Source organism: Pithys albifrons, chromosome 8 (genome assembly GCF_047495875.1).
Source record: "Pithys albifrons albifrons isolate INPA30051 chromosome 8, PitAlb_v1, whole genome shotgun sequence".
Lineage (NCBI taxonomy): Eukaryota > Metazoa > Chordata > Aves > Passeriformes > Thamnophilidae > Pithys > Pithys albifrons.
The window spans coordinates 33,126,524-33,187,471 of NC_092465.1; the positions used below are offsets into that span (position 1 = coordinate 33,126,524).

A 60,948-nucleotide genomic window follows, 5' to 3' on the forward strand; every position below is an offset into this window, starting at 1 on the left:
AAGTTAGAATGTCTCAGATAAGCTATACAAAATGTATGCCAAACCCTGAAGCCTTAAAACACATTAGTACGTAAAAGTAGGTAAGGTAAAAACTGTTCAACTGGATAAAATGTTGTATTTTCTTGAAAATGAGAATACCTGACTGAGGCATGGGGAGGGGGAAGAGGCAACATTTTGAGATTTGCTTGAGTGAATTTTTAGAAGTTAATCAATTCTGCAGTTTAAATATTGCTGCAGAAATTCAATAACATGATATATGCTATACAGGCTGGATCTTCAGAATTGTTGACCTGTCCTAGTTCAGCTGGAGGGACCAGCTAACCCTGTGTGGTGGTGATCAAACCTGTGTATTCCACCCCCTCTATTCATTCCCCAAGGACAATGGGCCATTAGCAGCAGCTGCCCAGGGAGCCATTATCACTTTCACACCCAGCCTGAGGGGGGCGGAGCTGCTAATGGGCCATCAACAGCTCAACACCCCCTGGCTCCCAGAGTTAATCACCCATTGTGTGAGTCCCCGCCCAGGGGGAGGGACTGAGTGCTCCCTGAGGGTACATAAGGGGTGGGTAAGAAGATCTCGGGGACCTTCTCGTCGGATCCAGAGCAGCAGCAGGACCTCGACAGCAGGAGATCACCGCTCTCGCCCAGACCACAGCCCTCGCTTGCACGAACAGGTTTTTCTTTTCCTTTTGCTCTGGACTTGGGGGAACCACAGGGGTCTCAGCACAAGGGCAAACAAACCCCCTTGGGTTTGTGCCCCAGGACACTGGGTTATATTGCTGGGGTATTGTGAGTTGAAAGCAATTTCCCTTGTGTGTCAGTGTTGTTATTGTAATATTATTATTAAATTTTAGCTCTGACTTATAATCTCTCTCGTGGTGAGTTCATTTCCCCTGCTGGTTCACCTTCAAACCAGCACATGACCCTTGCACAGAATTTATTTGAAGGGAAGAAAACATTTCAGGTGCTCTTCTGGCACTGCTCAGGTTTTCCAGGCTAATAAAAGTAGTAATGGATTTATGTTCATCCAGTAATCATCGCTGCACTACCACAGTTTAAAGACACCCTAAACATGCAAGGTATGCACTGTGTACCAAACATAGCTCAGTAAAGCCTCCTGCACAGCACTCAGAAATCCTGTGTGCCAGCCCATTTCAGACCGTTCCCTGCCTATCTTTTTCTCCACAGAAATAAGTAGTGCCAAACAGGGTAGGGTAGAAAGACACTGTCAGTCCCTTTGTGGACACCAGGACAGAGAGGGTGGGGGGTTTCCTCTTTATTTTGTCAACAGTCAAAAAAAGAAAAAAATAAATGAAGGGCAAGCAGTTCTGCCTTTACAGAGAGAATATTCATGACATGAGCTGTAACTTCATGGGTTGGTTGTTTTTGGTTTTGTTTTTTTTTGTTTGTTTGTTTTTGTTTTTGTTGGTTTTTTTTTTTAACAAAGGAAAAGCTTCCTGCTGTGTCTGTACAGTTTCTCTGTATTACTGTCTAATTTAGTGCAATTTGGTTTATAAAGTGAAGGCCTGTGCATTTAGATTCATTGCTAAATGCAGCAGGAGTGGCCTTTGACTGTACTTTGGGCTCTCTAGCTTGTATTTCTGAATGTGAAATTATTATTGACCAAGTTTTTCTACAAATCTGCATAATGAATATGGGCCAAACCATCTTCTTGTGATCCCTTAACCTCTTCTGTCAGTTCATTGTCTGTTTGACCACACACAAAAAATCAATTACTTTTTTTCTTGTTTTCCAATCTGAACAGATGTTATTAGTAGCACAGGTCACCCTTTGCATGAAGAAAAACAAGTAAACAAAAAACACCCACCACAAAATCAAACCCAACTCTGAAAACATCCTCTGAACAATTACAAACCTGGGCATGGCACTTCTTATCAAAGTGGCTCGAAAATAAGGTCACTACTTTTATTCTTATAAATTAATGGCATACATGTATTTAGTACTGTGTTGAAAACACACATACATGACACACCCAATCCCAAAGACACTAAAAAACCCAATGGACTGGACTGGTGCTATTAAGCAATACAACACTAGGAATGTGTTTGGGGAGGAATTAGAAAAAAAGCTCCTAATGAGGAGTTCTTCTGTTTTCATTTGAACTATTGTCATTCAGCTATTTCAGCTAAGAACTTCATTTTAATTTGTATTTAGGTCTCATTAAAGAACGTACAATAAAAAGCTATTGTTTAATAATTCTTCTTCTACATAGCAAGGTCAAATGTAGTTGTAAGGAGAATAGAGCAGGGATTGGATGAAAGGACAGGAAATCAATGGAAATATTAATTCCTTTGTAATGTAACCTTCTTTTGCTGCTGACTGAGTGCTGCAAATTGCACCTGATCTTTCGGCTTTCTAAAGGCTGTGTCCTGGGCATTTTCAGTTTCTGTTGCAGTCTAGGATTGGAGAGGCTGAAAAGGAAGCTTATCATAACCTTTACAGAAGACACAAGGTGCAGTTGATGAGGTTTAGCTGCTCTGAGTCTCTGAAAAATACAGCTGAGTACATTTGACTTGGCTCTGGTTCACAGTGTGCAGCTTATACTTCCTAATGCTCTTCCATGCTTTACCTGGCAAAAGTTTATTTTCCCTACTACCACGGTCTCTTATTTCCATGCTTCTGCTCCAATTTCTACATGAACCCTAAAATAATTCTTATATTATCTCACTTCAAAAACATAACAAATTATAGCTGTAGTACCACATGAAAAAAAAAATTTATTTAACCTTTTGTAATCTTTCCATACATTGTTACTCCTTGCGTGTTCAACATGTGTCCTGACATGGTTTTGTTATATAGTCTGTAAAAATAGCTCTAATTTCAATCAAAAATTATGCCTTTAAAGCAAAAAAGTGAGAAGACAAATTAATATCCTTTCTCCTTTAGGACAATATTCAAATCTAAAATTGAATAAAACAATGAGCTCCATCAAAGGAAATTAAGTCTGTTTTGACATTTTCTTTGTTGGATATTTTTGACTGCTTGGTTTAGTTTTTGATTTTTTTTTTTAGTTTGCTGCTGAAAAAGCTTAATGTGAAATGATGTTCAGCTCATGGAAATTGCTTTTATCACAGAAAAAGTCATGAGGCTTCCAAACACTAGTGTTTCTCCTTTTGCCCAGAAAAATCCAGTGCAGAAACTGTGTGGTTTAAATGTGTAAACCAGATAAACAAAGATAAGACCTCAAGGTTATAAGTGGTGTAATTCGGGTGAAAGAGACACTGCATGTCCTAAAGGAAATCAGTCAAATTCTCAGGTCCAAAAGCAGACCTAAAGCAGAGTTTTTGTGTGAAGTTGGATGGGAATAAAGGAAGAATGAACAGAATTTTGGGTGATCACAGTTGGACGTGGACTGTATGTCATATGCTAATCTGTAAGCCGGATATTTTTTCACTTTGTGGCATTTCAGTCGAGGACACAGCACACAAACAAAAAAAAAAAGCAGTTGTTGGATCAGTAGTAGATTCTATTTTTGGTCTTTAGTAAAAGGGCAAAATCAAATTTTATTGAAATTGCAATCAACTTTATGGGAAAGACACTGCATGTCATTCTCATTGCCAGCTACTGCAAACAGGCCCCAATTTGTTTCTCTATCCAAAATGTAAGCAAAGAGTTCATATTTAGTTTTTTATTAGTAGATATAAATACCTGAATGAAACTTTGCAGTCTGTTTTGCCATTTTTATTTGTACCAGGCAATTAACTGGTTTGAAATAATCTGTTTCCCAGCTGAGCAGGTTTGAGCATAAACAAAACAGCATCCAGAATGACAAGAGGCCTTGGTAGCTGTTCAACAGTAGCATTTCTCTTATGCGCAGTTCAAACATTTGACAGCACTGCAAAAAAGCAGTACCAGACTGTAGTGGCTTGTTTCTGTGCTGTGTATTTCTAAGTTTTGTGAAAATTTCTAAATTCAGGCAGTTCATTTATCTGTCACAATATTTCATGGGTGATGGGGAAATCCTTGATTTATGAGTCTGCCAGACTTTCATAGAAAAGCAGCTTTGCTGGAGTGAAGAGGGCAACTAGAATGTGCCTACATTCTCTGGATGAACTCCACAAACAGAGAAGGCAGCAAAGAAATTCGAAATAGGAAAGGATAGTTTTCAGTAGCATTTTTCAAGGGATAGAGGGGGAGATAGGTCTCCTTTAGCTGAGGGCATGGATTGGTTTCCTTTCACTGCCGTCTGAATGTTTTAATCTTCCTTCAGCTGCACCAAATAAAGAAAAAGGTGGAAATATATGAAATGACAACTCTTTTGTCAAAGTAGGTAGAGAGCTCCTGTTAGTGCAAGGGGGTTTGATTTTGGAGGTTTTTGGTCAATTACTTGTTTAAAGGCGTTTTACATTATTAACAGTCATGTTCAGTTTTCGTGGTAAAATTTCCATGTCAAGTTTTCCATGAAATTCCTGATTTCTAAACTGCTCTGACCCACAGTGAGCTCTGCATTTACTGACCATTGCACCCACACAAGGTCATGGATGTCTGAGGTCTCCAGAGAGAAACAGCCACATGAGACAAACTGCAAAAATATCAGACATTAATTACTAGAGGATAGGAGACAGACATGTCTATCTTGTCATTCATTACCTGCAAAAATCAAGCTACATCAATAAATGTTTGGGGATGAGCAGCAGGTTATCTTTATGTATTTCAATGGCACTGCTTTGCTGATTTTTATAATGTGTGTTGCCTCCCCCTAAGAAAGTTAAATTTCAATAGGTTACCTCTTCATTTATGGATTGCAGTGTTGTGTTGTAATTGATTTATTTATTTTAACATGTTATGTGCTTTGAAGACATTTAATTTATAATCGAGATTCCAAAATATGTATGAATTTTCTGGGTTTGTTGTTTTGCTAAAATAAACTTGCTGGCAATTCTAAAATGTTCCTTAAAGCCCCCAAGAAATAATAGGTGATAAATATATTGATGTTTCAATTAAGATTTAAAACAGTAACAGTCATGAGCAGTAATTGTCCAAGGTTGCTTTGTGAAGCTAAGGGCTTTGTGTGCAAATGAGGGAAAAGGAAACAGTAATTGTGGCAAAACACTGATGACAAGTTTTTCTAAGATGTTATTGAGGAAATAAGATGAAAAGACTCAATTATTTTATATTGCAAAGATGAAAGAATGGGATGAAATTAATTTACAATGTTTGCACTGTATTTTTGTTAAAGGCTTGTGTTGCCTTAAATCCGATGCCCAGTTAACATACTGTCAATCAGACAGGATTCAAAAGGAAAATCAATAAGATTAAAGAAGGAAAGATTTCCCTAAAAGAAGAGATCAGAAAGATAAGTTCATTCAGTTTGGATGGAAGTAACAAAGAGCACAGAAAAAGCATATTGAATGTGTGTGATTTAGAGAAAATCACTAGAGGGTTTTCATTTGCTGTTTCATGTCAGAGAAGGCTATAAATACAACCTCAGAGATGAAAGGATGACAAACAAATTTTACTTCCAAGTAAAACAAGGTTATAAAAGTTGCTAAGGTCATTAAGAACAGAATTTTTCTTTTGACTCAAAAAGGAAGAGACATACATTGACAACAATGCATCAGGTAAAGGCAATACCTACAGCTGTCATATTTCAGGCAGAGATACTGGTGAGAAGGCAGCAATTTTGGTTACCTTGACACTGTAAGTATATGAGAAAAGGGAGATCTGTAGCACAGCTGGCTTCAAACTGAGCAGAAACAAAAACAGGATCAGCTTTAGAAATGTTCCAGTCTTGTCCAGCAGAAGAAATTCAGATCACATAAGAGTTGTAGGGATTAAGAGCAAAGATTAAAAAGTTGCCATGCAAATGTAGGATGTGGTGGCAGAAGCTGCCAGCTTGAGCTAAAATGTAGGAAATTGATGCTGTGAGCCCTCAGGTCTCATAATGCAGCCAGTATCTGCCCCCTTTTTTGTGTCCCCATTCCATGATCACACAAACTCTGCTCTGTTCCTGAGAGTGATGGTTGTCTGTCCATCTCCCACACATGTCCAAATGGTACAGGACTTTCCTGTATTGCATTTTCTATGGCAATTCCCATTCTTTTCCATTCCTATCAACTTTTTTTTCCCCCTCTCTTTTCTTTCCCCCAGGGCATACAGATTGTAAAGGGACACTCTTTGTTGAAAAGTGATTATTAACCTTTAGAGACATGCACTGGCATTCAGCTTCCATTTCAGTTTCCTTAAGAGTCCTGTTCACATTTTTACTGTCATACACCTCATCATCTCATTTCCAGCCTTCAGTGATTTTGCTGTGATGTGCTTACAGACAGCATTCTGGATCAGGACTCTCCTTCCTTTCAGGCTGTATGTGGTGGATGAGCTACAAAACATATTATGAGAGGTATTTGAATAGAGTCTTCCTGCTAACTTGTCTGAGCAAAAAGGAAAATAACTCAAACAGCTTTTAATGAAATAATTTCTAAAGGTGTTTTGTTAGTTGTTTGTGGATATTGTACTTAACTAATAATACATATATATAAATAGTATATAGTAAAGTAAATGTAATTTAGGTGGTATGTGGTATTCTTGTCAAAGCTTACAGTAGCACTGAAATTGAGTTCAGAACTCAAAGGCACAGTCTGCAACATTTTATCTATTGTATAATTATGAATCACATATGAAGATTCACATAATGTAGAAAAAATATAAATAGTTGTTTGTGTCTTTGCACATTAGAAGACAGAAGATTTGTCTAAATGTGTTTGTCAAAACGTGCTTGTAACATTTAATTTGCATTTTAACCATTGGCTGGTTTTCTGGAGTTAATAGACTTCCTCCTACTGTGAGATGTCTTTTAAGACTGTGATTAAAATTCAAGTAACTGATTACTGTTTTGGTAGTTAGGTGATAGTTTATTGCTTTTCCAAGTGTCAAGATTTTTATAAGTAGTTGAGGGTTCACATTTTGCCCTGCAGTTAATTTCAAAGTCCAGTAACAGTGGAGGTAAACCCTGAAGTTATGAGCATGATTTATATTTTGGTATGAAAATTACATTCCAGACACAAACTGAAACATAGGTTAAAACTCTGCAAGCTGGAACTTTTCAGCTGAAGTCCATAAAATAATAGTGATGAAAGGCAAACTACCCAAAAAGTTTATGCCATGAATGAGAGCTGGAAAAAGTTATCTTTGTTTCTGGCACTCTGCATTTCCTAAAGAACTCTGTTCCAGTTCCAAATGTTCCAGGTTTAATTCCAGGTTTGCTGTTATCTCTAAGACTCATAAATTCCATATTTGCTCAGACATTCATGTGTGCTACTTTCAGTGACTTTGGGGCAGTTTAATGGAAAACTATTGTCTCTGCAGTCAGAAGTATCATGCTCAAAGGCAACCCCCCCTGAAACTATTCTCAGTGTCCAGCTAATGTTGCTCAACTGTTTCCTTGTCCCAGTTACTTAAAGATTACTTTTAAACTACAGTGAAATGATACTATTTCTGCTACATTATCTTTGCCTCTTATGGAATGTTGGTGTTATTTGCTGTTGAGATTAGTTCTGGGATTAGTTCTATAGCAAGAATTGAATTTCCAATGGCATCAATTCAAGCTGTGGCATATTAAATATATTGCACATTTAAATAAAAACATGGAGAGGATAAACTAACTGCAAGAGACCTTTTAAATTTCTGTATCTTTAATGGTAACAAAGAGGACAGAAGGGTTTGCTCTGTCTAGTAAATGCTGTAATCAGTAGAAATTGTTAGAACTATAGAAGGAATTGTCCCTTTTACTACAATGAACAAGATTGATGTCAGATGATATGAGGAAACATCACTGGCAGAACTTCATGTCTTGTAGTAAGTGATATTTAGTTATAACAAGCTGCAGGAACAGCTATTAGATATATAATTTGTTTCTGCAGATATCTGTGGGATAGTACAGATACTCTTATTGTGTTGTGCTTTATATTTTTCCTTGAACAAGCTGAAAATGTCACACTTGATCTTTTGTCAAATAAAAGCAGGTTTAGAAAGGTATTGAAGAGGCAGTGGAGAAATGAGAAAGCATAAAACCATTAAAAACTAACAGAGGAATTAGCAGCCCCTCTGCTTGTGGCTTTTTTTTTTTTTTATAGATAAATACATATGTGTGACAGATGAAATGCTGGCTGAGGACAGAGTGGCAATGGGGAATTAGATGATCTCTCCAGCACCAACAACAGAAAAAAAAGGTATTCTGCAGAAAGAATGTGACACTTTTCCAACTGAAACCAGAAGTACTCCTTTTCCTCAATGTCTCTAATGCCTAGTTAAGAACACATGTTGCTGTGGGTGTAGTAGGAAAGGTCCCAGTGGGGAGCCCATGCAGGAGCAGGCCTATGTCATAAACCCTGCAGTCCAAGGTTAAGGAAGAAGAGTGCTGAATCCGTGGCCAGGAAGTAGTCTGTTCTGCTCCTGGTTTAACATCTTGGCATGAAAGAGGCTTGAAAAATTATAGTTGTGTTGTAGGACTCATCATGGCTTTTGGAGTTATACAACTATTTAAGATACCACCCTCTCCATCTGTGAACTTGGATGCTATTTCAGTAGGATTTGACAGTCTCTTCCCTTTCCTTAGATCATGCCAAGCAATGCTGTTTCTCTAATCATGGTTTGATGGTCACTGACACTCGTTATCTATAATGAAATGCCTGGCAATTAAAACATACTTCTCCCTGATCATAGAAGTGTATTAAGCTGGTTTTCAGCCAACAAAGCTGCTACAACACTGATTAGAGAAGTTTGCTCTCATTACTGGTGACAAGCAAGAAGCAGGGAGACTTTACTTCATAAATGTGATGTCTATTAAAGTTCACACACTTACGTTATGTAAAAGCTCCAGCAAAGAGACAAAGAAAGTTATCTTCTAGCTTGGTTGTGTATAAAGAATGTGGCTCTTGACAATCAGCCAGCAATGCAAATGCATTGTTCAAAACATGCTGTGCTGATTTAAAGGTAAACCAGCAGGAGAAATGAACTCAACAAAAAAGATTATAAGTCAGTTATAATTTAATAAAAAAAATTACAATAAATGCAATGATACAAAGAGAAAATGGTTTTAACCTACAAACCCCAGAAGTATAACCCAGCACCTTGGGGCACAAACAGAATGGTGTTTGTTAGCCCCTGTGCTGAGCCCCACGTGGTTCCCATGAGTACAAAGTAAAAAGAAGTGAGAAACCTGTTGGTGCAGATGATGGTCGCAGTCTGGTGAAGAGTGATGGTCTCCTCCTGACAGGGTTCTGGTCCTCCTCTGGATCCGACAAGTGGTTCCCAAGTCCCCAAACCCCCAAGATTATATCCCCTCAGTTCCAGGTGAGACTGCCCAGTACCTCCCCCAGGGTGGGGAGTTACACAGTGAATAATCTCACTCTGTGAGTCATAAGATATTTGGAATTATTGATGGCCCAATGGCAGACATGGCACCTCAGGCTGGGTGTGAAGGTGCTAAAGACTTCCTGGAAGGGAGTTATCACAGCTCTTATCTCACAGGCTTCTTTCACACCTAACTCACATCCTGAGGGGTCAGGTGTGCCCTGGGCAGCTGCTGCAAATGGTCCATTGTTAACAGTTCAGCGGAAATGAATAGAGGGTGTAGAATACACAGCTTTGGTCACACCCACACAGTGATAAACTGGTCCCACCTACTGAACTAGGGCACATGCTATGTAAAAATAACCAGTTGGGGAAAGTGGCCAAGTTCTCTGCCTGTGTTGCTGGAACAGAATGTGTATTTTATAGCCTCGTGGGTTTTGTGGAAATGAACAACCTACTGTTCCAATGAAACAGAAAATTCACTAAAGCTCTGCTGCAGTTGTCAAGGGATACACCACCCTAAGCCTCTTTTTAACTTTGCTTGAGAGCTGTGGGACTCAGAAGTTAATTCATTCCTTGGCCATCAGGTTGGTCTTTCTCATTAACTTGCAGAAAGCAGTGCATGGGCTCACCCTCTGCACAGCAACAGAATTGACTTGCCTTGCTTCAGACTAGACCCATTTACATCACATTTTGTCTATGAATAAAATTGCTTAATAATTACTTCAATTTGCATATTCCATGCTGATTGAAAGAGTGTGATACAATTATCACTTTCAAATTGTGTTCATGCAAAGCAGGCCTGTTTGATACTTTCACATCATCAGATAATGCTGAGGGTTAACTTCTTAGTTCCCCAGAGGTTATACTTTATATTAATGGTTATTTTCTTTTCCTGATTTCTTTTATAAATCTTTATATTGTATTACTAGGTAGGATTACTTGTTCTATAGCTTTCTAAATAACTGTATCTTGCAAAAGTTAATCTTAATAACATCTGGTATTCAAAAATCCTGATTGAGACATGGTTTCTAAAAGCCCTTGCATTAACCCTGGAAGCACAGAACATTTAAAGAGCTCATTTTGAAAATAAGCAACATCAAGAAATGAAAATGGGTTCTAATTAAATGATACACTTAATCTATTGCTTCTAAGATACACTGCTGCATAACTGCATTTGTTCTTCAGTTACATTATTTCTTTTTTTTTTTAATATAATTGTCAGCAAAGATCTACCTTTACTCAGTGTAAAACCTGAAATATTACTAAACAAAGAACTTCTATGGCTATAACTCAGACTTAAAAACCTGAACAAATCAATAAAAGAAAAACTAGTGCAAAATTACAGTGACTGGGCAGGAGGAGGTTGAGGGCTTAGCAACTGAGAAAACTTACTCCTTGATCACCTCGTTTTAGTTGGTAGTAAGTTGAGAGAAACTAAGTTATGTCACATAAAGTTTTTTTGGGGTATTTTTTCTTTTTAATGCTGCAGTAGTCATGGATAAACAGACCACCTCATTAAAAAAAAAAAAAGATTCCTTCTTAACCAGGTATTTATTTCCTCATTTCCTTTAGTTTCAAAGCTATCATCAGGAGGAGTTAACAAAAAGTCATTCTACTAAGATGTTTCCCTTTTTAATCAGAACAATAAAGCCTCTTTGTGAACTACAAATTTGCAGGCAAATTGAGTGTATTGCTCCTGCATGACACAAAGGGGTTATATCCCAATTAGAAGCAGTTTTCATTTAGAATTTTCTTTCCATTGTCTTGGATTTAAATGAGCCAAATACCATCTTAACAAGAGGAATTTCATGAAAAATATACTGCAGACAAAACCTTTTATTCTGTACAGTAGGATTCCCTACTTTTTGGCTAATAAATTATTGTTCTTTCTTTTGAAGCAATTTTAATGATTTGACAAAATAGATAATAAAATACATAGGAAGACCCACTGGATGTTCCATATGCAGATTTTGTGTGTGTTTGTGTGCTTTTAGGAGCCATGAATTATAAACTGGAATGGTTTTTTAGTCAGTCATGACATGCTGCATGTTTCCTGTGGCACATTCAAATATCAAGTATTTGTAATCAGAAGCATTTGTTCAGATAGGAGACTACTATGGGTAGAAAACATTGTGTTCCAATGACTTTAATAATAACATAGAGAGAAATTTAGGAATAAGAGAAATGAATTTTATATAATTTTCTGGTGATAGTCACCAAATGAGCAACCATGTTATTTCTAAAGAGATACAGAAGTTCCTCTAGAAAGCCTTTTAAAGCTATCAGGATATTTTTGAGTCCTCCAGAATTCTAAGTTTAGGAAGTCTACAAGTTATTTACTACTGAGGTCTGCTCAGATACCAAATTATCAGGTTCTAAATTTTGCTTTGTATTGGTTTTCAAGGGCTTAAAGCTCATACCAACCACAGGAAGCAAAGTGTAGTTTCTTATCAGGTTGTGTTATTTGTGTCATTCCAGAAAAAATTGACTGTATTCTAAATACTGGCTAGAGGTTCTGCATACTTCAGGCTCCAGGATTAATAGGAACCTTCATGTCTACAGAGAAGTTTCTATGTGGTCCACTTTACTGAAACACCTCTGTATTTGATTAATGTGTTGTCCAAGAAGGCATAGGATATGGAAATAAAAAATTGCAAAGTAATGAGCAAGTGTTCCAAAACTGTGATGCATAATATACTGACCATGCACTGAACCCTCGGGAAACCTTCTGTCCTAGTTCAGCAGGTGGGACCAGTTTATCACTGTGTGGGTGTGACCAAAGCTGTGTATTCTAAACCTTGTATGTCATTTCTCATGTACTGTTAACAATGGACCATTTGCAGCAGCTGCCCAGGGCACACCTGACCCCTGAGGATGTAAGCTGGGTGTGAAAGAAGCCTGTGAGATAGGAGCTGTGATAACTCCCTTCCAGGAAGTTGTTAGCACCTCCACACCCAGCCTGAGGGGGTGTGTCTGCTAATAGGCCATCAATGATTCCAAAAAATACCCCATGACTCACAGAGTTAAATCACCCATTATGGAAGTTTCTGCCTTGGGGGAGGTACTGGGTGTTCCCAACTGAACCTGAGGGTATATAATCTTGGGGTTTGGGGACTTCTGGGAGGACCAGATCCCTGACAGGAGGAGACCACCACTCTTCACCATACTGCAACCATCATCTGCATCAACAAGTTTTTCACTTCCTCTTACTTTGGACTCAGAGGAACCACGTGGGGCTCAGCACAGGGGCTAACAAACACCATTCTGTTTGTGCCCCAAGGATGCTGGGTTATACTTCTGCGTTTTGTGGGTTAAAACCAATTTCTCTTTGTGCCACTGCATTTATTGTAATGTTGTTATTAAATTATAACTGTGACTTATAATCTCTTTTGTGTTGGGTTCATTTCTCCTTATGGTTTACCTTTAAACCAGCACACCTTCCTCACCCTCAAGTGGCTAAAGTGCTTTTCTGAGAAGTGGACTTCCAAAACCTGCCAGAGCCAAACACTTGCATATTTACCAGAGGATGTTGGACTGTCTCCAGCTGTGAGGTGGCAATTATTTCAGCTTTCTACTTTATTTAAACTCTGTTTATTTTGGAGGAAAAGAGATGTTCTTACAAGTAGCCACTGTAATATGACACTCCTAGTGTGGTTCTTCATATCATGTTTAGTTTACAAAAATATACTTAGTTGAGAAGTGACATTTTTTTTCCTACAGCTCTTGCCCAGTACCACACATCTAGAGTATTTGATCTATCACCTATATGTGGAAAAAACAGTCGGAAGTTGGTGTTTTGGGGTTTGCTTTGTTTTGTTTGTTTATTTGGGGGACAGGGTTTGTTTGTTTGTTTGGTGGGTTTGGGGTTTTTTTTGTGTTTTCTTCTTTTATTTTTTTAATCCCAATATTTTTGTGGGTTTTTTTTAATTTTAGTCCAAGTATGTGAACAGAAAATCATACAGTGAGTAAACAAATCACAAATGCCCTTTTCAGCTATTAACATATTCCACTGTTTAACCTTAGGTAGGTGTGTTCTAATAGAACAGAGTTTTCTTGCCTAATGATAAAGCTACACTGAGCAGGCTGTCATTTTGCAGTTTGTTTTGAAACAAAAATTAAACTGATTCTTTCCAGACACGTTGCAGGCAGTGGCTTAAAGCACAAAGGCCCATCTGGGAGCTGGGAGCAAAGCTCTGGGTTCAGTGCACTCTGCATAGCCGTGCTTAGTATTACAGAGCTGAAGGTATTCTCTTTGATTCCAAGGGCACAAAGAGTAGGTTGGCAACAATGAGGAAACATCATCTACCTTCTTTGATGGTAGTAAAAGCTACCACCTAAGTCACAAATTATTCTGAAAAGTCAGTATCAAATGAAATTTTGTGAAGTTTCATTCTTTTTGCCAAAAAGCAGTAATAAATCACCAAGAAACTGGTTTCACATTTGGTGTCTCAAGCGCATGAGCCTTGGTACACCTTATGCCCAGGCAAGGGATTGACAATAGGTCACTTAATTGATTACTCAGTGCCCCCTCAATTCCAAAAGCAGGTAGAAGTGATAGCTCACTATTCACAAAGGCATTAGGCTTAATTATTCTTCTGCTGTCTCTTGTGAGCAAAGCATTGATAGTTAAGAATGAGATTTTGTTCAGAAAAAATGAGTATTCTCTGTAAAAATCAAAGGACCTTCTCTTTATGATGTGAATGAGCTATGTTTAGCAAAAAGCACTTCAGATTCAGGGGAGGGGGGGGGAAAACTGTTTACTGAGAGGAGAGCTAATTTAGCATGAATACTTTTTCCAAAATACTTACAAAACCTCCCTGGGGATTCATCTTTAAATAAATGTGTTTCTTGCTTTCAGCAATTATAACTCCTTTCTGCTCTTTTTTTTTTTTTGACCCTTCTGTTTTCCACCTGGCCTGTCCACCTGCTTATAGTTTGTATCCAAAAGCACAGTTCAAAAACCAGTAAGATCTTTCTGTTTCAATGGAACAAAGCAGTCATAATTCCCATGTTCTTCATTTATTTGCAAAATATTGACATAACTTCCAAAAAACCCCAAACCAACCAAAGAAAAAGCCCAACTTTGGATTCTGATCAGTAGCACTAATTCAACTCATGATCTTTATCATAAGAAAGACATTTGCATAGTAAATTCCAAGATGCCTATGGTGAAAATTATTAATTATAATAGTATATCTTCTTGTGCATGTATTACAAATTTTTTTCCTCATGAGCAACTGATAATTGAAGAACACTCAGCTTTGCTTTTTTGTTACACTTGACATCATCTTCTGTTCCCTGCATCACAGTAACAGAAATGAAGAAAAATCTTGACTTCTAAAAATGTTTTGATTGTATACATATAACTGTACATCTATAGAACAAGTCCTGAAAAACTTCATTTTTTTTCTTGCATTTCCTTGTATGAACAATTCTCACCCTAGTCTGGGCCTGTTATCTATTCAAGCTTCTCTTGCTTACAAAGCATCCACACCTCTATTTTTGTCCGTTCAGCAGTACAGAAGCAAAAACAAGAGAGAAGTTTGTCATTTGTCACACCTCTTATTAACTAATCAGTCACATTTTGTGAAGCTGATACATGAAATGGCAGAACAGTGCAAATAGAGATCACCTAGTTCCCTTCTGAGGAATACAAAAGGAGAGCAGTTATTTTTTTTAAGCATAACTGAAATATTTATGTCAATTTAGTCTGCAAAATTAAGCTAAAGAGCTTCTGTGATTGATTTACCCTCAAATTTTGGCATTCTCTGCCCTAACCAAGTGGGAAGTCCTCTACATGTTATTACAGTTCAATCCTTACAGTCCTTCATATGCTACAGACCGGGCAGTTAAATGCCTCCCTGACATCCGATCCCATCAGATCTCGGAAGCTAAGCAGGGTCAGCCCCGGATTAGTACTTGGATGGGAGACCTCCTGGGAAATGCCGGGTGCTGTAGGTTCTTGTCCTGAGGACTTCACTGGCACTGTCCAAGCTCGCTCGGCCGTGGCAGATGAACCTCAGGACTTAAACGGTGGGGCCAGTTCTGCGCACGCTGAGCCACACCTAAAATCCACTGCGCAGGCTGGAAGGGCACACCCACGTGGGGACAGCCCTTCCCAGGTCTTCGTTCGCGAAGTTTGGCCATACATACATGCTACAGACCTGTGATACCTAAGTCCACAATGATATTGCCATTTCCACAGTGTCCCAGAGGAGAGTGTGTCAAATTCTTCATCGTGTTCAATGTCTTGCAACAGTGCTTTTCCCAGTACTTATCTGGCAATTCTAGTCTATCTCAGAGCCCAGAAACACACAACAGCGTGTACAGAGGTGGGCATTTAATGAGTCAACAGAAGTTATTCAGACTTGAAAGAATTCGCATTTGGTGTCTGATGTACCCTTTTATTTTTCAGTGAATTTTACCCTAACCATACATATATGGAAGGATTAATGTGCATAAAGAGAATCATTACATGAAACACGTGTAAACAGTTGACTGTTGCACTTCTACAGAGCAGATGAAGGTTGCACCTCAGTTTGTAAAGACAGATGTATTGGACTATAGCTAAGCCCACCTTGCTGGAGGTGATTATGAAAAAGAGGTGCCAGTCAGCTTCTGATGTCACAGAATTTATTTTGCCGCTTTTCTTAAGTGACTTGCTCCCTTAGTCAGTGTTCCACTCACTGAGCTGAGATGACCTGTGGAGGCATGTGCCCATCTTCCACACTCACTGAGTCCAACTTCACCAGCACAAGTCTGGTTGTGGTGCAAATGGTGGCTGTGAAAGGCTAAATTGATATATTATCCTTTGAATATCACACAAACAAGCTGGTTATTTTCTACCCAGTTTGGATTCTGACCCATCTGCAGAATGGACAAGATCTATCTTCACAAGATTTTTGTAAAATAAAACTGGAAGGGACAACTGAATGAATAGTGCCTTCTTAAAGGAAGCTGCTAATCAGAATATGTATTTCTAAATATATATAGTTTTTCTCTTAGTTTTCATTCCTGGCCGAAATCTATGCATCTCTGTGTATTCCAGAATTGCAGGGTTAGGGCAAGAGGGACAGACATAGCTACCCTAGATGTCCTTCAAAATATTTGAAATTGGAAATTTTTCAATCACTCCAATACTTTGTTTTGTACATAGCTTGGAAGTAACCTGTTTATTCTATTTAAATGGTTAGAGTATTTTTGTATAAGTGGTTTGAAGGGTGAGATTTTTATGATTACAAAGTATTTCAAGAAAAAATTAATTTGGTCAAATTTTCTGTGAATTTCTTGATAGGATGAAAAGCTCCCATAAAAAGGTATCTTGTATCTGTATATCACCTATTTCTCCAACTAGCGACGCAATTTAAAAATAGTATCGGAGCAAAAGGTCTGTTAGGGGGAATATTTATACATCTTTAGTTGAATATGGTCCAAGAGAGCACTCTGTAAGAAACCTGCCTTCAGCTTACCCTCAATTATGGAGAGGAAACTGTTTCTGCATTTGATTTATTGCAAGTAGTTTGTTTTAAAACCTTGCTTGAAACATAAGTGTAAGCAAATGTAACTTGTTAGTATGAGGGTTATTTTCTAAAAGAAATTTATATGTGTCTATTAGAATAGCTATCCAGTGCATTAGAGCCGGGTGTGTGTATTACAGTGTCTTAGCTCTGGGCAAATTGTGTTACCCTGTCATGGAAGCAAGCAAAAAATATCACCCCTGCTATCTCACATGCTGTAGAGAAATAAGCTGTCAGGCTTCTGCCAGAATCTAGACGAGATTTGTATAGTGCTAGAAATAGATTGCAGGGATCAAAGGAAAATATAGAGTAATTCTTAATCTTCTTTTACCAACAGCACACAAGCTTTAAGAAAAAATCCTCCTTCTCTGTCTTTTTTCTTATTAAAAGAGGCTAATTCAGAGAAGGTGATGAGAATATGGCAGTAAGAGATTCTTGCCAGTTAAAAATTTGCCACTCAGCAAGCTAGGATTATACTGAAATTGTTTGGATTTTCCCATAAAAGCCACACAGTTTTCCATACATTGTAAATACAACTTTTGTGAGTATTCTGAACAGCTACGTTAAACTATTCTTTACTTAGGATGTGCTTAGTACCCACAAAGCACATAGAAATACTGGTGTTTTTTGTTTGTTTGTTTCTGTTTTCTAATGAGTGAAGCAGGATCATTGCACTGTTGTCAGTCTTCCACAGTCTATACTCCCAGTTTGCTATCTGACTTCTTGGTAGCACTCTGACTTAATCTTTCATATGAGCTGCCACTAATTCATTTCTGTGAAAGAACTATTGTGGGCCCAGTTTAAATTGATTCATTCATCCAGTTACTTACTGGCCAGACCAACATGTCTGAACTTGGTGGATGAGACAAGACTGCAGCACTAAGTACATTTTTCTGCAGCAACCTGTTATGTGCTTTTCTCCTTCTAAAAGTACTTCCTTGTTCCAGTGCTATTACTTACGTGTTTGATGTTGGGCACACACTTTAATGATTTTGGCTGATCAGTGTTCCAGATGTTTACTCTTCACTTTGAAATGATCAAGCCCAATTGAAAAATTCTTGTGAAAGGCATTATGTTCCATTTTCTGTCTCCTGAGACAGGCAGTCTTGCCAAGGATCTGTTTTGGGTTTTTTGTTGCTTTGTGTGTGTGCCATGAAACTGTTGCATGTAAGACATGTTTTGAATCCAGCATATTCTTTAAGTAACTTTGCTACTAAAGAAAGGAGCAAAGGATGTTGCCAATGACTAATTTGATGTATACCAGACATCTAAAGAGTTTGAAAGGGGTCATCCACCTAGAGAGTCTCACAGGACCTGTGGCACATAACTTACTAGTATCACATAATGAGTTTCAGTATTATAGTGTACAAAGTATTCCACATTTGGCATAGTCTTCTCTTGATTGATTAGCTTTGAAATAGGATGGCACTGGGCTTTGAAAGTGTTGCTTTTTCCACCCCCCCACCCCTCCCACCCCCCTTCAATTTTAATCCAGTACTTCTTGTTTTCTTAATTACAGACAAGTGTTTGGACTTCCTACATGTGTCTAATCAGCTCATTATTTTTTACTTACTGTCTACTACCAGAAACAAAAAGTAATAATGATACTGAAAGGGTCTTTTTCTCACTGCTAGGCAGCATAAGCTTTGCTGAAGATGGATTAGTGAGCTGACATATGAGAAACACAAATTGTTCCCAGTTTCTTGGAGAGCAAGAACTTGGTAAAGGCCAAGCAATTGTTCTAAGAGTTATGAACACTGTAAATAATTGTCCTCCACTCCTTGGTAAGCAAGTGCACAGCAATAACTGTCACAGGAACAACTGCCTGGTTTTAGTTGTCTAATGACTTCTTATGAAAACACTTTAAGTGCTTGTTTTGTTAGCGATACTGTCTTAGGTACTGGATAGAGCCAAATTTTATGTGGTGTTTCCCAAACAACTTCTCCCTTCTCTATAACTCCTAGAGAAGCCTTTTCCTCTCCAAATAAACCTGGGAAGATGCAAGTCAGTGAATGGGTGAGAAAGCAGCCAGCCTGAGGAAGTGCAGGTCCTCATCACAGTTGGTAAGGCTTTGTTTTCTTTTTTAGTAGGTTGGGAAACAGCTTTTCTGCTTGTGTGCTTGGATTGCCTTTCTGCGTCTGGTGTAGACGTCAGGATCAGCAGGTGATAGGGCAGAAATGACAAGTGGGGCAGGGCTGCTGGGAGCCCCTGTTGGCAGGAGGGCACGGTTGGTGTGCAGGTGGGGGAGCAGTAGGCAGCAGGTCTGGCGGCTGAGGGCTGGTGCAGGTCTGGCACGTCTGCTGGAAAATGTGTCTTCTGGCTGCTCAGGCTCCCCAGAGCTGGCACCAGATGGTGGTGTCCTCAGTTGCCATCTCCTCCACTTACTCATACACTTAAAATACTTTTCTGAAAGCATATTGTGGCGCTCCTATTGCTGTTCCTTATGTCGCATTTATGCATCTCCTGTACTTGATTTATTCAGCCTGAGAGAAGCTGGCATTTCAAACAACACAGAATGACACGGGAGGTGGCCAGGGTTCTGCTTGGAGGAGCATCTCTAGCTAGTGTGTCCCACTCAAACTCACCGTGAAGGAAATAATTTTCAGTTCTATTCAAGTTTTGTCAGGATCAAGGAAATACAGACGTGCTCACACTTCCTGAGAAATCAGTAGAAAGTCCAGTGAATGGGAAATTCTGCTTGTATAGTGGTCGTTTATCTAAAAAGAGGTTCTGTTTAAATTAATTTTGTTTCATTTAAACAAGAGTTAGATGCAGTTAAATAGTACTCTCATAGTATACTTCTAATTGATAATTTTGGTGTGGATGTAATGCATTTCAGGGGATTATGGAAAAATGCTTGTAAAAAGACTCAGACTTTGTAAAGCAATTTACATTCTTCTAAAATCTTTTCGTTTTCAAAATTCCGAACATGTACAGTGGTGTCTCTTACTCTGTTTAGTTTTGCCTCAGGCTTGTTAAGGCAAAAGATGAGTATGCTATTTTTGCAATAGTTAATCATTTAAATGTGTAGTCTAAATGAACCTACTAAAAATTTTTAAAGAAATAATATGTCAATGTACACATATTCATAAAAATGCATATTCTATGTATATAAATTTAAATTAATTGTGTCAATAAGTACATATTCATAAATATGTATATCATTCTGGCCCTGATGTGTACATATGTTGTTGCATGCATAAAAGATATTCAGAAGTCAAACTTTTATCAGAGCAGCAGAAACAAACAAACAAACAGACAAAAAAGGCACACTTTTGAATTAAAATAGAAGAGTTTTTGAACATAAATGAAATATCTTCCCCTGAAAGTATAAGTTATCCCTAGGCCTGAATACTTCTAAATCTTCAACCTATAGTAAAATTTACACTGACTTCAACCTGAGCAGGATACAAACCTTTAATAATAATGAAGGCATAAAATACATTTGAGTTACTTGCTTGCTGTTTCCAGGAAAAATACTGAAGCTCTCAGTGCTGCAACAGTGACATCCAGTGACTAAGCCAGTTAGTTCTGGACTGGATCTGCATTTGGAACCAGCACTAAAGGACATGGATGGAAAGAGAACCTTAGTGAAATGCTGGACTCATTCAGAGGATAATCTGACACTGGGAAAGAATGAAAAGCATCATAAATAACAAATATAGGAAAGTTACATATAAGTTTAATTAACCCACATCTGTTTCCAAAGCAGATGTTTGCTGAGACGTAATATATTATTTTAAAAAATGTTCTTTGTCCAGTGAGGCAATTTGTTTGATGAACCCATGCATACCTTCTTTTTTATTATTTAACAAAATTGTCACCCCCTTTTTACTGTTAAGAAATTGATTAATTAAAGAAAAAGTATATGAGTTATGTAAACTCAAGCAAAATGAAATGCATAGAAAAAATGAATAAAAACTTGGAAAGGAAACAACTACCCAGATTAAAACAAGAAATGCATGAGTTTGTCAAATCTTGCAAGAGACAATAGTTTGATAGTGATACAGGAAAAGAAAGGAATGAAAATTCAAGCCTTAGTCATGGTTGCATTGCTTCTTCCTGCCTGTTCTAAGGAGTTTTCAGATTACTAAATGTGCTGGGTATTTAACCCCTGTTTAATCTGGTATCCACAAGGCAATGTTACATTCTACTGGTATGCTAATACTGGGTTTCTAAAGAATAAAAAATGATAAAGTGTCCTGCTATAAGAAAAGAAAAAAATTTAAAATAAAAGGAGGGCTCTTTTTTTTTTTTTTTTTTAAGTCCTGGTTTTGACGGAAGGAAAATTTAAGAATCCCAGCTTATTTCAGGAACATGAACAGCAGCATCAGCTGACTGAAGAACTTGTGCACTTTGGTTAGGCAAAACAGAAGCTTAATTTCAAGAGAACTTATTGCTCTACATAAGACAAATGGGCTTGGAAGTCAGAAAGGCAGATGCCTGAGGGACTTAAAGATTCTCTCACCCTTAAAAATGTTCCTACATGTCCATCAGTCAGATTCAGTAATGTTGTGCCTTACTGTGTTACTTTAAGGTGTTACCGTCCTTGAAGTGAGGACAGAAACAAAGCCTGTGTTTTCAGGGTTTCCTCATTGTACGGTGTCAGGATTGTGCTTTCAGCAATGATAGTCACCATCTTTGTTCATTTCCATTTCAGTCTTTAGTACAAACACTTGAGACAGCCATGGTTTTTAAATAAGAACAGGAAGTTACAGGAATGAAGGACAATAGCGTGGGACAGACGTGGGCATTATAGAGACAGGTTTTCAAGAGCCTGCTGTTAGTTTCTGATCTTTCTTTTACTGATCCTTCACTTTCACTTCCATTCATGTATTTTAGTTGGGACTTAAATATTAAGTGTTCTAAGGACCACAATAAAAATAATACAACAAAAATAAACCAGCAATAATGCCATTTGCAAACCTTGTACTAAAAGAATCTTAAGGTAAGTTCCTCTTTTAGAACCTAGTTAGGGGCTTGTATGTCATCAACATGTAGATGACCTTAGCTGGAAAAGCAGACATACATCTCAGTGGCCTCAAAAAGATCGGCTGATTTTAAGATAATGTAACACTTCACTACAAAACTGACTACTAATAGTGCAGACATGGAGGCTGTGACTGTCCCCTCCTGCAAGGGTTTGCTGTGCTGTGTCACTGTACAGAGCAAACAGCAACTTTCAGTGCTTTCAGGAACCGAAGGGCAGCAGCCTTGCACTTGAGATAATTAGTGTCTGTGCTGAGAAAAAGACCCTTAGGAATTTGCACTGCAGGTTGCCATGAGTGACACATCTTAGCTCTGACTTTAAGCTCACTGGGCAAAGCCAGTGATGCTGGTGGTTTTCCTCCTGTAAGCTTTCCTCACTCTCTGGTTCCTTAGGAGGGTTCAGAAATGCCTGTGCTTTTCCATCTAATTCAAGCACCAAATAGATGCATTAAGATATGATTTAGTTTGTTGAAGACAAGAGATGGGCAGCTTTTAGCTCTTCAGAAATTTTTAAAGAACTAAGCAGTGGGAAAATGAAGTAGCATCACTAGAGGGCAACAAGACATCACAGACGTTTGTGTTGTCAAAGTCCAAGCAATGTCACACGCTCATTGAGAGAGAGAGGTGTTTGTGAAGAAGAGATTATGTAGACTTTTGTGTTTTTTCAGTTATGTGACATAGTAAATCTTGCTTCAGGAATGACAGAGCTTTAAAAAAAACCACAAAAAACCTTAACATATAATTTTGTGTGCCTTATCTCTGTTCTGGTACAGTAAAACAGTAACAAGATTGCACATTTGTGCTTCATTTTAATTTCTGAACATCAAGTATCTAGCACTAGGGTGAAGTATATCATATTCTACTAAACCCCATCTACTATATACAAATAAAGATGCACAGAATAGGAAAATTTGATTTTGAAGTTTCCCATCTTTTCCTCCATCCCTTTCAGTCAGTCTGAGCAGCAACACAAACAGATGACAGATATTCCAGATGACAGTGACTGTGCCCCAGTCCTCTGAAGCTATCAGGTTAACTATTAGCTCTTATCTTCCATTTCCCTGATATCTTGCTGGCACTAACAGTATTCCCAGTGTAAAAACAGAAACAGCTTGCCACAGTGTGGTGGAACCATAGGCTGTGCAGTATCATGACAGATGATGGAGAGAGGAAGATGGAGTATCTGTCCCGAGGTCACTGGTGTGACTCAAGGAAGAGTCAGTTGTTCTTACTTAACCTGTAAGTTGTAAGCATTTTTCAAATACTAAGACTTTTACTGTTGGTATTGTTATTCTATGGCCTTTTCCATTGTGGACATTTAACTATTGGCAACTGTCTTAAACTATCAGCAGTTTTCACTGTGATTGTCTGGGCCGTGTCACAGCTGAATGGAATTCTTTGATCCTGCTAAAGGTTCAAAACTCTAACACTTCCATCTTCAAAGTCTGATTTCAGTTCAGCTGAAACCCTTTATGTTGTAGTTATAATGCAAAGGATTCCATAGACTCTTCTGACAACTAAATTAGAACTACATATGGGAACTGAAGAGACATTAATAGAGTAGAAAGCAAAACTATTAACCTGAAAATGAAATAGTTTCCTTCGAGTTTTTATTTTGAATATGTTCCTTGTGCACATGGTGGCATTTTTACTATCATATTATTTTATTATTTACTAAAGATTTCTGAGTCTAACAAGGGTTTCATTCTCTTATGTGTTCCCCAAAGTACTTTTCTTTAAATGTGATTCTCATCTTATTTGGCCTTAAGTTGACAAACGTATTTTGTACTGTAGCTTTTTCTGTTTTGTTTGTTTTGTTTTGGTTTTTTTCAGGTCTCTGTGGGCTGTTTCTTTCAGAATTACTTTATTATTTTGCACACTAAATCTGAGTGACTTGAATGAGATCTTGTTAGAAAAGAAGCACTAATGTTAGCACATTGTGACACAAACTATGAAAATTCAGGGTTTGTCTATTCATTAAAAAATACACATTTCTCATTGAAACAAACAAACAAACAAACAAAACCAAAACAGCCCACTTGAAGTTATGACTAGGTCCAGTCCCTAGATTTGGAATATATTTGCATAGACTGGTAAATTCAGACTGTTCAGCATCCAATATGACTAAAAATATGGCACCTCATTTGTAAATCACTTGTAGAGTAGAGCACGTTTGAAACTATCCACATAGATGCATGTTCATTCGCAGCTGCATTCCAAGCAAATCAAAGTAAAGAGGTATCTAATTTTTTTGAAATCTAGTGGAGTTTGTTTCTATCGTAAATATACAGACTGAGATTTCTTCAAATCATGGTGTAATTTTCATGCATCTGTTTTGAATTGTTTGTCTTGTGACCCTCAGAGAGACACTAATTCTTACCACGTGGGTCCCACAGCGTTTTTCAGAGGCTTGGTGTCACACAAATGACAGCCTGACCACTTCTGTTTCACTGACCTCCTGAGCTGAGTGGCCTCTTGCTTTATCTGAGTTGGTAATTAGTGACTGAATGGTAGAAACCCACCCCCACTGGAACTGCCCCTTTACTTTGTGAGTGGTTCTAGTCCATTCCAGGACAGTTAATCCATTTGGTTATTGACCCAGTCAGTAGACTCAGCTGACTATTGGCTTTGCCCTGAAAAGTATTACAGGTATTTTTACAGTCATAACAAGACAGGAGATCTAAGGAGCTGCCAGGAGCACTTTTGTTTGTGTCAGAGGTACCTAACCCATTAACTGACTATGAGAAACTTCCAGTCTGTTTCAGGATGGTGATGAACAGATGAATATAAATGTTCAATTAAAGTGATTTAACTACCTGTTGGTCTTTGCCTAAAAGTAATTGCAAGGAGTTACAGCTACTGCCTGTGTAAGTTACTGTTCTTCAGCTGTTATTTTCTGTCTCTGTTACTGTTTCATTCATTACCTGGGAAATTCTCATCCTGTGTTTCTAAAACAGATTCTGGACTTCTACCTCTACAGCCACAAGTCACAAGGTCTCAAAGAGGGTCTCTAGAGTCCCCATTCCCATCTTCAGCCATGGTACTCTTAAAGACACTAAACTTTAGTTTTAGCACATACAAGTGTGATTTGGAACTGGATGGTATGTTCTAGCTGGAGGCAGAGCAACCTTTGTGTACAGCTGCAGACACTGCGATGAATGCAGCCGGGTGTGGAGTAAACAGCAAGGCTTCATGTAAAAACAAACATAAAAAACAACAGTGCTCCACAACGTCTCTCTCTTAAAGAGGCAATGAATATGACATCCTCATGAGTCCTAGCAAAGCCTGCAAGCTACAATGAGTAGATTTTCCTACACACCTCTCGTTCTTTAAAGGTGCAGCCACTTCAGCTCATGCTCTTTAGAAAGCAGTTGCTGTGAACCGCAGGCAGAGGAGAAAACCTTGGACAGGAAGCATTCCTGCTGCTGTTGCAGATCTGCCTTTCCCCGGGGCGAGCCCATGTGCCTACAGAGAGCAGGAGCCGGGACGAGCCGAGCGACCCCAGGGTCGGAGCCAGCTCTACAAGATCAGGTTGCAATCCTGCCTTTGTAGCTTTACACCACACCCCTTCAACGGGAATTAGTCGGGGAGGATCGTACTCAGCTCTGATTCAGGAATTCCTTCTTTCTTCAAGAACTGTTCCTAGGACTTCGGTGAGTACTTTGCAGCAGACTTTCGGTTTTAAATGAGAGATCCTTTTTTTCTCTAGCTGGCTAAAAGCCGTATCTACTGCTGTGTTTTCTTTATAGTATGGTAGATGCAGTAGTCAGATGTTTAGACACAAAGTCCAGCGATGATCGCTGCAAAAAGGGAGACTTTTTTCCTCTATAAATTTGAATCAGTGGGACAATTTTATGATTAATAATACAGCATATATTTGGTTGACGGAATCTCAGACTATGGTATTTTGAGCTCCAAGACAGTTCTTTGAAAGAAAACCCTCCTAAAGGTAAGTAAGTTAGTTCTGATCAAAAGCTTGAGTTTGAAGAAAAGCTTTTGTTTTTAAAAGCAATTTCTCTACTGCAGTAGCTCTAAGTGAGGCCTTGATTCAGGCAGAGGGGTTTGTCAGGCTGTTTCACATCCTTCTAGGACATGTAATATGATATTGTAGGAGAAGTACATGAAACAAGGAGATTCAAGTGAAGCTGATGATACACAGGCCAATTTCACTCACAATGTATATTGGAATTCTCAAGAAACTAAAATCCCTTAAACAATGAAGGCAGTGAATGAGTCCTATAGTGGTGTCAGTGTAACAAACACACCAAGATCCACACCCCCAAAAACTAGAATATTGTTGATGACTTTTGTAATATTTTACTTGAAAGAATTGACATAAACTTCTTTTTTAGGATCTGTGTAAAGCAAGACAGTGATACTTGCCTGTATTTTAAAAAAATAGAGCTAAATTTTGCTACTGTTTTAGAAAATATGAATACAATTTAAATGAGGAAAAGGCCCATAATAATGGGGAAAGTGGAGTAGGAAGAACAATAAGAATTTGGATGGGGGGGATATATGTGTGAATGGTCAGTGTGACTCAGTACTCTGGGCATTAGTCATCAAAGTCCTTTCATGGGAAACATGTAAAGATACAAACCTTCCTTCCTGAATGTCTTATGGGCAGATGCAAAGACAGGAAGTGCAGCTGTCAGTACAGATATGGACAGCAAAGGCAAGCTGTAGGAATTGCCAGGCACCTATCTGGATAAAACTCAGCCTTTTCTCATTATAATCTTATGCTGATTATTTATTTCTACTAAGAGAGAGTTTATGACTGTGAAGGCAGCAGGTATCTATATCCACAGTGAATATTTCTGCATTATTAAGCAGATTTTGAGAGCTATAATCAAGTTTACTTTGTGTGTAATGTACACAGAACCATGCTGAGGATGTAAAGATGATTAAAACACACCCTGCTCTGGCCTTTTCTCCTGTCAAATAAGGTCTCATGTAAAAAGGTTCACTAAAAAGCAGCCATGTGGACAATTGCTTGATAAATCCATTTATTTGAAACTTTTATAACTTTTATGCTGGAGAGTCTCCAAGTGTGCTTTAAATTTACTTTCAGTAATCTTTATGTTCATCTTTACATTGTGCATTACATAGTTTGTAATTTCAGGCTTTAATGCATTTCAGCTCTCTGGTGCAGTCACATGACCTTTAAAGTGCATTTAGCCTTTCAGTGCAGTGCCCATATTTACTAATATTGCTCATGAAAACTCAATTGTTATTCATCTAGTTAATATTCTAAATGCAGAATGACTGTAAATTACAGTTTTATGTTCTTTACTCAGGACAGATAGAATAATTAATGTCATTTAGGTTATCTTTAATCTCACTTCAGAGTAATTTTGAAAGCTTAATGGTAAAAACTTTAGTATCTATTTTAGGGTTTAGTGTCAGATGTAAAGGGCAGTGAGGGACAGTGTACAAAAATGAGACAGATTTTCTGTCAAAGAGGAAATTTTAAGAGATTGGGGAAAAATTGGTCTAGGAAACAAAGCAAAAGTGTAAAAGAACAAGCTTCCTTTCAGGCTTTCAGAGCCCATGTCCAGAGCCTTCTGTGAGTCTGAAATCCCAGGTCTAGCTAGACCAGACCTATGGTTAGAGAAAGAGAATTACTGGACTCCAGTTTTAGCTTCAAGGACTATTTTATGTGTCTTGGATAACCCTTCCAAGTTAAGGGCATGGACAGGAGCAGACAGTAGCACCTGGGTGTTCTCCAGTATAGGGACAGTGATATCTTTTATGCTATTCTGATTCTGTGGGTGTTGGATGACTTTTAGGGCAGAAAACATAGATTGTTGTCACTCACATATCAGTGGGATTAGGGTTGTTTCTGGAAACATGAATATTAAATCTCCACTGGAAAAAAAAAAGGAGATATTGACACCATCTCTCACATTCTGGGAAGGTACTGTAACATCTAGATTTACTTTAAAAGGGGATTCTGGCAATAGCTTTCTTTTGCATTTTAAAATAAAGTGGTAGCTGCTTGAAGTGCTTTGTGACTGTCACGATTTTGTTGGTGTGCATTCAGTATGTTCTGAGAACATCTGCAAGAGAGACTCAGAACATGTGTATAGGAAGAAAAAAAAGAAATTTAAATTTAAAAAAAAACCCCATAGATCTTACTAGCCTCGAGAATTACACGACTCTCATGTTCCACAATTTTGGAGCAAAGTTCTTGAAATCTGTCAAATTCTAGTAGTTACTATTATCTTTTTTGGGGATACGTTCTGAACAACCCTATTTTCTCTCTAAGAACTGCAAGGGGCTGATGGGGTCTTCCTATCTAAAGCTTTTCTTTACACTGAAACTAGGGAGAACTGACTTAAAAAGCGAGGACAAAATATCTACTTCTGTATATTTCTCTTATGAAACTGTTTTAATTTTACAATAGGGACAGAGTTCCCCTGGGGACAGAATAAAGCAAAACCATATGGGGAATTGTATCATTCCTTTCCTTTCAAAAGTTATTTCACAGCAAAATAGACTTGGTTTTAGCCAGTTAAATTTTCTCTCCACCACTCCTTTGTTTGATTTCTTAATTGTTTCCTGTTGCTGTTAATACAGCTGTTCATTGCCCATCTGTAGTAGTGGTGCCCTCTTCCCTGATGTGTGCCTTTCATACCTGAGTGTACCTCTGACCTTTACTGGGTAGTTAGATTTACTGTTTAGTGACAAATTAAAACTAAGCATTTGAGCATGTTGACTCAGGCTATGAATTGCACATAAGAAAGTGAAACCTTCCTTCAGAAAAGAGAGGATTCCAAAAGAACCAGTTTTAAAACTACTGTATTGGAAAGAGCAATTGCACCAAGTATGTTAGAAATACAAGCATGAACTCCAAGAATGTTTGGCAAAGTGTATGGATGTCTTCTGCAAATATTCTTACTTTGAGAGGCAATCTTTTTTGTTTATATTTGTACAGTCTCTAACATAATGAGGTTATCAGACTTTGATTTATGCTTTCATCAGTCAGAGAAAAGGTAGTGTGGAAAGGTGATGCTGAAGTTTTCCATGCTCTGATCCTCAATGGATGAATGCTCTAGGTCCCCAGTAGCTGGAACCACCACCAGAATAAGCAGCATGATCTGTACTATGGTAGGAGATGAGGAAATGTGACCCTTCTTTTCTATGGCAATGTTATTCTGTGTTGGTTTTAAGTGATTTTTTGGGTGACAATCTGGAGCAGTCTGAATCCAGTGATATTCCCACTGAAGGAAGTTTCAGGATTTCTAACCTGTGTGATGATCCAAAGCTCGTGCATGCATTGCAATAGAAGTATCTGTGGTGTCTGGGAAGATAGACAAGATGAGCTAAACTTGCTTGACAGAGCAAGGAAACTTGTGTTTTGAACTTTGGTATGTGTGCAAAATGTGACCTCTGTGATGATGAGGTTACAAAAAGTTAATTGGTATGATCAGAATCAGTCACAAGAGGCATCACTGTGGCAGGGAGGTTCTACCTGTTATATTTTCAGTATCTGACAGCTTCACTTCAGTGAAGTTGAACAGTTGTGTTTCTATAGTGTGTACAAAGTGAAATTATGCACAGCTCAGTTACAAAATATGCAACACTGAAAGTGCTCTCTCCATTAGAAAAGCAGATTTTATGTTTACTGACCTCTAAATACATATCTATTTATCAGTAAGAACAGCTGAGATTTGAACATATACACTGTACTTTTCCAGTCCAAACTGCTAGGGGGAAGAAAAAAAGAAAGAAAGCAAGCCGGCTAGAGCATTTATAATGCTAATATGTAACTAATTGCTGCTTGTTTGTTTTGTTAGTGGATTTTATGCTCTGGGAGTGGCTGTTAGGTGCTGAAGGCATTCCCTATTTGAAAATAGGATTAGATAACCAGTATTTTTGCTACAAACAGGTACACATTTGAGTGTGGTGAGTTTGTTGTTTTTTTTTTAAAGATTTATGAAATTATGTAAGCCAGTAATTTACTTCAGTCAACACGTAAAAATATTTTTTCCCCATTGAAAGGTATATAATGAAAATGGGCTGGTTATGTGATTTGACGTAGACAAATCCAGTATTCCTGTGGAAAGTGCAGTTATTTTAATAAATCAGTCTTAATTGCAAAGTTTATAAATCACTAGGACTGTTACATCAGATGCTCTGCACTGCATGATCAGGGAGGTAGGAAAATTTCTGTCAGGTTTCTTTATCCAGGGCATACTCTCATCATAGCTCTGCCTCCCAGAATATATCAAGTTCCTGAGTCTTGGGTGATGGATATGATGGATAGGGACCTGACTGAGCCAGGTAAAATGGAGAACTCAGTGGAGGAGGAAGTTAAGGTTTGGAGTTGCATCAGATGACAGATTGAGTGGAGACAGGATGCCAAAAGTACCTGGTGCCAGGTGGGAGCTGACCAGGAGAAGAAATAAATAGGTTCTGGAGCTAAGCTGGGGAAATAGAAAACAATTTAAAAGCATGAGTGAAAGGAGTTGACAATGGAAAGTGGAAAGATAAGAGCGGTCTACAGGCAAGTGAAAAAAAGAACAGAGTTATTTTGGTAGGCTTATTAATTTATATATTTTCATTTCTATTTCAAAACATAACAGGGTTTCCTTTCAAATTCATTTCTCAGGTGTGGTTGAAAAGCTGCATTTGCAACTTTAATAAAAGCAGAACCAAAGTGGGAGTTTAAATCTGAAACAATGACACCAGGTCATACAACTTTTCAGCAGAAAATCTAATGAGGATATTTGTTTTTCTAAATTTTCTCTTTCCATTTTTCACTTGGGAATTTAAGAGACTGGAATAGTGCAGTAGGGAAGAATTTATGTTAAATGATGAAAAGTAGGTAACCAACCAAAATTATCTTGCATAACAAGATGTAATTTTGAAGTTCTTGAAGGAATCAGATGGACTCTCTGGTCTGAGGACTGATAAAGACTATTGGAGCTGCTATGCAGGGTGCAGAAGGAAGATAAGTTGGGGAGGAGGGGTGGAATTTTGGTATATTTTGCTTTCAATCAGTAATGTTTGCACGCTGATGATTCTCAGTGTGCTGCCTCTCCTTTTATTAAGCTGCTGTGACAGTGCAAGGCTGCAGTGACTGGTGGAAATTGGTGTAATTGGCAGCCCAGCACTCACTCTGGGGCAGGTAAGGCTGGGGCAGGAGTCATCATTCCTTGCTGTCTATACATCAGACCAGAGGTGATAGAATTCATGAGCACTTCATTCTTCATATTTACTGCAGAGGAAATGAGAGCACATGACATTGCAAGCAGATGCAAAACAGCATGTGGAATAAAATCCTTTTTAAGGGAACACACTGACTCTGCCAGCTGGGAGTCAGTGCTACAGAGAGGTCTAATTAAATCTCTGTCACACAACTCCTAGTAGGTAGTACAAGATATCATAGGGCAAATACAATGCCTCTGAAGTATACTGAACTGATAAAGGTCTGCTTTTATATCAGAGGTGTTTTAATCCTGTCTAATGAGATCTTCTAATCCCTAGTTTTAGGCTGTGCTAAATTTGACCTCTGACTATGCACATCCTATCTCCTGCTATTAATTCCTCCATTCAGTTAGCTACTTCATTTTTTTATTTCTCTGTGTGTGTGTGTGTGTGTGTGTGTCTTTATTTCCATTTCCTGGGCTGTCAGCATGAATGAGTCACTTTTACAGTCATTACAATGTCACTTTATACCATTTTCTAGGAATGTCTTTTTTTGGCTAATGTGGGAAATGCTAATTTTATTTTTGCTTTTTCCAGTTAGAGATAAAAGCCACAGTGAAAAAATGCTTGCATCTAAACAGTCAGGTAACTACAGAAATTGATGTTGAAGAGACTGCTAGGTTATAAAAAAATATGTGTGTGTGTATACATATATACACACAGATATGCACATAAACCTTCTGTCTCCAAAGGCTGCAAACTGCATGGAGAAGACAGGGAGTTTTATAATTTTTTTGCCTGTAGCAAAAAAAGTCTTGAGAGCTTCCTTTTATTTCTGTGTTTAGGACAAAAGTGTAATAAAACCAGGTAATAAAGATATGTTACTGGGAGCTTACTTGACTGCTTGTGGTTTGCCTTTTCTACCTGTATTTCAGCCAGAGGGAAGCCAATGGTGTTGTTTAGAAATAAAAGTATTTAATTAACCAGGAAATAAATATGTGCCAATTCTTACCACAGATCTTTGATCTCCTTTGTCAAGTAATGTTGTTGTTGTCTGCTACAGGTTTAAAAATATCTCATTAGAAGATTGGTAGTTTGGGAGCTGTGGAGTGCCAGTTCCTAAGGAATTGTATTAATGAAATATGCATTAATGACATTATGATGCTCAGAAAAGCCAGTATAAGTGCTGGACTAATTCCTGGCTGTCCTAAGCTAAAACCCTTGTGGAGGAAGGGGCTGCTGTTCACACCCAGAGATTTTCAGAATTTGGCTTAAATAATCAGGCCATTTAACATGAATTATTTAAACTCAAAACATCTCCTATTTTTCCCAGTGCAGAGAGTACAAATGTGTGCACTAATATTTTATTGAGCCAAATGTCACAGATGAAGTATTTTGAGTTGTTTTTTCTGTATAAATACAATGAAAAAAATAAAAGCCAAACAAACAATTCAAAATGCATTATAAAAGAAAATTATATTGATATAATAAGAGGTTTACAGCTTTAAAGTTCTGTTACCGGGTAGCTGAACATCCAGTCAGAAAACATTTTTTTTTCTGGAGGATTTAGGTCTTTAGTTGCAAAAGCAGTGGAAATTCACTTTGATCTTGGGTTTCACTCTTCCTGTAGAAATTATAAGAAAGAATTAAACTAAAGTAGGATTTAAGCATTTTATTACCCAAATGTTCACCCCATTCACCCCACCTCCAGCCATAGCGAACACAATGTTCTGGGAATGTGTGACCTTCTGGGAAGCTTAGCAAGAGATAAAGGACATGGGGTTTGGTCAGCAGACTTTGCAGCAGGGCTGATATGCAGTTATACAGCCTACATTTTCCCTCTTGGGAACATGCCCAAGCATCAAGATGCCCTGCTTTTGACAAGGCACTCTTTCTTTGAAGGAAAATGTAGGAGTTGAGTGGAAGAATAGAAGTACTTTACCCTGGGAAGATTTTTGTTTTCTGTACAAATGCAGTAATTTATCCTTATATTCACACAGTGACAATTATATATGACAGCTCATTATATACAAAATTTTATTTTCAAATGAAAAAATAGAAACTTACTGATGATTTCCATTTCTGGCTGATTGTTTTTCTTCTACCTGGAAACAAGCTTTTGAGAATATGGGATGACAGACTGAAAATTGATTACTGAATTTTGCAGTCTAAATCTACATTCTGCAGATTATTGGAAGAAGAAACCAAAGCCTTAATTTGGGTGACAAAACCCCCAAATTCAAAGAGAATTTTGCTGAACTAGTGAGAGTTTTGATGCCATGTTTGGTAAAACTCAAATACAGAAAATGAGAGCCCAGGGACAAACCTGGAATTAATCCATGGGCAACTGAGGTTGTGGATAATTGGCAAGCTCCTTTATGAAGAGTCACAATTTTGCCAATGATTACTTCTAAGGAAAACAATGTGCTAGAAAATTGCCCTTTCCCATGTCTTTTTAAAAACTAAAACTGAATGTGCATTTGGTAATTTTTTATCTCACTGAACTCACAGGAACCAGGCAAAGTTTGAAAGGTATTGCTATGTATCTAAGTATAAATCTGAATATTTGATGATATTTCTCCTTTTATTGAGCCTAGATGGTGTGAAACTATCACCATCTTTATTTACACTGTAATGCTAAGTATTTGTGCAATTTGAAATAAAATAGCAAGGCCTCTAATCTGTGCTGGAAATGGATAGGAGCCTTGCAATGTGCTGAGCACAGCTATGAACCCTGTCTCCTTTTTCATTGTGCTTACAATATGATTATCCTGATACAGCTCACACAATTCCCAAAGTTCCCAGTTTGTGTAGCTGACCATAGGGCAGCACTGCCCTGCTAATGACTTTTGCAGAACACTCAAGGAATTTGACTAAAGTGTGTATTGTCATCTGTGTGTTATACAGGGAAGATGAAAGGAAGAAAGAAGGGATGTTCCTCATCTTCAGTCTTTGTCTTGCTGTTACTCTGTGTCACTGGACATGCAACTATTGAGTCAGAAGCCAGTGAAGAAGAGGATATTGTGGGTAAGACCTTACTACAAAACACCTAAAATTATCTCAAGCAACAAAGCCCACTATGGTAAAATGCATTGTAGCTGTAATTCTGTACTTGAGAACTCTTACGGGGAATTTTTTAAACTGAGATTAAGCTAAAATGGGCTAGTTTCTAACTGGAAGAGAGATGTGCAGAATTATGTATTAAGCTTAAACAAAATTGTCTTCTATCAAGGCTTTTATTTCCCAAGTTTTTGGAAATTCTAATTCTTATCAAACATTGGCTTAGATATCAAGGTGATTCCATTAAAACTCTGCTTTATGATCATGGAAAAGTTCAACATTTAGGGAAGAGAAAATAGAGCTGCCAAACTCAGGTTTTCTCTGCCCACACCAAAGGAGCAGAAATCTGATGAATAACATTGTAGATTGGTGTTGCTCTGTTCCGTGCACAGCTCTCCTGAGTCAGAGCTAATCTGTAAACTTTGGTATAAAAAAGGTGCAATTACTATCCTAGTTGTTTTTCTGGGCCTCGAAGAAGGTCTTTGCGTAGCCACAAGTGGTTTGATATCACTGGGCAAATAAAGGAGCTGGACTTGATCCTTGTTAATCCCTTTCAACTCAGGATATTCTATATAATTCTATGATTAAAAACTTACCAGTTAGATATTTTTGGTATGAAAAAAGTGTAACTGTTAGAACTGGAGAGGTTCTCGGATTCTCACCATTGTAAGATCACTGTTTACTTCAATGAAATTAACTAAGATGAATTGGACTTATATACTGGATATCCTTGGGAAAGGTATTTTAATTTCCTCCCAAACAATTTTGAGGAAACAGACTAGGAAAAAATACACTTTTGGGGCCATACTAAAATGTTCTTTTCTTTGAGAAAATGATTTAAAATTGTGATCACTTCCTTAAGCTGCAGAGAAATATGAAGTGAGTGCTTCTGTTTGGCATGTCTGATTTGGAAGCATAACTGGGAACGTTGCTAACCTTTTCTTTATGTTGACAGTCTACCTAACCTACCCATGTTTTGTCCTGTTTCCATCCAGATTATTTCTCTTCATCAGACATTTGCAGCACTGCTCTTTGAGACAGAAATATTGATTGTGCACAGCCGTGGCTATACTAAGGCTTGTACAAAGCTCATGCTGTGGAACCATGTCACAATTGCTCACTACAATTTAAGATATGTGCTGTTCTGCATTAAGCTTCTGCTTAGCATAGTTGCATTGTAAAGACTGATTCATGCAGAGTAATTCTGTTTCTTCTTAACCCTGAAGTGCATAAATGCCCTTATTTGAGGGCAAAGTCACACTTGTCCTTACCCTGCAACTCAATCTTATATAAATCCTTAGCCTTACCTTGCAATTCATGATGTCCAAATTGTCTTGCACAATTTGTCACCAGAACAAGAAATCTGCTGGCTTAATATTTTTCCCTTTATTTACTCTCTTTATAAAAGACGGTAAGAAAATATTCTCAAGGAAATTAAGCAGTCATTTTACTGGGCATTATTTCTTTTTAACCAGTTATTCTGCAACCAGTAGTTTAAGATTATGTGACCAGTAACTGCTTTAGTGTGAGAAACAGTTCTGAACTTTTGGGTTCTAATTTTAAAGTAAAAACCAATCAAATGATGCTTAGAAATTAAACTAAGATCCTATTTTTGATATTGCTAAAGACTCAGTTGCAGTGTTTACCATAAAAAAAATTCTTGCAGTACTCTTCTTCCATAAAATGTTTAGGTATTTGCTAATTAAAGTTATATTTATGATTTCTCAAGATTTAAATTCTGGACTCTGTGAATTTAAATGTAGAAATCTCGTAGGGTGCAATTTCATTTGAATTTAGATGGTTTAAAGCAATGACATGTTATACCTTAACATTCCATAAATTTCAGATATTAAAGGATAAAATAAGTTCTGTGCATCCATTATTTGTAATGTCATACTTCTGGGCCACATTGAGTACAAGTGCTTTTGTGATTAAGAGGTGGGTTTTTGTCAATTCAAAATATAAAATTTTGTCTATTTAAATTTTGTCTAATTAAATTAAGGCTGCAGGTCAAGTCCAATGAGATAAAAAAGGATTCTTAATTTGTTCTCTTTCAGCAAAACCTGTGATTTTACCACCAATAAATAAGGGTAATAACAAAAATGAAAGGTATAAAAATAACTGGTTTATGTATACTGCTCATTAATATCTTACATGGTTGGCAGCTCTTTAGCTGATGTTACAAAACCTAAAGAAAATGACTGAAAAATTGAATGTGCTTTTTATTCATATGTGAAAGCTTGCCAAGAATAAATGTGCCTGCCTATAGAGAGTGTAGGAAACACATGGGTAGGAAGAGCACGGAACAGTGTGTGGGTGGGAAGCTGTCAAACTGACAAAGATGGAGAGAAAAGAAACAACTATTCATTAGTGACAAGGTGCTTAGTATTGATACCGCTTATCAAAGGGAGACATTACAAGAAAGGCTGGAAAGATGACAGTGTATCTTTATAATGAAGAATAAGCATGGAAACTCTTGTAAGGTTGAGAACACATAACCTAAGCAAACAAAACCAGAGTATTTTACATAAAATATCAAAAATATTCCTGACCTTCATTTTCTCAATTTATATAGTTCTTTTCTGAGAAGCAACTCCTCACTAACACTGTTGTCTTTCATATTTATTGTGCTGCAGGTATAGGACAGAAATCAGTTCACCTTCTAACTGAAAGGATGCCTTTTTAACAAGCAGTCCTGCAGATAATCCTTGAGACTCAAAGTCAAATTAAAGTCTTTTGTTATGCCTACACCCACAGGGGAAAGACATTGTTTTCATTTGTATTAATGTAAGAGGATTAGAGACACTATTCCCCACTTCTGCTTTTGTACTATTGCAGTGCTTGCTAGTAAAGAGTGAGAAGAGCGCCTTGCACTGCTCACCTGTGGTCCATGTGCTCCGGGCTGCAGCACAGCTAACTGCAAGTTGTTAGAGCTCTCACAGTGAAATTACTGCACTGAAATGAGTAGTGACTGTTGGTGTGTCTAACAGTCGTGTCTGGAGTTGCAAAAGTTGCCTGTGTGAATGACAACAAATGTGAGAATGGCTGTGCTGTGTAGAAGTGTCTTGGCCGGTATCCTCCTTCTGACAGGTGAACAAAAGCAGGAAGGCTGAAGGAATGGAAGAAGGTCGTGACCAAACATCTGCAATGAGCTCGTGCTCATTGTGGGCCATTTCATGAGCATTACTTTGCACTTACCACAAACTGTGGAGTGAAATGACTAAATGAGTGTTCAGCAGCTCCTGTTAAGAAAACCTATATAGCTAATGGAATGAAGTCATTAAATTAAAAAATTAAGACAGAAAAGAAAGGGGAGAGGAGATTTTGCTTTGCTTTATTTTAATTTTAGCATGATAAGTAATAACTTTTTTGTGACAATGAGCATCGCTGTAACAGTCATTTTATGTATTTCTAACAAAGTTTTCTTGGTCTAGGGTAGTACAGTCATGTATTTATATAGATTTTCTAAATTTATTTGAACCAGATGCCTAAATTGGATGAGTAATAAATATCCAACAGGGCCAGATCCAATGTGAAAGGTTAAACTAATTCAATTTTTTAAAAGACAAATGTGAAGTGCTATACCTAAGAAGGAGAATCAATGCATTCATAAATATAGGGTGTAAATAGCTGCTGAAGCACCTGTATAACAAGGTTATATTTGCCAGAAAGCAAATGTAAGTTGCAGAGCATTACAATAATAATACAATGTTGCTTTAAAAAAATGCAAGTGATTTTGTGTTGTATTAAGAAAAAAAAACAAAACCAAAGGTTAATTATTCCACTCTATTTGCCACTGGTAGAGGATTATGTTCAGCTCTGGGCAGCACACTTTAACAGTAATCCAACCAATAGGAAAGTTCCAAATAACAGTTATAAAAGGATTAGAAAGCAAGGCCAATAAAAAGATTGGAAGAAATGAGTTTATTTAATATGGAGATAATTAAGAGGAGACAAGAGATTTCCAAAAGAAAGAAGGTGGACCAGAGGTGACCTGTTGAAGTGGTGCAGTGAGTGCAAGGCAGCTGCTGTACCATGAAGGCTTCAAGCAGTCTGAGAAGGAGCCAAACCTGGAGAGTTTGAAATAAAGGTTGAGAGTGCAGGAGGCCACTTTCTCTCCTTCAGCAGCCTTGAATTTCAAGAGGCAAATGGTAGATTAGAAAATAAAAAACTATTTTATACATATATATGTGAGTTTGTGTGTGTGCATGTGTATATATGTAACATGATATATATATATAAAACCATATATATATAAACCATATATATATAAATATATAAAACCATATATATATATATGGTTTTAAATTATTTTGTCTATGCATGAAGGGAAACAAAATATTATTTAATATATAATCAAGAATATTTGAGTGGTATATTAGAAAGAAGGCCTGTCTTGTAAGAAGGGTAGTGAAATCCTGGAACTGACTGCTTCAGGTTGCTGGGAATTTTATGCCACTTGAAGTCAACTCTGTTGACATTCTTATGAGTTTTAACTACCTATGTTTTCTGTTGAAGAATATTCACTGACTTTCCTGGCAGATATCTTCTCTAAATGTCATATTCTGTGCTCTTCACATAGGACCTAAAATGTAGTAGTAACAATTTGTTCCAGTGTTGAAAAGCAGAGGATGAGACCTTATGCTAAGAATTAGTTTTCCACACATGAAATGAGTACAAGCAGATTTGTGTCTATGCAGATCTAATGGCCAAACACTCCTGCTTGCCTTCTGATCGGAGAAGGAAAGCTAATCTTATGTCAGCTGTGTGAGTTAAGTGGTCCCAGGTGTAAAATAATGGGGAAGAATTCTTTCACTGTTCCCAGACGCAAGAATGATTCAGTTCCGATGAATCCCTTGGAGACTTCTTCCTTTAGTCACTTGGTTGCTGTTTAAAGTTAGAGGGTTTGGCCCTTGGGGGTTTCACAGGGTACAGATTTTAGTCAAACTATGGCAACTTTCTAGCATTCTTCAGAAAATAAATGTCCAGTTGCCAAAAAGTGTGACACAGCTAGTTATTATGCTAGCAGCAGATGTCAGTACATCTGACAGTGGTTAACAGTGTCCCTGTCAGTGCAGAGGAAAGGCCTTAGGAGGTAAGCAAAACAATGATTTAGTTCTGTGGGTTTGATGGGAAATAGGCTAGAAGCTGAGACCAGAAAGTTCCCAAGATAAACTCTAAGCCATTTGTTCATCATTGTTGTGTAGTTTTGCAACTATGCTCGCACGCTATTTCTGTTTTGATAGCCCGCAACACTGGTGTGGTGTAATGCAGCAAACAGAATGAGCTGACATAACCCTGTGTTTGAAATTTCAGTAGTTAAGAAACTTCTTAAGTTTTCACAACCTCTTCTGGAGTGAACTCGGTCACTGGCACAGGTCATGTAGGAGCTCTCATTTCTTGTGTGCCAAGAAAATGACATGTTTCTAAACCAGCTGCCAGCCCTCACCCCAACCACAGCTGAGTTGGACCAGTTTCTGTGGAGCTCTGAGTGTTTGAGTTGAGCATTTCAGGAGTAAGTTCATAAGTTACTGAAAACTTTGATGTTTTGAAGGCACTTTTTCCCTGGTACTGAGTGGGGGAATTCGAAAGTTTCATTTTGCAATGCAGTACCCTCTCAGTTCTTACAGTTGAGCCTTCTTAAGCCCCTTCCAATGGATATGCCAACCTGCTGTACGAACTTTAGAACCTTTGAAGAACAACTTTGAATTCATTGTGACTTCTAGTCAATTCTTTGTGGACTCGGGAAGACCTAAGTGAGGAAAATGGCAAGAAACAAAATTCCAAAATTTTGTTTGGCAAGCTGAGTTTCAGAAGCAAGTTTACCCAATTTAACATCTTTTGTAATTATTGATTTTAATTCATCAACATTTCCTATCATACTGTCTTCAGTAACATTTTCAAATCCATATTCTTATCTTCAAAATGTGTAAATACATTTTCACCAATGAGGGAAAAGTCACAAACTACTTTAGGGACTGAATGTTTAATTAGAATTTTGAAATTATTCATCCTCCTATGTATTCTATCACCAAATGGTCTCCAATTTTGGAAGATCTAATTGTGTGCTGCAATTATTCTGTTGATAGTAATTGTGTAATAAAGGTTATTAATTTTTCAAGGACATAAATGCTACTCATTAAAAGATTTTAGTGCTGAAATTTGTTTATTTCCTGTAGTTATGAGTGGCTCAAATAGAATAAAATTAGTAAACTTCCATTGATCCTCAATAGTTATGTGGATTTATCTCAGCTGTGCTTTTTATTTAAAGATTGTTTCATATGGTCAGTTTTATATGTTAAAATTAAATAGGCATAAAGTGGGTAGCTAGTAACTATACCAATTTTCTTTTTACCAAGTCATAAAGCCTGATTTTTGTGGATTCTTTTATTTAAAGCCAGAAACTTCATCTAGTAGTAGTAGGAAGTCATGCAATGATCACAGAAACTCTTGTCCTCGTCCTTTTTTTGTCTCCTGTTTCCTGGGCCACCTCAAGCAGCAGTGATAGATGTGTTTGTGTATGTGTTAAGAGACATCAATATTCTAATTAGCTGTGGGAGAATGAATGAAAAATTTCAGGTTTGTTCATCTGCTTGCTATGGCAATAACACCAGCTCTGTAGGACTCTCAAAATCCTCTAGGGTCAAATAGTTCCTTGGAAAAGCAAAAGACGAAAAGATATTGAACCATATATTTATAAGGGAAAAGTATGAGAAACTGGACTGTTAGTAAGAATTTCCTTATAGACATTGACAGTGTAAAACTTGGCTGGTGTTCTTCACAATATATATGATAAATATTACAAAACATACCCAGACATAATAATGTATATTGAAAGACATTGAAATTACACTGTTTGAAAACATACAGTTTTGTTTCGCCTTAACTTTATAGTTGCATGCTTAGCTCTTGGAAGATGTAATGCACGAAGAGTGAGATCAGAGGGAAAAGACGGCACGACGACCTTTCAGTGATACCGGCTGGTTTTGTGTTCCAGTCAAGCACAATCTGACAGGGGAGTGATGCCCTCTGCAGGACTCTGTCCCACGCTGCTCCCTGGGAGGTGTCTTTAAGAGCGATGTTCCCTGTTACAAGTGCGTGGAAGAGAGCACAAGGAATCCTTTCTGCAGCGGCAGTCATTGTGGTTTTGGGGTTACTAAGCTTTTCCCTCTGTATTTGTTGTTCAGAATTGCCAACTAGCTCATGTGACTAAGCCACTATCCATGGCTATTAGAGATTTTTGAGGAGGAGTTCAAGTTTATGAGCTGTTTTATTTAAAAATTAAAACCACACATTTGGTTTGATCAAATGGAGTCTGTGTTCCAACGCAGATGATGTTTTTGTTTTCACATCTGTTTGGTGTGTTCAGAGCTTTGCAGACAGATGTTCTGTGGTGCCTCTCTAGCAGAAAGCACAAGCCATCTCATATTGAAGTTCCACTATGTAGTGAAGCAAACAAGCTAACTTAGAAACAGTTATTCTACTTCTCTCTATTGCAGGTGCTGCTTTGCCCCCACTGATACTCGGACACTCAATCTGTGCCATGAAAGCAGATGATGGTCCATGCAAAGCCATCCACATTCGATATTTCTTCAACATTCAAAGCCGTGAGTGTGAAGTATTTGAATATGGTGGATGCCATGGCAATGAGAACAACTTTCTAACGCTGGAAGAATGTCAGAAGAAGTGTGTGGTTGACGGTGTTCTCCCACATGTGGTGACAGGCCAGTACCCATTCTCTTATCCTCATATCAGTTCTTTTGTATTTGTTATTTCTTGTTCACAAACCACATGAAATTTGGAAGTAGTAACTCTCTTAAGTTCCCATTAACAGAGAAATGTGATTCTTCTAATTATGTCCCCAAGTATGTTGAAGCCATCTGAATTACTTTACATTCTGCAAGCAAACATTCAGGATTTAGAAACATAAGTGTGACTTGTTTTAGTGTAACCATGAAATAGAGACACCAATGAAAGAAAGCTTATTTTCTACCTAGAACCCTGTTTTGGACGAATTCTTCAGTGAAATTGATTTAGAGTCTGATTGGGTTAAACTGGTGGGCAGCACAAATGCTCTTTTTTGCCTTAAGGATATCTAACTCAATCTTTGATGCCAGGTTTCCCCTTCACTTAAGATGATAGAAGCTGTTTGTTTTTTTTTCTTGTGTCCAATACTCACTTCTTCAGGGGAAAAACCCCAACTACTTTTAACAGGCATTTGCCTATATGCTCCATTGTTTACTGGATATAGCACAAAGATCCTAATTTTCAGGACAGTGAATATATATTTTAGAATACTTAAGCTTCTAACTTAGGAAAATAGTTATGATAAATGGTTCTGGTCATGACAGCAATTCTGATGTCTATTAATTAGAAAGCAAATGTACTCAGAAATGCATTTTGTTTACAAAAAAGAAATCAGCTGAGATGTGGATTTGGCATTTTGACTGAAACCAGAAGCAAAAAGACACTGTTGGCGTGGTAGTAAGATTAAAAGATTCTAGGCCTGTATAAACTCATAATAAATTTTTCATGTTCTCTGCCAGAAGAATAAAGATCATATGCCAAAATATGATTGCAGCTTTTGCCCTGAAGGGGACAGCTGAGTGAGATTAGTGAAATGGCCTGATGTGAGCGTCCATAGTTTAGGTCACGGCTTTAAATGTTTAAACGCTTAAGGCAAAGACTCCTACTAACAGGAAAAGCTGGATGTATGTTCAAAGAAATGCTGTGTCACTCTAAAATGCATGTCATGTCTTTAAATAATATTCTTCTAAAGGGTTGTCCCAGAGGTGGAAGGAAAAATCTATCATGACAAAATTTGTGCCTCATAGATGTGCTTTGAATATGTACCAGCATCTTTCCAGAGAAAATTGGTAAAATTATAGCACACAATGGCAGTACAATACAAAACAAGAATTATGGAGCAGTGCAATTAAGATGACTCTAGGTGAAATCCAGGAGCTGCTATTTCACCTGCCTTGCAAAGCATCTGTAATGGAAAGTGCATCAGCTCTCCTTGACCACTTTTCTCTCTTGTGAGCCTTACTTTGACATTGGCTGAGCCAATCTCCCCATGGACTCCTTTGTAATTTTAGGATGAGAAAGTCTCCTAGAAGGGGAATGTTTGTTTTCTATTGCTGAAAAGGAATCTGGGGTTGAATTCCAATATCCAGTTTCTTGAGCTGATTCAATAAAATCCAGGCTTCTCCATTAAAAATGACAATAGCAACTCCTTCACTGCTGATCCTGTGCTGAGAGAACAGCACAAACAAGCTTGTCATGCATACAGCCCTAAAGATAGTTGAGGATAGTTGGCTGAACAGGCCTTCATATCATGAGCAGTAATTTTTTTTTTTTCATAAAAGCATGAAAGCTTTACTCAGGCACTACATAGCAAAGGGAATTGGATAGCATGAGAGAAGTCTTAATGTCTCGCTAGGACAGCTCCAAAGCCACTATCAGTATCAATGGCTACAGCTGGGCTGGTAGTCTGCTAATTACTCCTCTGTTGAGAAATAAGATCACATAATACAGGCCTTTGGATCCAATAACAGGAACAGTAATTTCCCAGTTAGAATTCAATATTGGAATAGTTTGATTTCAGTAGTTTGCATATCCTTAGGTTTCCAATTTAGCAGGTCTTCTCACACAAAAGAAATGATACTTCAGTCCTCCAGAACAAGCTTTCAACTTCTCTAATAAAGAGAAGAAAGAAAGGGAAGTCCTCACTGTCACTGCTAAGCATGCTGGTCTTTGCTAAGTATTTTTATTTATATTGCAGAATTGTCTGGGAAGACTGTGGTAGCACAAATTAAGAAAGGTAATTTCATTTACATACTAATCTAAGACTATTGTGCGATAATAAGGCATTTATTAGCTTCTTTTATTAAATTATTTATGTATTGTTCCAAGTATCTCCTAACAAAAACTGTAACATGAAATGGAGTTCTTATTCTGAATCTTCTGTATTCATCAAAGAATTTGAGGACACTTGTGGTCACTGAAGATGGTAGCTGCAATCTCTTCACAAAATAAACATATCATGATGGTTTTCTTTTTTTGTCAGTAAAAAGAAACATGCTGCAGGGATTCAAGCATTGTATAATTAGCCATTATGGGGAACTCTTATTTTGTGTCTTGAGCACAAGTTAGAAGCTTGCTCCACTGCTAGCACTAATAGGGGAAAAATCACTCTGAAACAGCTTTTCAGGCATTGTCTGTGGAGGAGCTACCAGAGGTTGGGGCAGATCCCCTAAATACACATCAAAATCAAACAAGGGAGAAAGTTTCCCGCTCCTGAAGGGACAGAATGTTTACAGAACTTTCAATGCCTTACACCCAGACATCCAAATAGCTGATGCTAAAGCCCTGAGATCACCTCTCTGAAACCCTGTTGGTCTCTTGAGGTAACCAGTGTCTCTAATGAGGATATTTAAGTTTGACACTTAAATCAGGGCTTGTGAAGACTTATTCTACCCTTCCCCTTTATATATTAGAGGCTTGTCTGGACTGAGCCCACTGCTGGTGGCAGGAGTTCCCTGAATAAATTCCTTCACAAGTCAGCTTCTCTTTTTCTTACCCTCCTTCATCCCTCCTGCCACTTGTGACTTTTTGAGTTGGGTGTGCATTTAGCAACTTGCAGAAATGCCAGTATGTGCACATACATTTTGAAATGCACTATAATCAAATCCCTCCTCTTTGCAGAACATTATTTTGGAATATTTTCATGCCAAGGTGATGGTTTTCTTTTCCTGTTTTCTATGGTCCTTTCCATTCCTCATGCATTAAAACAAAACAAAACAAAACAAAACAAAACAAAACAAATAAGCACACAAAACCAACAAAAACGTGATTCTATGCTATGGAAGTTACTGACGTTGATTTTCCACAGATGCTGCAAGCTTTGGCACTATTTCCTTTAAGGACTGACCCTGGTTCCCTGTTTTTAATGACAAACCAGAGCACATCCTGTTAAATTCAGCTCATGGCTATCATTAACATCATTGCATGTTTACCATTATTTCCAGTAATGCAGTCTTGAATATTGTGTCTCTGGAGATAGATATGGCATTTAGAAGTATAATACTGGTTTCTATAGTTAGGATTTTATTGCCTTCATGAACTCTCTCTTCAAAAATGGCTATAAAAGTTAGCTATGAGCTGAACTAATTTGGATTTAATTTCCCTTTTCTGCAAGAACCATTTTAATATAAGGATCTTCCAAATTAAGAACATCTGTTTTTTAAGAATCAGTTGTAATCCTGTAGTCTGAATACCCTTACTAATATCTGCCTTCCTTTTTTCAGTTAATATCTATCTAATAATCTCTTTCTGTTATTCACAATATTACACAATATTTGATGAATGAATTTTATCTCCTATTGTCTGTGAGCTCCTAATAAATGGTATATGAAACAGGTACAGCTCTGGTAGTCTTGTCTGTCTATGTATCTGTCTCCCTTCTGTTCTCAGCTGAAATCATATCATATGCCTTGCACATATCTTTCATGTTTATTGTCCTACATGAACTTAATTTTCTAAATGTGTGGACATCAAAAGGTGCTGCATTTGAATAGTAAGAAGCACGAAACATCTAAACCATAGATTGCATATACTTAGTGGCAGAGAATGAAATTTGTACTCAACAATCAAAATTAAACTATTCAGGAGCGCTTAAAGTAGTTGATTTTGTTACTTTTTTCAAGAACATATTAATGATTTAATTTTGCATGTGATCTCTGAAAATTATTCTTTTTCTCTTCAGGATGTTTTATAACACTTGAAATACAAGATATTGCCAATTAATTCTTGGGAAAACATTAATTATGAGCTATTATCATATTTTATATAGATACGTGCATTATTTGCTTGTAATAGTAATCTTCTTCTAGCAATACATTTGAATATATACTTAGCTAAAATAGATGTAATAGGCTTAATTTCTTTGCAACTCAATAATCTGTTCCACAAATGTTAGGAACTTCAAAGTAATTACTCTATAGTAATTTTTATTAAAATGGCAGCTCACTATCCCATGTTTTAGTCTCAATATTTCATGAAGTTCTACAGGCATGAAGGCCACTATATGTCACATCTGATATGATTGTCTTACATGATGGCTAAAAACTTTTTATCTGCAAGTCATCTCAGACAAGAATCATATTTCAAAGTATTTACTAGAAAGAATTTGAGAATGCCTCCCCATATATTTTATTATTTCCATGATTTTATTTTTAGATTATAACTTTAGGAAAAAATTGAATATGGTAAAAAGTGGAGTTTCAGGGATTATTGTATGGCTATGTATTTTTCTTCCCTGCCAAAAGATGCGATATCATGCTGTGATATTCAGCCAAATTGCACAATATTAATTTGTTAACTTTTTCTTGGTTGATATTGCAGTTAACTGATTGCACTGTCAGAACTGGGGCTGAAAAATTAGAGAATAGCTGCTGTCTCCCAGTTTCCTGTACCCTTTTATAACAGTCAACTACCCCACACAAAGTGCTTTTGCTAGATTTTTTTCTAGGGTTTTTTTTCCAACCCTTTGCTTTTTCTTTCTCTTTTAACATTACTTTTTTGATACTTCACTTTGGCTAAAACAGCTATATAAATTACAAGAGCGTGTACATAAGACGCAAATGATCCAGCTGAGATTCAGGTTTTCTTTTAAACCAGAATAAAAACTAATTCTAGTTTTCAGTTTACAGCTTCAATGTGGGAGGAAACTTTGAAGGAGTTGTCATTTTTCAAGACATAATTTACTGGCTACTTGAAAAGAGGAAAAAAAATCACTAGAAATATCCTTATAATGCTCAAGCATAATATTATGGTGCTATATATAGAACAAAAGCAGCAGTTATTTTATAGTTGGCCTTTAGTCCAAAGTTACAGGTTTATTTCATAATCTTCCTCCAGTTCTATTGCTGTCTTGAAATGTGTGTTAATATTTTCCTTCCCCCGCCTTGTTCATCACTTACTATTGTTTGTAGAAAAGCCTGACTTCTGCTTCCATGAGAAAGACCCTGGAGTCTGCCGGGGCTATTTTACCAGGTATTTCTATAACAAAGAGACAAAGTCATGTGAAGCATTCAAGTATGGTGGGTGCCTAGGAAACCAGAACAACTTCAAGAGTTTGGAAGAATGCCAGAGTACCTGCCAAGAAAACTGTAAGTTGTTCTCTTCATTATTCTTGTATAAACAATGCTGTGTTTAGAAGGTATCTCACAAGCAGAAAGGCAACTTAGGGTACCATGAGGTGGCAATAATTTATATATGAAACTGACAATAATTATACATATTTTAAAATAATAATTAAGAATATGAACTAAAATATTGGGTGGGCACTATTTAATATTACAGGATTCCTTTTTTGCTTTTCTCGTGAGAACTCACCTAAAATCTGCCAGTTTGGCTTTATAATGTCATAAACCAATAATATATATATATATTTATCCACACATCTGCATATACTCTTTTCTAACCAAGTCTTGTGATGTGAAGAGGTGCTCATATAGGAATGTCTAGTCTTACTATTCCCTTACTTCCCACCAAAGAATCATGGGAAACCTGACCCTCACTTCTCAGTGATTTGGCTGTAGCCATTCAGACTGATGAAAGATCGTTCATCTGCTTCCTTGTCCTACTAGTTCCAAGCAATTGTTCTATATCAGGATACAGTAACCTTCAGAACTCTCCCCTTCATTTTATTTATAGGAAGAACACATTTTCCCATCAAGAGCCTCCAGATCCTTTTATCTCGCTTGTCTCTAGTGGGCCTTTTTCCAGGGCTGTTTCATAATCTGTCATTTTGGCAAGGGGAACTCAAGCTTATTCACACTTGGTGTAGGAAAGACCCACTATGCTTCTTTTAAAAGATTTAAAAAACAAAACAAAACAAAAAACTACTATACATATAGAGCCATGTGCTTTTTCCTTACCTTTGCTGAAGCATTTCTTCCTGGGCTCTGATTCCACTTTTGCCTTTTAGACTAAGGGCTGCAGAATAATTTTTTTCATGACTTTAATCTGAAATAACACTTCCTTGGAAATTTGAATGAATACCCAAGAAGAAAAAGAGGATTAGGGGCCACTGCCATGGTTGAAATTGATCAAAGTTTTTGTCTTTAAGATATTGAATCATTAATACTGATTTGGGAGGTTTTTTCCTTAGTTGTTTTCCCTTCTGTTTTCATTTAGCAAATTTATTGCCAATTGTTACAGTTGAAGAGTATCCTAACACTGTGAACAGCAGCTCCCCAGCAGAAGAATCCAACCAGTTTCCTGGGATTTTTGGTAACAATTTCCTTTTGCTGTTTATAGTTAACCCTTTAAAGCAGATGCTCCTTGGTTTGTCCAGCCATTTTTCCATTTACTTGAAGACATGTATGTCAGTTGAGATACATGAGCACAGGGAAGTCATTAACATTAAAACTTGCTTCACAACCACTTTGTCAGTTACACATATTTTGAAAAAGGCTTACAGTTGCAAAGGTTAAAATGTCTGCTATAATATAAAAATAACCTTATCAAACCATGTTTGATTTAAAGCTTACATCAGTAATATTAAAGAAGACAAAGGAACCCACCCCAAAGTTGTCACAACAACATCAGTGTCTTATGCCTTTGGGAAATAGAGAAATCATTTACTGTCATCAGTACTGGCATTGAGTAAAGCCAACAGATATCATCATAGGTGATTTTCAGGGCTTGGTTGTGTCTGGTTAACCCAACACTTACTGTTTCAGACCTCACGCTCCCTCCCACCTTTTCTCTTTCTGTTAGTAAATCTGTTGCCAACTGCTCGAAATGAGAAGTCCAACACTCTGAATGGCAGTTCCCGAAAGGAGCGCAACCAGTTTCCCATTTCTTTTGGTAAGAATAAACTTTTGCAGTTCTTAGCTCTCAGTCTTTTATATGGATTACTTCTGCATTTCCAACCATTCCTGACATGTCCGAGACTGAAGAATGGACTTTCATTTATGTTAAAGGATTTGATAAGCAGAGAAAATCAAAGCAAAGGAATATATTACTACTTACAGATCTTTCATAAATATCAGAAAGTGGAAGATTGATCACATCTTGTCCCCTTTGAAAATGTGCACTTCCTGAAGGTCTGATTAATACAAAAAGAGCATAAACACTGATGCAGAATTCTTTCACATAAAATTAATACTTTTGTGAGGATCTAATATGCAAGTGATTTAAAACGCCTTTTATCCATTAAAAAGAACCATACTTGGATTTTAAAACATGGCATAGTATAATGTATTTAATACCATAATATTTTTATTTTCACTGTGGCCATATTAAGTCAGCTTTTATTTAAACATACTTAAAGCTAGTGTGAATTAATTTTTTGTGGCTTCAAGGTATTTTTGCACTATGTATGATAGTGCAGATGAGACTCTGAACTTTTACTGAGGAAGGATAGGTCTGAACAGTTTCTGCAGCTGGGCACTCTCCAGTACAGATGGCTGGTACTTGTTCACATTGTAAAGGGTGATTGAATTTGAGGCATGTCGTTTTTATGATCCACAGTTGTGCAAGAGGAAACAACAAACAGTTGGAAAGAGCCTGAGCAGTCTTATCAAGTATTTATGTTGGTTTTTTGCATTTGCACATACTTGTACTTTGAGGACTGAGTGATGGCTTACAGATTCATTAAGGTCTTGGCATTTTATGTGCTCTGTAAGATAATGGGTGTGTAGGATAACATTCCTGTGCTCTCTGCTTAGAATGGTGTGTCTAATAAAGCATGAATGTCCATTGTACTTTATTTTTTGCCTGCACTGTAATCCACATGTTCTGTTGGGTTGACATAAGTTTCTGTTATAGTTCTACTGTTTGTTTTCCATGTATAAAGCATCAATGCACTCTGTTATGCAAATGACTGAATATAAAACAGTAAAGCTTTTGGCAACTTATTTCCCTGAAAAATATTTTAATATCTTAAGATCTAGTAATAAGTCTAGGGGCATAGGGCGTACACATTCCTTTAAGGTTTTTGGTCAAAATATGAATCCCCATATCCTCAAAACAAATAATCTATATGAGGAAGGGAACACAATTCACTATGCTTTCCAAGAGAAAATGGAAGGGGTTTTGATTGTGTCAGCAAAAGTGAATTTTCCTGCACAGCAGATTTTGAGAGTGAGAGGTGAGGATAAGAGAAAGAGAAGACTTCAAGATTGATGGAAGAGAGGGTCAGGGAACAAGGGCCAGTAGAATCAGTGTAGCTGGATGGGTCAGGTGAGAAACATAACCTTGGAAGGACCAGTGCATTTCAGTGGAAAGTCTGAAGACTCCACAGGTTCTTCCCTACTCTACAACCTTTGTCTTGCACTTCTATGCCCCGTGCAGCCTCCTGTTGCTCTTCTGTTTATCACTGTGTACCTTCCAGGCTACTGGAAAGGGCTAAAATCGTGTGCTTTTGTGCAATCCCACTACAGAAGAAGGCAAGGGTGGGGTCAAAACTGACAGCTGATTTTTTTCACAGAGGAGTGGAAAACATTGTCTCCACTCTCACTATTTCTAGAGGTACAGGTGTAAAGTGAAGATGCACGTAGAGGCATTTCACACAAACTGTACACATATGAGGTCAGGTTGGACTATGAGGGATGGAAGGGCTGATGTGCATCTCCTCGAGGACATGCAAAGCAGCTGATCTACCATTGTAACATCCAGTGTGCGTTTATATTGACATGGCTGTATATATGTATTTTTTAAAAAGACCATTAAAAATTTTCATTTAATTTCATTAATTTAAACTGAATTAATGGAATTAAAATAATTATAGTTGTTAATATAAATGAAAAAAAATTAAAACTTTAAACATCTTTTTGCAAGGAGTTTTCTCATAGTATAACTTACCTCAGAACTGACAAGCTATTTCATCTTGATTTCAAGCACAAAATATGTATTATTGGTGATATATATAACTATGTAACAACATCAGATTATTCGATAACATAGTTCTTGATTTTCAGAAAATTAAACTGTTCTATGGCCAAACAAAAGAAATCATGCATACAAACCTCAAAGTTCTAGGCCTGTCTTTCATTTTTGGATTATATAAAGCGATCTATGGTTGAAAATTGTGGGTGCTTTATCTATGTTTAAACTGTGAGATTAAGTGGGATATTGGATCAAAAGTTAATTTTCAACTCTGCAAATATGGAAGAGCACACAGATGTAGGTCCTGTTAGTATTTCTCAAAGTCAGGGTCACATCTTTTGCTGATACAAATTCTCAGAGTTCTATTCAGTGTAATGGATCTGCACCAATTTATACCTGTAGAGTGCTGTCAAGTGCATTATTTTTGTAATAGCTTGTCTACTTGAAGATTCTGTTATTTTCACTTTGCTGCAATCAGAAATGAGAAGCTGAAGTCTGCACATATCAAAAATCTGTCAAGAAATCTGAAGTTTCATGGATGTCACACACCCGTGTTTAGTGAGAAATAGAAACGGCTGTATTGTAAGAATTGAATCTTAAACCATACACACTTAAAGATTGTTAAGTACAGATGAAGGGTTAGATACAGCAGTCTTTTTATAAGTAAGAACTATAGCCTTCTTTATCTCCTGCTTATTTTATATAATTCATATAATTATATTTTATATAATTAGTTCATCCATTTTTTTCAGGAAAAAATTCAAATATTGCACTATAGGGCTTTATTCTCTCGCCAAAAAAAACCACAACCCCCCCCCCCCCCAAAAAAAAACAGTCAAAACATCTGCATCATCAAGAAAAAGGAGTAACAGAAATAAAAGATAACAGAAAAATCTACACTGTATTTTGCTGTTGGAAAGCCTGAAACCCAACTGAGAAGCTCCTTCAGAGCTCCAGTTCTGAAAGTGCCTGTAAGATGGGTTCCAAGGTCTCATTTCCTTCAAAAGTTTTTGATGGAGTTGGTGTGTTCCTGAGAAACATTGTGTTCTCATTTTCCAGAAGAAAACCTTACACCTGAAAGTATTTGACTAACTCAGCTTGGAAGCTTTCGTTTGCCTTTTGCCTACATGAATTGTAAATAGTTTTTGATGTGCCTGCTCAGGACCTGACCAATGTCACATGGTTTTGACAAATAATATACACTGCACACCTGAGTTTATGAGCTTGTTAGTGGATTTTAAAAACTGGTTTAAACCAGATAAAAAGAATGGCATGAGCACAAAGGTGAGGATGGAGTCTTAATGCTTCTTGCTGTCAATGTAAATAGCAGTTGATTTCTATAAAATTGCATCAAATACCATAGCATGGGCCATGTAGCTGCATATATAAAAAAGTTAGAAAGCATTTAATGAGATTTATGAATTTAGGTGGTTGTATGATCCTTTCGTTGTTAACATGTAATTAGTTTTGTAATATAATGAGTAATGCTACTTCCACTGTGGAAAAAAGTCCTGCTGACATGTACTTTAAATTGAGAAAAAATAGAATTAAAACCAGCATTTCTATGTCAAGTAGTCTCTCAATAAAGCTCGTATCTGTAACTCATAGACCTGCAATGACTACATTGGGGAAAACCATAGTACAATTTGTATTGTTATTTGTTTTACTTTTTTCAGTGTGTCCTCTTTCCTTTTTGTGTAGTTTTGCGGGTTATGGGATTTTTGCTTCTTTCATTTTCTTTTTTTCTTCATAGAAAAAGCAGGAGAGAGAACTTTTCAACAGCTCTCACTAAAAATGAGGTTGTAAAAATCAAAACACTTGAGACAGAAGCTCAAGAACAGGCATAATATCTCAAACTTACTGTTGCCTCATATGCACAGTGTTAGAAGCTGGAGCTGAACAGAGAAAACTTTCCTGCATCCAGTGCTGCAGTGACCATGTTTACATCCTGGCTCACAGGCTTACAGATTGTCCTGCCCAAAGAGATGTCGGACTGGGCATGACACAGCTGTACATATTTTGCATATGTTTACAGTAACTTGAAGTTAACAGGACTTTTAGTGATCAGTATGTTAAAGTCAATTCATAATTTTTATGGTCTTCATCAGACAGAAAATTATGATAATTTAATTTAATATACTGTTTTGTTGAAAAAAAATGGCTCTATATGGCAAATTAAGAGCTTTTCTTAATGAGCTTGTTCCTTCTGTCAGAGTGAAGAATAGGCAGGTATCTTGAAAGATAAATAGGAACCGTGCTTGTTGTCTGGGGCATTTACTTAGCAATGATCTAGACAAAGATCTACCTGATTTTTGGAGGAGTATAAAGGGGATCCTGAACAGCGTTTGGATGCCTCCCTGCCTGCTGCACTGTATGTACATGGGTAGCCCTTGTTTATCAGTAGCCACCCCGCTGGCTCCATGGCTCCCCCAAAGCTTGCAGTCATTGTGAGAACTCCTTCATGAGGGGACTGTGGACTCACTGGAGAATTCTACATACCAGATAAGTAATTTACATTACAAAGCATATATAAATTTTCTTATACAATTAGCAAACCTGTGCTGTTTGGCCCTTTCCTCACTGGCAAGCCTTTCTGCTTTGTTCTAAGGTTCAGAAATTATCAAGTTAATTATTAATTATAGGTAAGCTTGTTTTTAATGTTGCTGAACATGTGCTTTTAAAACTAACATCCTCTGCAGCTAGAGAGAAATCAAATTAGTTCCAGGCTCAAGAGTTCTCAGACAGTGCAGTACCAAAAGCATTGCCTCACTTAACTACCATCTTCATTATAAATAAAACAGTAGATTTAATATAAATTGCATAGCATTGTGGACTTTTGCTCTGGATCCAGAGTGAAATTTAGTCTTGCATTAATGTCACATTTATAAAAAGAAATTAAGTAGTGCTTCTTTTATTATTTAAATCTAACTTTGTCTTGAAAAACCAACTCACTTCCCTGTTTTTGTATTTCAGGATTCTTTTTGGATAGTATGATGATAATACAGCTTCAAATGTGTTATTAATTTCATTTTACTGTCTTAGCTTTTCATAAATCACTGTTCTATTTTTTTCCCAGCATTTTTTTTGCTTTTTTTGCTGTGCCAATTCAGCTATTACACTTGACAGATGAATTTTTTTAGCAGGTATACTATGTGTAAGACACATAACATGTAGCATGTCCTTTCTGGGTATTTTTTGTCAGCCTCTTGATTTGCCCAAGCTAATTCATAACTTCCTGCCTTCAGTAGCTCATCAGCTTCCCACTTTTGTGACCACAGGTTATCTTCAGCTTTGCTGAAACCCGAATTATTCCTTAAGAATGTTACTTTGCTTTTCCACTGAACCACTTTTACCAGGCCTTGTGTCTTCACATCTGACTAGCACATTCAGCTCCCAGCTACCTCAATTCTTCTGCTGCCTGAAGGAAAATGGCACTTCTCACTCCTTTAGGTCCTGCACTGATGATAGAATGGCTCACACTCAGCTTCTTCAATCCTGTGCAGCAATTGTATCGGTTCTAATTCTGTATATGAGCCACTCCAGGCTGACAGATGATGGAGCTCTTTGAGAACTGGGAATTCTGGCATGGATTTGCTTCTGTAATATATTCCAGTGCCCAGGCACTTTGGATACCTCAGTGATTCAGTTCTCATACTCTCACTTGCAGCAACCCTGAAGAAACAAACCACCAGCCTACTTGGAATGGTAAAATCCTAATGCAGCACTAACGCACCAGCAGCTCTGTTATTTGTACACTCATTCTTCACGTTCAATCCTTTTTCATTCTGTGAATTAAGCTGTTTTTTTTAAAACTGCTCAGTGTTTTGTGATAGACCAACTTGTGTTACTTAAGCTTTCTGTAGTCATTCAACAAACCCAACATTAAGGTATTGAATATTATGTTGGAAATGCTGAGTACTTTTACCTTCTGTTTGGTTTCATAATGTCTAGCAGTAATTCCCCCCATTAATCAGCAGAAATATTTACCATATTCTTAAACCTGTCCAAGTTTCATTTATTTCACTTTACTTGCTATGAATACTATACTTGAAACTCTTCTAATGGAATTTGAGTGTTTTCTCATAACAGAAATGGCAATTGTATCACTAACTATATAGGCAAAGGCATAGCTTTCAGGTAAGCTTTTGCTGGAAATTCAAAGACAGGATAACATTTACTGGGTATTTTTTGTTGTCATTAATGCAAAGATGCTTATGTAAAGTATCCTGGATTTTCAAGGGGGGAAGAATTAAATATGACAGTAAATTTCACATAAATTTCAAATAATATTGACATAACAGAAAACTGATACAGTGCAGTCTCTAACTTTGTTTTTCTTGGTGTTTCTAGAACCGCCTCCTATCCCTTCTTTGTGTATGACCCCTATGGACAGAGGACTTTGTAGAGCCAAAGAGTTAAGATTTTTCTACAACTACTCGACTGGAAGATGCCGCCCATTTAGCTACAGTGGTTGTGGTGGGAATGAAAATAATTTCACCTCCAAAAAGTCATGTTTGAGGATCTGCAAGAAAGGTATGGGAAGTGATACTGCCCCAGACTGTCATAAGAGGTAAATATTATGTATGTTGAAATATTCTTGCTGCTTTTGGTAGTAAGTATGGGCCTGATAAAATGTAATAGTTGAAAGTCTTATAAAAGTGAAAATGGAAATCAGAAGGGAGACAGAGCTAGAGAGACAAAGATGGACAGTAAAGTACAGTGCAAAAGAACAGAAATAAGAGAGTTTGACATTGGTCAGGCATATGAAGGCTTCAGGTAAGACTATGTTCTTTTTTCTTTTTTTTTTTTAAGAATATTTGTTGAAACAAGACTTATTTCTGATAATCTTGGACATCTTCTCATCTTACTTCATTTTACCTTTAGGATTCAATAAGAAAAAAGGTGAAAGAAGGGTAATAAAAATCAAGAAGAAAAAAAAGAAACAGTCAGTAAAGGCTCTGGGAGAAGGAATCATCCCTGAAAGAATACAACCTTGATTTTAATGGAAACAAGTAGTAAACTACTCTTCACCTGTGAATTAAAGCCTTCGGTGTACACCATTAAACATATTTACTGTACTGATTATTTTGATTATATATTATTAAGCTGCTTAAAATTTTATTATGTATTCCTCATTCATGTGAATAAACATTACTTTTTACTTTGATCAAGTGTTTTAAATTGTAGTTATGTTTTATAAATTTGTCAGAGCTGCAACAGGACAACAGAGTGTGTGTGTAACTCCTCATGGTGAAAATGCAGATAGGATTCAAATTCACTTTATTACTCCATTATTCTTTTTGAATTCTATTTTTGTGCTAAAGAAAGCATAATGCCTGTCAAAGAATCATCACTTATCAAGAATGATTGTTTCAATCCTCAATTAAAAGATAGGTCTACTGCTATAAAGAGGAAATAGACACTGGGTTTGTTTTAATCACATTTATTTTAGGTTATGCAGGCTAGATTTAACTCCATTGAAGTGCATATATATAAAGTATTGTCAAATGAATATGAGATCAGAATGAGCCCAACAATATCCATAAAAGGATTATGGTTAAAGCTATAAATGCTTGAAGCAATGTGACAGTTATTTGCAATGATTTAAAAATATATATGCTGGCATTACTGACTTTAGTCTTTGATACTGAATTAGACTCATGGCTAAGATTTAGTGCTGAAAATGGAAGCAATTATGCACTCTAAATATCAGAATGAGGGGGCAAGTAAAAGTCAGATTTTTATACTGAAATTTTATCCAAATCTCTTTTCTGGTGCTTCAGTCCTTTAATAGCTTTTTAAATCTAGGATCTGTTAAGTCAGATTCGAAAAATTCTTATGGAACAGGAATGTAGTCCAGACAAGACTTTATTTAGAGTCTTGTATAAGATGTGTGCACCAAAGACTTCCAATGCAATTACTACATAAATCAGACAAGTGCAGTTCTGTTGGTAAAACTCTAAACTCCATAGACTCATATACACAGAATTAATTTGCTGCATTGTTATATACCAGTTTGAGTTCCAATTTGATATCTTGCCTTTCTAGTTCATTCCATTGACCTTTTTTACCAGTTACTGTTTGTACTTCATGCACCGGGAGCTGAGTCTGTAGATGAGTTGGACTTCATGAACAGAACAGTAGGTTAAATACTTGGAACAGCTGGAATTTGCCATTGCAGATAAGTGTAGAGCCCAAGGTTTAAACTGCTCCCCAGCCTTTCCACTTGTACCATGGGAATTCCTTGGCACACCAGCTTGCATAGCCTCCAAAAGGCAAGTTGCTTAAGACACATTTGGTGTGCGAGGGTCTGGATTTACCAGTGTAAATTTGTGGCAGTGTTTCTTCAAGGAGCATTTTCCCTCAGTATCAAGCACAAATAAATGTGCTACAGACAGAGCTGTTTCTGAGGCAGTGTCCTTTGCCCAGCTGTGACTGCAGCTCTAAACCTGGGGGTGTTTTCAGTTGTGGTGGGACTCTGACCACAGCCTTGCTGGGGCTGGGAGGAAGGAGAAGGGGTTTGTCCATGGTATCTCTTTAAGCAGTCCCACCAAGAACACAACAAAGAATTTGTAAGCTTTGCAAGGTTTGTTAGATTATAAATGAGAATTATGGACTTTCTAAAACCAAATATTCTGAATGAGACAATAGATATAAAAGATAGGAATTAATAGATTAATTTGTATGCACATTGTCTCATGATCCCCAGGTCATTTCATGGCAGTCTCTCTCCTTCAGGCTCCCTCTTGGTCCAATGACTTATCCCTGGCTGCCTGGATTCAACACCTACAAAATGTACCCTGAAAGACTAGAAAAAAAATCACCCTTTGTGTCCCAGCAGAAACCTGCCTCTGTGGCTGCTCCCCACTCTTATAAGCCTCCTGCTTGCTGAGCTCTACTGCAGACTGTTAACAGTTTCCTCACTGAGAGAGCTCAGTTGTTCCCAAGATTGTGCAGATTCCTGCCAGAGCTGCGGTAGCTGGGACAGGACTAACAGGGGCTGCCCTAACCTCTCCCACTCCCTACTTATATTGTCCTAAGAAAACATTTTGTGGTAACAGTAATTAAAGAGGTGATCTTATGTCACTGTTGAGACACAAAGGAATTTATAGTTCTAGCATCCCAACAGAACCTCTGTTTCAATTGCCTGAGAAAACATTACAAAGTGAATCATTTGTCATGCTTGTTACTTAGTGCAAAGAGAATGAAGACTGGAATGTAGACAGTATAAAAACTGATCTGATTGTAATCAGAGATTTGATCTGAGAGTGCATGCTGCTCTTGGGGTGTGTACTCTCTTTGGCCACCATACTAGTTATCCAGCTGTCTTCCTGCCTTGTTTTGCTTTAGCTCTACAGTGCATTCAATTAGCTTTTTCCCATAAAAAGTCCAAACTGCAGCGTGATATAATCTTCAAAAACATCATAAAAAGTTTTTTTTGTGCCCTTCTCCTCTGTTCACTTATTTCTGTATCTGCAGAACAATCAAATGCAAGATTTTTTTTTAAGGGACCTGTGTTATTTCCCAAAGATAATTAAAGGATGAATGAAGAAGGGGGGATAATTGGTGCATGACACAGGGAAAGACACAGAATCAGATCGCAGAACTGTGAAGAGATCAGAACATGGGCTATGCTCAGGTGCTGTAGTGATTGCACAGTGCCAATTAACTAGAGTTCGTTCATCCAGTCATTTAATTCCAGAATCTGCCTCAGTTGCTTTGGAGGAAACACTCAGGGTGCTGTGAAATTTCTCCCATGCTGCTGGAGCAATTTTACAGAAGTTTCGTGGCTTTCCCCACATCATCTGACATGCAGTAACTTGGTATATGCGCCTAATTCATGCGGGTGATAAAACTTCTTTGAGAAATAATTTGATTTTTTTAATTTATTTTTTTGCCTCACATTCTTACTGGTACACCTTCCTTTCTCCTTTTTATTTTCTATCCCCTACTTTTCTTTTATTTCCAGTTTGTTTGAACCAGCATCTCTCCCTGCATCTCAAATTCATTTTACTATTTCAAAGGTCATAGATTTTGATTTACATTTTTAAAAAGTCTGCGTCTTTCTAGGTCACAGACTATTCTGAGTTGGAAGGGACCCACAAGGATCATCGAGTCCAGCTCTTAAGTCAATGGCCCACATAGGGGATTGAACCCATGACGCTTGGCATTATTAGAACTGAGTTTTAACCAACTGAGTTAATCTCAGGTCCAACCTTTCAAACATATTGAAGTGGACATAACGGTTATGTTTCGTAGCTGGTTGTTTTCAGTAGTATCTCTACAGAAAGAATCAGCTCCAAGTGAAGTGGAATATGCGTTTACAGCTGCTGGGTGTTCACACACGATAATACTTTATTTTACTTTATAATGCACAATGAATCCGTGTAGGGTTGCAGTGGCTGTTTATCCCTCGGGACGCCGCGAGAGGGCGCGCGCGGCGCGGGGAGCGCGGCCGGTCAGTCCCTCCGTGCTAAAACCTGGAATTAGGTTTGCTTTCTTTGTGTGTTTTTAAACCTTCCTTGGCTCGAGTGCAGGTGGTTTCGCACATTTAGATCCCTTTCAACTGCTGGCGCTCCCGACAGCCTGTGCTGGTGTAATTTACGCGCCTTGCAGCCAGAGGAGGGGGAGATGAGGTAGTGCCGGGAGCCGTTGCATCTCTAAGTGCAAATAACGCCAGGTGAGCTGCCTCCAGCACCTGTACAGTAGGACCAAGTGAGTTTCAATGATAACTAAATATGTAGAATATGAGACTTTGTAAATAAATAAAAAAAACCCTCACACAATTCCATAGCGCTTGACATGCCAAGTCAAACATGGCCCATGTAATACATCTCTAGCTAATTCAGATGCCTGTCTAGAACAGGTGTGCCTGGCTGGAATATATGGATTATTTTTTATACTACAGTGTGTAATGTACCATGTTGTAATCTATAACCTGGACCCAGCTGGCCTAAGTAATGCTCTCAGGCTCACTTCTGATGAAATTCCACTACCTGAGGTGACAGCAGTTCTTTCAGATAAGTTAATTTACATCACTCTTCAGAATCAGAGCTAATCCCCAGTTTATATCTGTTTACATTGCCTAGAGGTTTAGAGTGACAGTTCTTAGTTCTTCACTGACTATAAAACTCAAACATTTTCTTGTTGATGTAAGATCCTAGAAACAGCAACACTCCCATGTGCCAATTGCTCATTCATGATGACCATGTTTTGGTAACCTTGGACTATGATCTCACAATTCATATTGTCCAGTGGCCATATGCATTGAAAGTGTTCTTGCTCCTCTTTTCCCTCTTCCAGTTTTTCTTGACCCTGGATTAAGGATGGTTTTGTTTGGGTTTTGTTTGCTTGCCTGTTTGTTTTGTGGGGGTTTCCCCCCTAGTTTTCAGTTTCATGCTTTTTTTTTCTTTATGAGGAAATGATTTTAAATCTTCAGATAAATTTCCTCATCCAGTTCACAGCATGTTCCACAAATGATTCTGCTGGCAAAAAGAGTGAACAAGTGCCAGGTAGTGAGAAGCAAGCAGAATACTTTGTCTTGTTTTATGAGCAAATTAAAGGGCTTGATTTTGATAGGCCCTTATGATAATGTGACCTTTGGGAGGTCTTTATTGTGTTCCATAAGGAGTACTGGTGTTTCAGGTGCTCATATTTTTTGAGTTTAATGCTCCATGAACTCCCCATGTGTTCAACATAGTATTATTATGTCCACACAGCAACTGCCCATTGATTTGGAGGACACTGATTCTGTCTATAGCACATGTATTTATTGCAAAGAACAAGTAAATGCACTCAAAGAAACATTTTTAGGTCCCCATATGAAATTCTCAGCAGCTAGTAGAAGAATTGCCATTAATTTTGTTTTGTCTTCCATTATGGCAGTTTTCAAATCAGGCAGCTGATACTTGGCTCTCAAATCACCTGCAGTTTTTTTTTTTTAAATGGGGCCTGGAGACCTGTGCCACAATAGTAATGTTCCTGTTGCCTTTCTTCTACCTTAGCTATTCAA

General features: G+C 37.5%; 1 protein-coding gene across 6 annotated transcripts; it reads left to right on the forward strand.

Moving 5' to 3' along the window:
- Window positions 1-25,104: 25,104 nt before the first annotated feature.
- Window positions 25,105-56,103, forward strand: TFPI (tissue factor pathway inhibitor). Of its 6 annotated transcripts, none has more exons than XM_071562286.1 (9): window positions 25,107-25,477; window positions 33,885-34,004; window positions 41,537-41,761; window positions 43,822-43,860; window positions 47,033-47,209; window positions 48,240-48,335; window positions 48,825-48,914; window positions 55,287-55,506; window positions 55,821-55,914. In XM_071562286.1, the coding sequence occupies exons 2-9, from the start codon at window positions 33,890-33,892 to the stop codon at window positions 55,828-55,830; spliced, it is 972 nt and encodes a 323-aa protein (XP_071418387.1). In that variant the 5' UTR covers window positions 25,107-25,477; window positions 33,885-33,889; the 3' UTR covers window positions 55,831-55,914. The 6 variants fall into 6 exon arrangements, with proteins under 6 accessions (XP_071418388.1, XP_071418387.1, XP_071418385.1 ...); XM_071562284.1 differs by having other exon boundaries at window positions 25,108-25,477; window positions 48,264-48,335; window positions 55,287-55,469; window positions 55,821-56,103; XM_071562281.1 differs by having other exon boundaries at window positions 25,111-25,477; window positions 55,287-55,469; window positions 55,821-56,103.
- Window positions 56,104-60,948: the final 4,845 nt, after the last annotated feature.

Bases quoted from the DNA above. Each gene is read 5' to 3' on its own strand.
- TFPI (XM_071562281.1), top strand. From the start codon at position 33,890: ATGAAAGGAAGAAAGAAGGGATGTTCCTCATCTTCAGTCTTTGTCTTG. The intron at 47,210-48,239 runs GTAAGTTGTTCT...GTTTTCATTTAG, and splicing joins GAGTACCTGCCAAGAAAACT to CAAATTTATTGCCAATTGTT. The intron at 48,915-55,286 runs GTAAGAATAAAC...TGGTGTTTCTAG, and splicing joins CCAGTTTCCCATTTCTTTTG to AACCGCCTCCTATCCCTTCT.